We start from the raw sequence: 50,883 nt of genomic DNA, 5'->3' as shown, positions 1-50,883 counted from the left end.
GGGGGTTGAAGCACTTCCTAAATTTTGATTTTTTTTATAATAAATATATACAATATAATATATATATATATATATATATATATATATTACGAGATATGAGTAATATATTATTTTAATAATCATAGTATTCAAACTAATTGCTTAATATTTTAAGGTTGCTATATATATATTTTTTTAAAACGTAAAGTTGCTATATTAATTTGTTAAATTTGTGGTATTTTTATTCTCTTTCCATTTCTTAGTTAATTTTCATTTTTAAGTTCCAGTCAATTCTCTAGTTAAAGTGAGATTATGAACTATTAATAATGAAAATTAGTTTAATTTTATAAAAAAGGTTTTTTTTAAAGCGCATAGATGTAGTTTGTTTGTGTTTTCAGAGTATTTTTTATTGAATCATTGAAATGAGAACAAATATTTAGTACAATAAGTGATTGAATTCTAGTTCTAAGCGCATTAATATTTTACTTGGACATAAAAATGAATCGTACTGACTGTGTAAAAATTTTGGCTTGAAACCTATTGCACCCGAATCCTGTACAAACACTTTAATGCTCCACATTTAACAAATTCAACTCCCCCTAGTTATAAATCCTGAATCCACCTCTGCCAACTCCTTTGATGGATTAAGAGCTACATGAGACATAAAATTGTGACAGATAACTTTGTAGAAAATTCACATATGAGGTGGTATTGGGTATACCCGGATGTACCGTATAATCGGGGGTTACACCTTCACTTAAACTTTGACCCGCACTCTTATTTGAACCCATATCATGATCCAACTCATATAAATAATACTATTTTGGGTACGGGTCAATCCGATTATACGGTACACCCAGGTGTACCCAGGATTTTGTGTTAAAAAATATAACATTCATCGAAGCAATGGCAGACACATGTGAGAGGGAGGGGACCTTCAACCCCAAAAATAATAAAAATATTAGTAATAAAATAAAATCGTTAAACTATCAAATTTTTCGACGTGACATTGATGCGGCTCGTCGTCACACGCTATACTTGTTTTATATCGTTGCCTTCCGGTGAATTAAATGCATTGTTTCATTATTGAGATTAAATTCGTAGAATTTTACATTAAAATCCTAAATTTTCGTTCCCTTCCTTATTCCTCAGTTAAACGCAATTTGGTTTGAATTTGCAACCATCCCCACTTTCTTCCTTTATCCTTTTTCCTCTTTTCCTCTCTCCTCACGTTCTACACCATTTTTCACATTTTTCCTTCTATTTGCTCAACGACTCCGAGGAAGAACAGCTGAAACTAACCCTAGATTTTGATTAACCCACCTAAATTTGTCCTTTTGTTACACTGCCAGCAATCCACCCATTTCCCACTGCAGTGGTGGCGGAGCGCTGCCCACCTAAGGCTGAGAAGTCGAAATCAATCAACGGAGATGCCACCATCGCCAGCAATCAACGACGTTGAGATTGGGGAATGAGATTTATTGATTGAGATTCAATAAATTAGGGCTGAGAAGTTGAAATTAATTAGAGTTATAATGAAGAAGATGAATTAGATCGACGCCAGTGTAAATTTAGAGTTTTTTTATGATTATTTAGGACTTTTATGATTATTTAAGATTATATATTTAATTTCAAATTCATATACATTTCACGTCAGTGTTACGTGTAAAATCAAATTCACATCACTGTCATGTCAATTTTACGATCACCAAAAAAAAAAATCTGGGAAAAATTGAACAAATGTCAAAACTTGTGATAAAAAAATACAGTAATTTTTTTAAAGCTCGTGGGCAAAATAATTTCGGGCAAAATTGCATTTAATCAAATAAAAATCTAAAATACTCTCTCCGTCCATAAAAAAATGTTTTAATTTACTATTTTGGTACGCTACAAAAAGATATCTTAATATATTTTTAATAATAATATGTGGGTCTCTTTCTCTATTCATTAACATGTGGTATTTTTTAAACTCATTAACTTGAATAATTTTTTTAATTTATAAATTTCATTTTTTACTCACTAAATTAAGTATTTTTTTAAAAAAATATTTTTCCGTGAATGGAGGAAGTACTATATTTATTCGAATTGAGACTCACTAAGTGAATAACCTTTCCTTAGGATATTTCGTGGATGATTAACATACTTAAACCAAATAAAATAAAATATTTATTCAGTTCCCCGGTGTACCATATTTATTCGAATTGAGGCGAGTTCAATTTTTGTTGAGTTCCCCGGTGTACCATATCATAACCCATATATTAAATTCATTTAAACCAAATAAAATAAAATATCTAATCCACTTCTTCACTTTCCCTCTTTTCCCACTCCCAACCTCCGCAAACCTCAGCTTCCACCGCGACGCCGCCATGAACGCGGCCTCTCTCTTCCTCACACCCCTCTTTCCTGTGAACTCCCGCACCGCCCGGCCGCTTTCTATCCCAAAGCTCAACATTATCCGCTCACTGCCAATGGCCCGGTCCCTATCTTCCAGACCGGACTTCCGCGTCCGCGCTGACGACGGAGACGCTGACGGCGGAGGTCCGGACGAATACGACATGGACGACGACGAGGTCGAGGAGGTCGACAATAAGAAGGACTTCGACGTCGATTATGACACGGCCGCCGCCCTCGCCGTCGCCTCCGCCGGTGGCGGCGCAGAGGAGGAAATTGAGATGGTGCACAGCAAGAGCTTCGTGTCAATTCAGGGATGGGACTCGGAGAAAATCGTGGATTATCGGATAAACGAAGATGAGTTCCATAAGATTTGTTTGCTGGATTGCGATTTTTTCATTCGGAAACCGCCTGATCCGGATAATGACGTCTACGACTTCCGCGAGGTAGGGTTCGACATTCGTTATAGTTGATTAACTAATTAATAGTTAATACACTGTATTAATTATGTATGTTTAATCACGTAATCAAGTCTTACCTCGGATATGTTTGTGTAGTTTCACTAGGTGCCTCATTAGAATTAATTATCTATATTTTTGCACACAATCATTTGCTCGTACCTCGAATGCTGCTGTGTAGCTCAGTATCCTTTATAGAAGCTGAAAATTACACTTTAATACTCAAACTATTGTGTCTTTGTAATTACGTTCCGATTTGAATGAAATAATAATAATAATTAAATACTCGACTATCAAGCATTTGACAGTTATGTCATGTGGTTTGATTTCGATTTTCGACGACTGAAATCCTACTTGGTATGCCTAAAGATGAGCTGGATTCTAAGAAAAGAGATATTACAAATTAATTGGCATTAAACGGACATCGTTTTGGCATCTAGATCGCTTCAAAGGGATTGATCCCAACTCAGTTTTATGCTGGAGAGATTGATCCCAACTCAATTGTAGCATAAAACGTCGTTTTGATGCCAACTCATCTTTAATTTCGTGTGTTCAAATCTAGCTCAGCTTCTGGCGTTCCGGGTAGGATTTTCGTCGCCAAAATTTGAACCCTGGGACGTAATTGTTATTTTATTTAGATGGGGACTTAATTGTGAAGAAGTCAGTTTAGGTATTGAAGTGTGCGTAATGTTCCTTTCTAGAAACTTATATCTCGCTATATTGTTTGTTTTTGTTCCTTGTAATGGATCTTGATAAAATCTGTGCTTATTTTCATGTAATTATCACATTCATTTCATTATTCTTCATGTTCCTTGTTTTTTACCTGATTATATGCTCGATACTGGTTTCAAGTATAATTATGTGGATTTGTCATTATAGGACTGAGAATTTATCGATGTCCATACAACTTATTCTAAGGTTGTCAACTGCTGAAGATAATTTTAGTTAAGTTGTGAGCAAATGTTCTTGCTTCTGAAATTCATAGCTGCCAAGAATGATGTAACTGTTTTTTTTTCTTTTCTTTTTCATGGCTATCAATTTTCTCTTATAGGTGGATTCTAGTATTAATTTATGAAGATGAATTATTTGATGGTGTATTGGTGTGTTTCTTTCCTTTAAGATTGCTATGCACTAATGAATTCAGTTATATTTTTCCGTTTAGATGTATGTCACACCTCCAGACACTGATGTGTATGCGATTCCAAAGGTTCTTGCACCAATGCCCGAGAAGGTAATCTTTTATGTTGGGTGATGATTTGTATTTGCTTCTCTCAATTAAAAGTTATTAACGTGAATGAATTTATAGCTTTTGATGTGTTAATGGCTGATTGTCATCGAATATATGAACATGCATCATTATTGGACTTCTGTAACTCTGTTGGAATTTGCAGTATATCCGATGTGCTCAAAGTGATTATGGGTGCTACAATGTGACAGAGCCCCCGATTGATGCACCTAGAGATCCCATGTATAAATCAGAGAGGGAAGTCCTAAAGGTTAGGAAAATTTTATCATATGTGGTTTATTATTGGTTTTAAGCAATGAATGGAATCTTGCCTATCCTTGCCGTGCATAAAAAATTGTTTGTGAGAGGTTGAATCTGTTATCATATTTGGGAAGGAAATCTGTATGCACTTTGCTAAATACTGAAATTAGGATTACTTGTGGAGTTCGAATGATTTATGGCGTAGGATTATACTGTTAGGCATTAGTATCTACAATCTCATGTTAGGGCTAAGTGATGCTGCCTTTTTCTATCAAATTAGTAATCTGAGCTTCCAAAATTATCAATTTTTTGTTAGAAGAGTACTATGAAATCATATGCAGTTTATAATATACATCTGAGTGTGGTTTTTGGGATGGCTTTCCAAAACTGATCAACATGCGAGGATTGAATGGTTTTTTTTCTTGAGAAGATTAAAAATAAAATAAAATGAACTAGACATGTTCTGTTTCAACATTGTGATATTTACTGTTGTCGCAGGTTTTCTTGACGAAACACTATAGGAATCGTCGCTACGGCGATCCAGAATTTATGCTGGATTTTGAAGAAATTTATGTAATTGACTCAAAAACAAGATCAATCTCGAGGGCTACAGTTATGGTAGGCACATTTATTTTCCTTTTTGCTCTCTCAAATACAACAATTATGAGAAGTACATACCACATGAAATCCTTGGACTTGGAGTAGCACTCTCTTTTAAGCTGTAATTGTTATTTTCAATGTGAGATTTGTTATTATATTTTCTTGATGCATTTTCTGCTTTATCATCTCAAGACTTCTGTAGAATATCAATAGCAATATGTTGGATGATATGATAAATGTGTATATATAAAGTATATTGGTGAAGTAAGACACGAGTTTATTCTACATGCTCGTTACATGTTATCGTCTTCTTTCTGCAGGTGACGGTACCTGGTGGCAAAAGCCGGGATAGAAAGAAAGATTTACTCGTTGTTCGCGACAAAGGGAACACCTTCAAAATAATTTCTTCAGTGAGTATCCCAGAAAGGAACTTGTTTGTTCTTGATGGCATATGCTCCCTCTTAACCGATGTTTATGAAACTGCAGGAAGAAAGAGACGACCCGACCACGGTTATAGAGAAGGAGGACTGGAACAAAACGAGGGACGAAATGGAAAAGCATCTCAGAAAGCTTCGCGACTTCAGTGTCTCAAATTGGTTCTAGTTACACAGCTGCACCTGGAAGAGATGATGAATACCCAGCAGATTCTCGTGGCATCTCCGCCCCGTCTCTGCCGCCTGCTGAGCGGTGGAGTGGCAGCGTTTTGGTCTGGTTGGCTCAGGAAGAGCAGAAATGTAACTGTGCTGGAGAGTGTGGGGAGATGCTAGAAAAGTGACATCAAAGGTCACTTTGTAATTTTGTTGTGTAGAATTGTTGTATTGTTTCCAAATTAGGGATGATAACATTGAAGTGTAAAGTAAAGCTCCCATTTCACAAAATTTAGATGTGCCTATTTGCATTTTTGTCTATATTTTTCAAAAGGGAAAAGATGCAAATATACAGGCCCGTGAGGTACAAATCGAAGTTCAAAAATACCCCGTCATTTATTTTAGACCAATTATAATTATAATTATAATTACTAATGGTATTGAACCAAATAGTACCTATTATTGTACATACATGCAATATATTATGGGATTGTGACCAACCAAGTCAAGTTATTACATTGGCTGAGTCAATATGATTGATTGGGACTGGGAGGAGAATAGGTCTTCGCAACCAAAACTATATAAGAATGGGTCAAAATGGAATAAGTTGGTGAAGAAGCGTCAACTTTTGACTTTTCCCAAGTCTTATTTTATACTAGTAGTCTAGTACTATTAAATTCGGGTTCTAGCACATGTATACATTTTATATTTTTTGATTTATTTGTATATATTAGTGATTTGAAATTTAATGAAAAAACAACTACTAATCTACTATAGTTATTATTGATTTACATTAGGAAAAATAGGAATAATATAAAAAAAATAGGGGTTATTGCCGAAAAATACATATAGTTTATCAATTCTCTGGTTTATAACATGACCTTATAATTTGATCAAAAAATACACCAATTTTCAATTTAATCGCAATTATAACATGACTTTGTAGATTGACCAGAAAATACATCAATTTTCAATTTAATTCTAATTATAACATGACCTTATAATTAATTTAGTATAATAATATCAAAGTTTAACATTAAATATTTTTTATTTTCTTTTCATCTCACAACATACTACACACACACACATATATATATATATATATATATAATATCAAAGTTTAACATTAAATATTTTTTATTTTCTTTTCATCTCACAACATACTACACACACACACATATATATATATATATATTCATATATATATATCAAAGTTGGATATATATTATGAATATACATCTATATGTAAATAATATACTATTATTTACTTTTTAACATAGTTCCTATTATATACGTATATATATATGTATTTTTAAACCATCAATATAATATCTTGATATATATATATATACATATATATATATATATATATTTATGAAATAATTATTATAAAATAATTAATCATCTAACTTATTTTTTATAAAAATAAATAAGTCAATTAACAATATTTTATAACAATTTAATATGAAATTACAATAAATATTAAACATCTATGATGAACAATAATCTAATTAGGGCCATGCTATAATTGAGCTGCTGAAATGAAAATTTTATTGAAAAGAAAGAAAGAAAAGTTGTTACAAAACCGGTGTAACGAAAAGCAGTACAGCAAGGGACCAATGTAAGGCGCAACACGACCTAACGAAAAACCAAAAAACAAAACCACAGTTCAGGGGGACGGGAAATTCGCCGCCACAGATTACGGCCAAACCAAAACCCATCGGCGACTCGTCCCCCTAAGCCGGAAGAAACACAGCTCAAGCACAAAAGAGCCAACAACAAAACCCGAGGGGGCTGCACTGGCCATCCAGAGAAATCTGCATTGGCCGGACCAAGCCGAGCGTGCAGCACAGGATGCCCACCGAACGCATCATGAATCTTCCCTGCTCTGGTCACCTCCGGAACCACTTGAGACGCCGCATCAGCGCAAACGGGAAAAAGCGCAGATCTCAATTGACAACCCGAATGTAAGGAAGTTGCCGCCTGTCATCCTTCACCAACTGTAGGATATCCGGGATCGTAAAATTCCAATAGCCTTCCTCCGCTACAGAAGAAGCCAAACAGTCCGCAACCCGGTTCCCTTCCCTGTAGATGTGAGTGATAATAAAATGAAAACCAGCAAGGGAAGAGAGAACCTTACGCCACCGGCTGAAGAACCTCCAAGGAACCGTGTCTGACCGAGAACTGAAAAGATCCACCAAATAAGCGCAGTCAGTCTCGATCCAAACGTGTCTCCAACCATGATTGACAGATTGCTCCAAAGCAATGATGAGGGCAAGCAGCTCTGCCTCAAAAGCCCAACCACGTCCAGCAGAGAAATGAAAACAACCCAGAACGCTAGAAGAATCTCTGATAACTCCACCAGCGTGAATCAGAGGAGGGGATCCATGAACCGAGCCATCAATATTGATTTTGCGCCAAGGAGTCGGAGGCGGAATCCAGAAAACATAAACAAAAGAGGTCGGGCGACGAGGTCTGCTTGGCACCCCAAGACCATGAAGAATCAGTAAGTCCTCAACAGAGTTAGCCATCTCACCAGTACATAATTGGGAAGTTTCCAAAATAAAAGATTTGATCTGGATCGAAAGTGCCCTCTCAGAGACCGAAGCCGCATCAAATACAACTCTGTTACGAATATTCCAGATGCTCCAAATCGTGGACATAACACCCATTCGCCAAAGATTTACAACCTGCTTGCTAGTCTGCACCTTCATTGCCCAGAGAAGCAGACTCCCAATGTCGTGAATCAACGGACTATCCACCCTGAACCAGCCGAAAAGGGAGCGCCAAATTTGTCGAGCAAAAGTACAGTCCCAAAAAAGATGATCAATATCCTCATTCGCATTCCGGCAGAGAGGGCACCAGCCCGGACCAACCAGCCCCGAACGACGAAGAGAGCTAGCAGTCGGAAGACGCCCCAGAATCACCCGCCAAGTGACAATGGAACGCCGCATTGGGATAAACGGAGCCCAAATCCACTTACCCCAATCAACGGTCGGAAAGCAGGGACGAATATGATCCGAAGCAAGCGACGCGGAGACCTCACCAAAATGAGAATGGGTCCAAGCTCTTCGATCCTCTCCCTCGCTAATAGGAACCGAGACAATATCAAAGGCAATATCCGGAAAGATCTGCAAAAAATTCAAAGTAAAGTGCCAGGTATAATCAAAGTAGTAATCCGAGATCGGCTGCAAAAGAGCATGATGAAAAGTATCTGGAATGCCGATTCTATCAACCAGACGATACCCTAACCAGTTATCAGTCCAAAAAAGAATAGTAGAACCAGAACCAATAGAACAATGAGTGTCGCTGACGAGAGTCTGGATAGCAGCTCGGGTGCCCAACCAAATCGTAGAAGAGAACCAAGGGGAGCGAGGTCTTAGGCACGCATCCAGATAGCGTTGGCGAAACAACTGAAAACCCATCGAGTCCGCAGTAATCAGCAACCAGCCTAACCTCAACATGAAACTCTGGCTGATGTGTGTAAAGGATTTCACATTAAGCCCACCCTGAGTCTTGGGGGCGCAAACTCGATTCCAAGCCACAGATGACTTAGGCCTAGAAGTAGTGCAGCCAGTCCAAATAAACGACCGACAAGCTCTATCCAAATCATGAAGAAGCTTAGTTGGCCAACGATATATCAGCATACTGTGAACAGCCGCGCTCTGAATGACTGAAGTGACGAGGCAAAGACGGCCCGCCATAGATAACTGCATGCCCTGCCATCTAGGAAAATGGGCGATGATGCGATCACGAGTGCTGATAAGACGGGCAGCAGAAGCACGACCAGCAAAAATGGGGACTCCCAAATAGATAAAAGGAAGGGAACCAGTTGAGAAACCCAGATCCCGCTGTAGTCGACGTCTCAGCTGAACAGAAACACCTTTGCCAAAGAAAACCTTGGATTTGGCCTTATTGCAAAACTGTCCAGAAACCAAAGCATATATATGAAGAATCGATTCAATCATCCTGCAGCTGCGCCAAGTAGCTTTACAAAAAAGTAGGACATCATCAGCATACAGTAGATGAGAGGGAAAAAGCAAAGAGCGGGACATCCTCATACGGGCAATGAATCCCCTATCAGCAGCGTCCGAGAGCATACTACTGAGGACCTCCTCCGCCAAAGCAAACAGAACCGGAGACAAAGGGTCTCCCTGACGAACCCCTCGAGAGCAACCAAAGTAACCATGTTGCTCTCCATTAAAGAGAACCGAAATTCTGGCAGATTGAAAAATAACTCTAATCCAGTGTCTGAAAGTTTGAAGGAAACCAAAGCAATCCAGCACAACCTCCACAAAATCCCAATTCAGGGTATCGAAAGCTTTCCGAATATCTACCTTAAGAGCCATGTTCCTCCCTTGAATTGAGCGCTCCATGCAATTCACTCCTTCAGAGGCCAGCAGAATACATTCCTGTATAGAACGCCCAGAGATAAACCCAAACTGATTGGCCGAGACAATAACAGCAGCTACCTCGTTCAACCTAGAGGCAAGAATCTTGGTGATGACCTTGAAAAGGAAATTTCCCAACACAATAGGTCGGAAGTCAGAGACAAGAACCGCATCAGTCTTCTTTGGGAGAAGGCAAAGCAAGTTGGAATTAAGGCCCTGGGGAAGATAGCTATGAGTGAAGAACCGACGAACGGCAGCAATAAGGTCCTCCCCAACCACCTCCCACGAATGCTTAAAGAAAGCGCCGTTAAACCCGTCTGGTCCAGGGGCACTATTCATGTCCATGGAGAAAACAGTCAGCCGAATATCCTCAGCAGAGGGAGTAGCAACGAGCATGTCAGACTGGGCAGGTGAGACTGAAGCTGGAATGTAACCGGAAATCCAAGATCTATCCACCGGCGGAGAAATCGGCTCCGAAAAGAGATCCTCATAAAAATGAATCACATGGGCCGCCATGACACCCGGGTCCTCCGAGATAACCCCATCAATATTAAGCTTCTTAATATTTTGATTGGAACGACGCCACTTAACCATAGAATGGAAGAAGCGAGTGTTCCTATCTCCATCAGAAAGCCAAGAGACCCTACTTTGCTGCCGCAGATGCTCAGACTTACGCAGAAGGACCGATCCTATGCGAGCTTGCAAGTTAACCTCTTGATCAAAGAGCTCATCTGTATACCCTCGTTCGTCAATATTCTCCTGAAGTGAACTCAGATCCTGCTGAAGATCGGCGAGGGTAACATTGTAATTCCCAAAAGTGTCCTTATTCCATGTCTTGAGAGTCGGGCGAAGACGTTTCAGCTTTTTCATAACCCGAACCATCGGGCAGAGACAATCCAGCGGTTGGGACCAAGAAGCACGGACCTGATCCAGAAATCCCTCGTGTAAGCACCACATATTAAGAAAACGAAATCGACGACCCTTGGGAGGAGTAGCCGTGTCCTGGCATTTCAACAGAATGGGGGAGTGATCGGATCCAAGTCTAGGAAGAACCATCGAATTGATAGAGTACCACATATCTTCGAAAGCTTGAGAGAAAAGAGCACGGTCCAGGACCGATTCAATCGGGGAAGGAAATCTCCGACGGTCAGTCCATGTGAAAAACGGACCCGAAGAGTCCGGCTGGATCAAGTTATGTTCATCAATGAAGGCCCTGAACTCAGTACAAGGGGTGGAAGCAGGGACACGTCTTCCCCTCCGCTCATGGGCCCCTAAGATAGCATTAAAATCCCCAATTATAAGGAAATGACCCACAATAAAAGGAATCATATCTAACCAAAGCTGACGACGCTCAACATAGTTACAAGAAGCATGAGTGAAAGCCAGAGTGCAATCAATCCCCAAAATAGTACACTGAATGACCACCACCTGAGCAGAGGAAAAAACAACCGTCGGAACTAAAGCGGGGTCAGCAAACACCCAAATATTGGAGCGCCGTCTGTCCCGTGAATTTTGATGCACCGGAGCGAGATGTAAAGAACGCCAAAAAGAACTTGGGATCCCAGAGAACCGTGTCTTAGGCTCGAAAATACCAAGAAAACACGGTTGATAAAGGCTGCAGTAGTGTGAAAGAAGAGCCATAGAGGAAGAGATGCCTCTAATATTCCATGCTAAGATATTCATTAAGAACCGAAAGAGAAGCCATCCTCCTGAAGAGGAACACTAATATCATCCACATCTTCATCTCCCCACCGTTTAGTAGAAGCCCGAATCGAGATATTTGACATACACTGGAGAGCGCCAGCAGTGGAGGAATCAATGGTGAAATTCTGGATAGAAGCACCAGCAGATTGAGCTGCTGAAACTTTGTCAAGGAAAACATTTGGCTCAGGGGATCGGCCTCTTCGGGCGACCATCACAGACTTCATTCCTCCACCAGGTTTCCTGGGAGGGTCTAAAGAGATACCGCTTGGTGAGGAGGAGCGCCCACCCCGTCCACCCCGGCCTTGAGGGAGAGGCGGTCTAGCAGCCGAAGCCTTCTTCGGATGAGGAGAATGTGGTCCGAGGCTACGGTTTGAATTCGACGAGAGGGTACCAGATTGATGTGTGATCGCCATCTTACAATGATCAGGCCGAGAAGAAGGGACATTGTTCTTGTCAGCCATGTAACCTGTGGTCTGTTCTTGAGAATGCACCTGGTCAGTATTCAGATCCTCCGGGTTTAATCTGCTCTGACTATCCTCATAACTCTGCTCTGTCCCCATGCACCGCTCGGTCCTCCAGGATTGCTCTGTGGAACTGTCGAGCTCCGGCATCTGGCACTGTTCCGTCGTCCAATTCTGCTCAGTCAACCGATTTCTCTGTTCAAACTGATGTTCAGACGCCATGATTAGCTCATCCTGCTCAGATTCCCGACTTTGCTCCGGAGTCCGGCTTTGCTCAGGCAGGCTGGATTGCTCAGGCACTCTATCATCGCTGGACTCATTAGTCTTCTGGTCGCTCCTTCGATCCGAAATATCTCTTAATTCCGAGATTAAGCAGCACTGCCCATCTCCCAATTGTTTACTAAACTCCGCCCTTTGAGTAGAATCCTTGATAATGCTCATATCATTCGGCCCCTTTCCCTGATCAATCTCAATGCCATCTTCAAGCATCTCAAACTTGTTGGATGTGGCAATACCTGAAGTAACAGTCCTCGAATTGTGATCGGCCTCAACAGCAATAGTCACCGATTTCTGAGGGACCGCCGCATTCCTCACCTTTGCGTCTTTATCCTCCGTAGGTCGAGGCCGCCAGATCGAGCGACTTCTCGCTCGCAGACGTCCCGACCTGTTCCTGCGTCCCCTACCACGTCGGCCGGTAGCCTCATTCGAAGTATTAGTCGGAGAAGACGGCTCTGTCGCATTGTCATCAGCCTCCGAGGAGAGCTTGCGACAGTAATCTGTAGAATGTCCAATAGAAGAACAAAGACAACAGAAAAGAGGCATATCCTCATATCTAAATTCAATTTCGAACGTGTCATCGTCACATTTCACATCAATAAACGAAGGATTATCAATAGCAACATTTAAATCAACAAGTACTCTAGCAAATTGCCCTACGGACCCTCTAGCAGATAGCCCATCAATAAGAAGAGGAGTACCGACATGTCGAGCAATACCAGTTAAAACCTCAGGGTGCCAGATCTCATGGGGTAAATTGAAAATACGAACCCATACCTGAGCCATGGAGGATTCCAGCTTGTACGGGTTGAAATTCGGAGTCCAGGCTTGTAGAACAAGCATTCCGGCACGCAGACGCCAAGCATTCCTAGCAAAAGCAGTAGCAAAGTCTTCTTGTGACGAGAATTTTAACGTGAAAAAACCCTTACCGAGAGGTATCACTTCCCAGTAAGATGAGGGATTCCAAATTGCCGAGAGTTCCAAGTGAAGGTCAGCGGCGAATCTCGGTGATTGACCTTTTTTTAGTAGAATCCGGCCGTGGATAGCATGTTGAAAGGACTTGATTTGACGCATTCGGAAAGCCGAGGATATAATGAGACAAGGCCGATCTTCAACCATAGTCGGCTTCAAAACCGCGAAGTCATGCGCCGGAACATCGGGAGGTCGCCCAGAAGCAACCCTAAGGGATTCGGCAAACGTCTTCCCTTTAGGTCGGGGCTCTTGTGTATGTTGCTGCTCATCCGACCGAGCTCCATGAGGAGCAAAGTCCTGAACCGCTGTGGAGGCAACGATCAAAGAGTCCGTGTGGGGAAGACCCTGAGAAAATTTATCAGATTCCACAGCCGCCGTCGTCGCCTTCACGGAAACCCTAGTATTGATATCCGCCGTCGAAGTTGAAAAACCTTGAGATTGCGCAGCAACGTTATTCGCAGAGAAACTTCCGTCGAAAACCGTCTCCGGGTGGTCGGCAGAAACTCAATCGAGCGCAACTAAATCCGAGAAGCCCAGCGCTCGGATCTCCGGTTGAGAAGCCTCCGGTTGACCACCGCGCTGAACTGAGAAGCCCAGCGCTTGGATCTCCACCACCCAGCGCTCGGATCTCCACCACCGCTGCTCCACCACCGCGCTGAAATGAGAGATAACAATAATTTTAGCACTTTAAACGATAATAACTTATTCGTTTTAAATTCAAATTTTTATGATTTTTACATCAAATTAAATATATTTTTGCAATCTTTGAATTAACATATATACTGAATATTTTTTCATGAATTGAAGTTAACGATTTATTGAAAGGAATAAAAATAGAAAATAGGAAAAAAGAAGATAGACAGAGACTTTGGTGAAAAAAATTAAGAGGAGAGAAAAAAATTGTCGATAAAAAAATTATTCTTTTATACTTCATTACTTCCTATAAATTTATCTCAAGGGTGAGTTGATATTTTTTTTTCTTAAATATGTGGTCTTGGGTACAATCGGGTTGACCTGCACCCAAACCCTAACTTACATTCTGATTTAAACCCGCATTCTTATCCGAATCGTGTAAATGACACTATATGTTATACAAATGACACTATAACATTGTAAATGACATTGCATAATTGACACTATTCAGAAATATAAATGACACTATAAGATTGTAAATGATACTATAATATTTTAAAAATGATGTTATAAGATTGAAAATGACACTATATAATCGAATAGTATCAATTATAGACGGTGTCATTTGTATAACTGAATTGTGTCATTTACACGATTTGAATCAAAATGCGTGTTTGGATCATGATGCGGGTCAGGGTTTGGATACATGTCAATTTGATTGTACGATACACCTGATTGTACTCAAGTTTTGTGTTTCTCAAAAATGAATAGTGAAATAAGATAGGCCTTAGTTTTATACCGAATCTTTTTAATTAATAATGTGAAATATCAAACTCCTAAATAATCATACTTTGACTATCCAAATTTATAAAGCCTAGCCAACGTGCATTTAGCATGTAAGCTTATCGGGTCAAGGGAGAAATTGAGTCGGGTTGGCCCGAGTATTGTTCAATGGCCAAAAAAGAGCTTGAAAAAAGCAAAAGAGGATATTTATAATATCTGATGAATGATATAAATATTGAGAATATACAAATACAAGTATTTTTTAAGAGCGCTGAAAACGACAAGAACTTCATTATCCAGAGTAGCAACAAGAAAAGAGAAAAAGGGAAAATAATGAATCATTAAATTGTAAAATTCCCACGATACCCCCACTCGCCACGTGTGCAAGGCCCAAGATCCGTGCAAAGGCTGCTTGTACCTTGTCCTAGCAGCGTTGTACCTAAACTGCGTGTGTGGGAACAAGATGGATAAAAAGGCTCCATATTTTGGTAGGAAGACTCTCTCTCTCCTCTTCCCTTTTAACAACCGTTGCTGACACCGCCAAGCAATCCCTTTCTCTCTCTAAAACGCACACAAATACATGCAGTGAGGATATTATATATACAGCAGTCGTATGTATCTATTCACACGTTTGTTTCGATAAATCTGATAAATTCGAAATTATCCCTCGGTTGTTGTCCTGTTTCTTCAGGTACGATTATCCCTCTTTTATCTGCCCGTGACTTTTGATTGTTTTAGTCGGTCTGCGTGATTCAGCATTGGTAATTTCATCTATTAAATTAGGGTTTTGATTTTGCTCGCATTTAGGGTTTTTGGGCTCTGTTTTGTTGGCTTGATTGTTGTGGATGCCCTTTACTTGCAATGATGTGCCGTTAGGAATTCAGCTCCAGTTTCTCTAATTTTATGATTAATCCGTGATTGTGAACAATGTATGTGCGCTTATTTGCTTGGTTGATTGTAGCTTTTCGTGTGCGTTAGGGAGAGTTTGAGTATGTTGTGGCTGCTTGTTTGTGGTTTCCTGTGTGCGTACAAGGGTGTGGTGGGGGGACTCTAGCAGACGCCGTGTTTTGTAGTTGACCAATTGTACTTTGCAGCCGTCCTTACCACATGAGGAGAGTGGTGGAGGTTCCACGTGTTTACGCCTGTATGTTTGTGGTTTTTGGTGTTTTACATGACGTGGTAAGGAGGACTTTGAGACCTTACCTTTCTATGTCTGAATATTTATAATTTCTAGGTTTTAGTTTTGTGTGTGCGCACTAGCTCATGGTGCGTCTCTATTACCGCTGATAGTGTCCCACTTTTATACAAGCCTTATTGGTTGGAGACTTACATAGAGAGGTTATATGTTAAAAAAGTTTTTCCACATACATGAGAGCATGTGTTGATTGGTTCTAGAGAACCAGTAGTGCTACGGTTGCATGTTTTTAGCTTTCTCTATTAGCATATGGTGCTTGGAGGGTTTTAATTATGCTTCATTTAATTGCTGACATATAAATGATTTCAGTTCTGGGACTCACTTTTTAAGTTAGTGCATTTAATTTTGCTAATGTAGCTTTGATAGAATCTTCGCTTAGAACTTTATCAACACCCACCCTGTTCTCTTCTTGTTTGGCATTTGCTATATATCTGAGACATTTCTAAGGAAAGAAATTTTCCCAGTTCCAGGAGAGAATGAGCTTTTAACTCCCCGAGTATTTTCTTATTTGATGATGTAAATTGTACTATCTTTCTTGAGAAAATGTGCTAGACTAATCACTATGTTGAAGATGTAAGTGGCCCTATTCAATTTTAGATGCTTGTGTTGGTAACATAACATTGTTATTGTGGTTTATCTGTTGATAACGTGATATCATGAATCTGGATTGCAGTATTTATTACTATTGTTTAGGGAACTTCTTTATTCATTTTCATTTTCATTTTCTAATCCATAACCATTCTCTGCCCAGATTCAATAAGATACATATCTGACGCGGTTGGAGAAGAGTGTAATTGAGGTACCAAATCTTGTCATATATTGTGCTTCTAGCAGGCTTCTTCTTCTCGGCGGTTAGATACTGATTGATTTTGCATTCAGCCAACCCTGTGCTATCAGCGTAAAATAAATCGCTGTAAGCCTAGGGAAAATGATTATAGGGGTTACTTGAGTATTGCTGCTTAGGCTTCTCCTGATATCCAAAATCTCAGTGAACTGGATAATATGTTTACTGAGACGTCTTTTGGTGAAAATGCTGGTGAGATCAGGGCATCGTCATCTCTGGATGATCTTGATTTTGGCGTTGGAAAATTGTATGCGTCTCCCGCACCATATGAATCCACTCATGTGAGAGATGATGAATCATCTGCTGTAATGCTCAGATCAGATGTTTCAGCCGCTGATGGTCTTCTTTCACCTTTTGGTTCCATCAACTTTGCTGAGCAACCATTGCTGGGGAATGACATGGCAAATAGCCCTATCAAAAGTGATTCTATTGGTTCTATTTCTGAAGCTAATCTGCAAGGACAGAGACCCGATGAGGGACAAAGTTATAGTACACATTATTCCTCTGGTTCTGTGATGGTTCAGGGTCCATCTAGAGATGGAAATGGTGAAGCTGAGGTTGTTGATGAAATTGAGAGGACCCAAAAATCAAATGATCTTATTGTCTACACATCTTCTCGGAGGAATAGTTCTCGCAATACTTATGCTAACTTAAGCCATAATGATGATCCTAAGAAACCATCAAGAAGTTGTAGGGTGATTGCCCAGAAAGATTCACTGTCCGATTTGAAGTCCTTGCAGACTTCAAGAAGAAAAAGAAGTTTACTCTCCAAGCGGACTAAATCTTCTGTTTGGGGATTTGTGGGGTTACCAACTTTTGAAGAAAACAATGTGCTTAACCCATGTTTAGGTAATGGGAAAACAATAGGGAGAGTAAGAGGTAGTCAAGGGAAGAGCAATGTTTTCAAGGACCAGACAAGTCAAAAAGCAGCCTGCAAAAGCTCCACTCCAACTGGTCGCATCTCTTTGAAAATTAAATTTGGCAATAAAAGCTGTGGTGTGGTTAACGTGGCTGAAAATTGTAACAGTTCAGAGAAAAGCATTTCCGGTTCATGTGAAAAAAGTGAAAGTAAGTTTCAGGAAGATTTTCCCTTGGAGAATGTGATAACTTCTGATGCTTCTGCTTTGGGTGTACATCTTAATGTTACATGTAGTGTAGAAAATAAATCCTTGAGTACATTAAGCGGTCATCATGACGAGGGGGAAAATTTCAGAGCTCTCACTGAGAACAGGTGTTCAGATCCAGGAACATCACCTGATTCTGAAGTTATAAATTCTGTTCCTGATGCTCCACTTGGTGAGAGAGATATTCAGGATCTGCAAGATAGTCCAATGATGCCACTGGAAAGAAGTAACGGGGAATGCGTTGCAAACTCAACTGCTGGTGTTTCTTTAGCTGGCGTTTCAAGTTTGAATTTCCCAAAATTGAAATCTAGAAAAGGAAAGGAGACAACTGGTGCAGAAACCAAGTATAAAGTTAGAGCACCTCTAGGTCTTGGACCAATGCAGAAAGCAGGGGATATGTCTAAATGTGATGACATAATTTCCAGTTGTCCTGCAGACTGTGCCAGGATGACCAACTCAGAAGCCCCTTGTACTACATCAAAGAAAGTTTGCAGTGGTTTTGAATTGAATCCTTCTCCTGAGCTTTCTGATGCAACTGAGTCCTCAAAATCACAGGCCCACAAGTCATTAATTTCTTGTGGCAATGAGAAAAAGTTCCTTAAATGTTCGAGGGCTAAGGGAGGGTGCAAGAGCAAGAGTGGTATATTGGATTTGCCCCAAAAGAAAAGCAAATCCTCTAGAAAGAAGGGAGATAAAAACAACATTGTAATTAAGCTTCAAATTGATGCGAAGGATGATGCAAGTGGTGTTCTTAGCAGAGTGGGAAGCCATATGGAAGCAGGTACATGTTTAAGTTTGTGTATATCATAATTTATGTAAGAAGTACCTTATCAGATGAACCCAAGGCAGAAAACCAACAAACCTGAAGATATTATTTAGATCATGTTGTGCCCTGAGCCCTCTGTCTTATATCTTATTAGTGCGCTACTGAAAAACTGAAAATATGTTTTCTCATATTATAGTCGACTTTTTTAGGAAATCAAACACTACCTGATCTTGGAGAAGTTGGAGACATTAGCACTCATCCTTCTGAATCAGGCTTTGTATCTTCATCTGGTTGGCTAAAGGGTCAGAACGCTCTACCAAGGAATGCATGGGTGCTTTGTGATGAGTGCCAAAAATGGCGGCGGATACCAGCTACACTTGCAGATCAAATTGAGCAAACAAACTGTCAATGGTAAATAATTGTGACAGCTGTTATTTGTATCTCATACATGAAATGTTGGTAGAAATTACATCTTGATTACATTTGAATAGACATGGCTGTCTAAGCCACAGATAAGCAATGCTTAACCATATTTTGGCTGTTCTGAGGGCAACTATGAGTCATATTTGTTTCTAGTAGATCAAACTTAAAAGTGTTCAGCAGTTTCTTGATAATAATAATGGGGCTGATAAGATTGGCTTTCGAGCCTCATAGGGTTATGGTGGTCACTAGACATCTTTAGATGACAATCCAGTTTACTGTATAGGAAATAGCGGTTTATGGAATCTGTCTTATTTGAAGGACTTGCAAGGATAACACTGATAAAGACTTTGCTGACTGCTCAATTCCTCAAGAGAAGTCCAATTCTGAAATCAATGAAGAGCTGGAAATATCTGATGCTTCCTGTGATGAAGATGCTGGTGAGCCAAAATCCAATAAAAGCAAATCAACAGGTAATCTGATCATTATAACATTTCTGTCCCTTGTGATTTTGAATGCATCTGTATATGAAATCTCCCTCCCCCCCCCCCCCCCCCCAAAAAAAAAAAAAGCTTTGACTCTGAGTTGACTGTATATTGGCAGCTGCTAAACAGTCATCTTGGACTCTTATTAAGTCAAACTTGTTTCTCCACCGAAGCCGCAAAACTCAGACCATCGATGAGGTGAGTGTTTAGCTTTGTTCATGTGCATGCCCCAAATTTTGTTGATTTTGGTTTTTATCACATAAATATAATTCCGTTGTTACTTTTTTGTAAACTATTTGCTGGAATTATGTTTATGACATCTGTGTAAGCCAGTGATGCAAGCAGTTTGCATTGCCTGAACATCTTTACCTATAAATTATAAGGTCTCTGTACCTATCTTGGTGCATTTAAGTGCATGGCTGTTATTTTTATAAGCAATTGGTTTTTTATTTGTGCTACATGTGATTTATACATCACATATAGTTTTTTTATTTTTTCAGTTTTCCCAGTCCAAAGTGTTATCGACCTGATATCATTTTCACTCTTGCATTTCACTTATGCATAACAGGTGATGGTTTGCCATTGCAAACCTCCATCCGATGGAAGAATGGGCTGCGGAGCTAAATGCCTGAACCGGATTCTAAACATTGAGTGTGTTCGAGGAACTTGTCCATGTGGTGAACTTTGTTCGAATCAGCAGGTGCCCAAACATTTGATATTTTTCCAACTTTTGAGCAATTTTATTTCGTTACTGTAGTAACCCTGTGTTTTGTTACAGTTCCAAAAACGGACGTATGCAAAACTGAAGTGGCTAAGGTGTGGAAAGAAGGGTTTTGGTCTCCAATCACTTCAGGATATCTCCGAAGGACAATTTCTCATTGAATATATTGGAGAGGTAACTGAGTCCATATTTGAGAGTTTTGGCTTTTGATGTTGAAATATATCAGACCAAGTACTAGCATTCTACCTACTAGACTGAATTAGTCAATAATGCATATTATGACTTATGAGATTGGTCAGTGACCTTGCATTTATTTCTTCAAATGGATTGATGATATTCCATGTGGATTCAGAGATGATTTAAGATTCCACTTGATTATGTTTCCTTTTGACAATGAGCATTTGTCTCATGGTATTTCTTTTGTGTCACTTTCTTTTCCTGAGAAATGCTAACTACCAAAAATAGTTAGTCATTAATCTTTCTGAAGCCACAGATCATGGTGTGGTGGGGCTTTAGATTTCAGCATATTATGTCATAGCAGATTCTAAGCACTTTGAACTGTAACTTCAGCTCTTAAATATTTGAGTTATGGATGTTTCAGGTACTTGATGTCCATACTCATGAAGCCAGGCAGAAAGAGTATGCTTTACAGGGGCATAAACATTTTTACTTTATGACGCTGAATGGGAGTGAGGTTTGCTACCATACCCTCCTTATTAATGTGTTAACATCCTGGGGCTGTTAACATTCTTCTAATGTCACCATGATGATTTATGTCTGATTTCTGACTCAGTTCTCGTTGCTGATGTTTCTTTTAATGTGTATCTTCGTTTACTTTTTTACCTACTCCAGTTAGATGGCATCATACAATGCCCAATCTTTGGCTCGAGATACCCTCTACTTAAAAATGTTTATAATATCTTCTTAGTTATACTTTATGGGTTGTGGAGAATGTCAAAGTAGTTGAAGTTTCCAAGTCTTCACTAATTGGTGTTACTTTGGCAGGCTGATTTTTGGACATTGATTTATGTTATCTTATTAGCTCTTCAATTTTTTATTTAAATGTTTACATTCTTTATTTTTGCTCCAATGATGAAGAGGAGCTCTCTCTAGTATCATTTTCTAAAGTTTATGGATTTACTTTTATCTTGACTCATTTGAATGCTTGGGCACAAACATATTTGTATTCGAGTACATAGAAGTTGTCTGAGATTGATGACAAAGTGCATATTCCAATTTTAGAAAGAGTTTGTGACCGATTGATGATATTTGGTGGTGTTAATTTGTGTATTGTTATCATGTTCTCTTGGAATTTGATGCTTTTGCTTCAGGTAATTGATGCATATGCTACTTTTGCTTCAGGTAATTGATGCATGTGCTAAAGGGAATTTGGGCCGCTTTATAAACCATAGTTGTGACCCTAACTGCCGGACAGAAAAGGTATTACTGGAAGCTTGGCCTTTCTTATATGTGTATTCTTCATATATTTCAGAGGTTCAGTATAATGTGAAAGGTTATGGTATGGATCTGTAAAAAATATTATTCAGTCTAATCATGTTAACAAGTTACATGCATTCCCCTCCTACGGGGTATGGCTTTCACCTCCCCCACTTCCTCCCCAATTTGTGTGTGTTTGTCGATGTTTCATGTGAAGCCGTACAGAACTTTTGCATCTTCAAGAAATTATTACGTGTGATCATTGTACTTCCTAAAAATGTAGATCCTTGACCAATGGAGGAGCTCACATTACACTTAAATAACATCTTATTTCTACTATCTGATCCTATTATTAATTTTAATTAGTTAAAACGTAAAAACTACATCATATTTGTGTTTGCTTATTCCATGCCTGTAACTTCAGAAAAGAAGGTGCATGACTTCAAGGGATTTAGAAATACTAATCTTTGACATTTCATTTTTTATGATCACAGTGGATGGTGAATGGAGAAGTCTGTGTTGGACTTTTTGCTGTTAGAGATATTAAAAAGGTAATGATATCTGATGAATCATTTATCGGGCCTAGTTGAGCTGCATCATTGTTTGTGTCTGTTCTTTAGAAGAATATGGGAGAGGAAATGAAGTGTATCTGCTATGAGGGTTTTGTTTTTTGTTTAATAATAATATCTAGAATGTCTTCTGTAGCTTGGGGGTTTGAACAAACACATAAGCTTCAGGTTACTTCTCTGTAAAGTGAAACTCAGATAGAAGGTCTTCACATTTTTGCTAATACCGGTAGCTATATTAGTCTATGCGGGTGAGATCTTGATGAACATGCTGGTTTTTGTCTACTTTTGCATTCCAGGGTGAAGAGGTAACATTTGACTACAATTATGTGCGTGTATTCGGTGCTGCTGCAAAGAAATGTGTGTGTGGCTCACCTAATTGCCGAGGCTATATAGGTGGTGATCCAACAAAATCTGAAGTAATTGTTCAGGAAGACTCAGATGACGAATATGCAGAACCTGTTATGATCTGTGAAAATAGGGAGATGAATGATGATTGGACTGACATAATGTCACAATCCTTGTTTGAGAAAGAAATTAAAAGTAAGGCTGAGCTAGAAGAAGACAGATATAGAAAGAAGAATGTTAATGTTGCTGCTCAATTTGAGAGCATCACTTCAGGCACTTCAACTAAAAAATTAGTTATCAATTCTGCTTCCAATGGATGCGTTAACACTTCAGCTGCTACAAGAGTTGTGGACATGACTGTTCGTGATAAAGACGGACCTGACAATTCTATTGGTAATGAATTTGCTTCTGATGCTGCTCTTACACCTCTGGATACTACTGAAGAGTCCATGAATAGTTCTGGATCAGCTACTTTAAAGGCTGAATCTGAGAGCCTCCTGTACCAAACCAGTTCTCCAGTTAAGCTCATGGTAGCTTCTCTCCAGCCAGAGGAATCTGTGAACAGCACAATGTCTAAGACTCTGCATATTAATAATGGGTTGAAGATGTCAACTACTACATTACCTGGAAAATTGCAGCCTGAGGCAGTTGAATCTAAGAAAAAGTTGAAATTTGCCACTACGCGAGCAAAGGAGGAATATTCAAAGTCTGGTTCTCATGCAAAGACTTTTCATTCGTCACCTTCAATTAGAAAAGGGAAACTTAAATCTAATGTTGTGAACGATAAAAAGACTCCAGATGGGGAAAAGTTAAATGCAGTACGCCACAAATCTAGAAAGTCACCAGGCCTTCCCCTTAACAGTCATGTTGAAGCAGGTACGACCATCTGCTTAATGCTTCCATTTTTTTGTTTTATTTGTTTTCTTGGGTAATATGCTTGATTGCACTGCAATGTCTTTCCAAATGACTGCAGTTGAGGGGAAATTAAATGAGTTGCTGGATACTGAAGGTGGAATAAGCAAGCGCAAAGTAAGTTCTGGTTCTTTCCATCAACCTTTCATGTTTTTTTAAGTCCAGTTTGCTAATGCATCTATGCATCATTTTCTTTCTTGTTTATGACATTACGGTACAAGTTCCGTTTCCTTGGTTTCTACCAACTCTTAGTATTTACTTGAACCTACACGCAATTGCTGCTTTGTGTTTACTACATCTGTTTCTTTAGTTTTCTTTTATGCACTTGATCATGGTTTGTGTTCCTCTGGATGGTCCTGGTCCACTTCCTAATTCTTTTATTATGGCTTAACAGGATGCCTCAAGAGGTTACTTGAAACTTTTGTTTCTTACAGCTGCATTTGGGAGCAACGGGCACGGTGAAGCTATTCAGAGGTATTCCAAATATGTTGTAGTCCCCATGTTCTAGTTGTGTCATATGGGCTAAAGTCAGTATATTTACTCATGTGATGCTTGATGCATTTTGATCTCCTTTCCAGTAATCGAGATCTTTCAATGATCTTGGATGCACTCTTGAAGACAAAATCTCGGACTGTTCTGGTTGATATCATCAACAAAAATGGTACTCCGTGTTTTGTTGCCAACAAATTGTTAACATTTTTATTGGTGTTCTGTAACATTACTTTATTTTTCACAATGAGTGGATTTTGGTTAATAGGTCTGCAGATGTTACACAACATAATGAAGAGGTACAGAATAGAGTTCATTAAGACTCCAATTCTGCGCAAGCTTCTTAAGGTAAATTTGTTAAACATGTATAGTTTTTAGTCATTTAAGTGAACATTCCATAATTGCTATGGAAAATGGAAATACAAGTTCCTAGAGAAGTTGCTCTCTTAGGACTCACATATGTGGACTCTCTTTTATCAGCAAACATGCAAGAGAACTTAAACGTGCTCTTTGATAGGCATGCATGCGTGGTAGTTCTTTGGTGTAAACATATGACTACTTTATCAGCCAAAATGTCTAATTGTTCAAACTATATGGTGCCTGATGAAAGGGAATATTATATTATACTCCTTCCGTCCCCCAAATAACTTCCTAGTAGGGGATGGCACGAGTTTTAAGAAAAAATTGGTAAAGTGTATTGATAGTGGGAAAAAAGTGTTATAATTAGTATTGAAAGTGGTGAAAATGTGTTATAATTAGCATTGGGAATGGTGAAAGGTTGAAAAGTAAGAATAAATAAAGTATTAGTAGTGGTGAGTAATGTCCCAAAATGAATAGGAAGTTATTTGGGGGACATCCCTAAAAGGAAATATAGGAAGTTATTTGGAGGACGGAGGGAGTATATTATAATTCAATCAGTAACATATGATATAAGTCTTAAAAGTAACCACTGATAAGGCTGTGACACATATGTGCCTGTAATATAATGAATGACTTAATTGTTTTTTGTGTGGAGGTACTTGAATATCTTGCGATGAGAGAGATCCTTACTTTGGAGCACATAACCGGAGGTCCACCTCGTCCTGGCGTGGAAAGGTGAAGAAAATCTCTCCACCTATTACTGCTCTATTATGGTTTGCTGATATATCTGAATGTGAGAGCTTTACATTTGCGATATACATGCACAATAATCAGTGTGCTGATTTGTGATTGATGAGGAGCTATCATGTTCCCAATTATACCACCTTATTTGTGTTTTTGATGTCTATGTTTCGTACCTTTCTTGCCTACTGAAAAATAATGCTTTAGCTATTCTTATGGAGAACTATCATATGAGAATCCATTTCGCTTTTTCTCATAGACAGTACAACATTTCTCCAACTTCCATACATGATACATTTTCCCTTTTTTATCCTCTCACTCTTAGCCATGATTTTACTTTTGAATTTATTGTCTCGTGCTGAGCATTTCTTAATTGTATCTTACTTGTACTTGCAGCTTCAAAGATTCAATATTGACCCTGACAGAACATACTGACAAACAGGTACCTTTCGTCCATTTTGGTGTGGATTCAGTCACTCATAAGTCCATGTTTGATAGCATAAATTTCACAAGGGATGACACATATGGATGATATTGAAAGATTTCTTCAACAAATTTTAACTAAAGTCTAGCTTATGTACGGATACGACAGACCATAATTGCTATTGTAAAAGAGAGCAATCATGCTGCAGCACATTCTTTTCCTTTTCTGATTGGGTGTTGAATTTCATTAGGTTCGCGAATACAAAGATTTTTATGACCTAGTGAAATGGATTGTGTGTTTGCTGTCCTGCATTTTGTGGTGTTCTTTTAATGTGGTGCGGAATATAACTACTGTTTCCAAAATCATGATGACAGCATATAAATATATAATTTCAAGTGCATAACTAGTAATTTGAAATATTTCATGTTGTTTCTGTGTGATTTCCTTATCTGTAGTGTCAGCAGGAGCTGCCTTCTGCTGTTGTACTGCAACCATGTACAAGTTAAATAGTTACTTTATAGTTTGATTAGTATTTTGCAACCTAGAATTTGTTTGTTCATGGATAGAAGGTGCTGAAGGACTAATGCATCTTTGATGGGCTTTTGACTGGAGTATTTATTGCCTCTACTGCTCTCAGGTACATCAAATTGCACGAAACTTCAGGGATAGGTGGATTCCGTGGTCCCTCCGGAAAAATTGCTTCATGGAAATGGATGATGGGAAGATGGAATATCGTCAGCATTCAACCTATGGCAAGTTATCAGTATCATCAGGAGATCATTGGAGCGATCGAGGTGGAAAACATGCAGATTCAGTAGAATGTTGTGACAAGCTGCCAGTGGTTGTATCTGGTATTGAGACTTCAACCCTAGACCACTCCTCTGCTTCTGGTTGTATTAATGAAACGAATGGAACAAGAACACGTAAGCGCAAGAGTCGATGGGATACCCCACCGGAGGAATGCATGCATCCCGGTATTAGAGCCAATTTGTCAGGTGATGGAAGACAAAATGTTGACAATGATACTCCTCCCGGGTTTTCGACTCCCTGTAATGACACAATCGTCCCAGCTGCTGCTTTTTCAAATGCTCCTAGTCACCAGGAGAGAGAGACAGTCATTAAGCATCAATCCAGCATTGTATTGGCAGATTCACAGGATAGATTTGTTGCATGTATGCCTGTATCTTATGGTATACCCTCTTCTCTCGTGCAACAATCTGGGGTCCTTGAAGGAGAAGCTGCTGAGGTTTGGACTGTAGCTCCAGGTTTGCCATTCCACCCGTTTCCTCCATTGCCTCCATGTGTCAGCAACAAGGGAAAACAGTCATCGCCATTAGCTAAATGTGTTAGTGAACCTCTTGAAAAGACAGGACAAGATGATGCTGTGCGTTACTCTGGTAAAAAACGTACAATGACATGTAGCTTGGATACACCGGAAATGAATATTTCAACGGCGCATCCAAATTTTCAGCCAGAAGAGGGTTCTCATGACATGGGAAGGAAATACTTCAGGCAGCAGAAGTTGAATCATTCAAAATTTGGTCCACCATGGCTTCGATAGGAAATGGTTGGGGGGACTCGGGTGTAGATTTCAGAAATGGGACAAATCAGTTTGGAGATTCTTACAGCTCAGAGGATTTAAACTGGAAAGGAAAATTCTAAACAGGCAATTCATCACTATTCATTATGGAAAGTTAGCATCATTTCTATAGGAGATTTTTCTAGGAGCTGCTGAATTGTGTAATGCTCCTGTACAATGAGCCGTAATTCTTGACTGCACAGTAATACAATACTGAAATATTCTTTTATTTCTTAAGTTTTATTCTCAACAGTAGGTTAGAGCCCACCCCTCTTAATATTAATATGCTTTTTGACATAGAGCAGGTGAACATTCTTCACTTTGTAAAACATTTATCTTATGAGATAAATTTTGGTTTATCTCCATTGGTGCACCCTAGTTTCTGTGGTAGCTTGTGTGTTTTTTGTACCCAAAGGTCATCTTTAGAGTGGATCGGACGAGACGGCAGTGTATATATTGTTGATGAAGTTGAACATGCTGAGGTAATCTAGGTTCTGGTTTTACTGGTAGTAGTATCAGTTCTAGCTCATGCATCACTTTCTGGCTTCAATTTATTGTTTTTTTGTGTTTGCTATCTTGAAAAGCTTATGTGAGTTTTTTTTGCTCCTGTTGTGTCAGCCATTTAGATGGAGCACCGAATAGAGACATGCATTCATTAGTTTCTGAAAATTTGAAATCTGGTAGCAGGTACACCATTTTATATATCAACCTTTTTGCTGGTTGAGTTGGAAGGAGACTGCCATGGTGTTTGTAGCTATGAGTGATTCTTGAAGGTTATCGTTGAGTTGAGATATATATAAGTTTATGTATAGACTCGTAGATTACTGATTTCCTTAAATCCGTGCTGCATTTGTAGACACTAATAACCTTGATGCTGAAGTTTTGTATAGCCAAAAGATTGATTCCTATCTTTTTACCTTGCTATGCTGAGTGAAGCAGGTGTCTTGACATTCATGGACATGCGACGAGGTTATCTTGGCTACTTTTCTTGATGAGATTGCATTAATATTATTTCAATTGGAAAGTGTTATCTTTGTTGTATTCTAAATTGAAGGATTTGATTTGAGAAGATGCTGGGCCTCAAATTCATCTTTTGCAAGAAACAATATTTTATGAATCGACATTCGTTCAATATTCTCAATTTTTTTTTTGTAATACACATTGAAGTGAAGTAACACTAAAACCATCAATCTTTCTTATATATTCCTATGAACGACGATGTACAATAAGAACATTATGTCATCATCAATTGCCGAATACAGTTTCAACACGTTTATCATCCCGTTATTCCACTATAATTAATATCGGATGAAGTCCCATTATAAACATCTCAATTTTCATGATGGGATGTTCCATTGTAAATATTACATTCTTTTTTTGACAAATAATTATGAGGCTAATTAATTAATGGGTACATCACCTACTATCTTTCTCTACCTACTTCTACAAATTCTAGTTTATTTCTCTTTTCCTATTAATTCACTATATCTACTAATTACATATTTTTTTATCTCTGTCTAAAAGTAATGAAATGTTTGTAATGGGATGAAAGGAGTATTATATAAGTTTCACCCATGAATATATATGGGTCAGCGGGTTGTATTTTTATTTTGTTTTATTTTATCTTTTTGGGTTAATTCATATAATCAAACCTACGAGGATACCGATCTATATAATATATATAAAAAATCTATATAATATATAGAAAGGAAGTTTTTTCCTTTAGTTTTTGTCTCTCTCCTCTTACCAATTTTTCTCACTATTCTATCTCTTTTTATACCAATTTTCTCTCCTTTTTTTCCTTCTAAATTTTTTAAAAATATTGTCAAATTTATTTTATGAAAAAAATATTCAATATGCACCTTCGTGATAAGATCTTTAATATGATGTAAAAATCATCAAAAATAAATTTAAAATGAATAAATTATGAAAATTTTAAAATTTAAAACACTATTTTATCTTCTCTCTTCATTCAAATTTTACAAGTTTTGTTTATATTTGTATGAAAATATTTATTTATTTATTATGACGCATAATACTTTATAATAATAATATGTAATGCTAATTTTAATGATTAAATAATTTAAAATTATTTAATAACTATATATAATTATCATTACATTTTATACAGTTAAAAATTTAGGTTTTCAAATTCAAAGTTTTATTGAGCAATTGATGTGAATTATTTTATTTTATTTTTAGAATATATTTCATTTTGTATTTGTTTATATTTAAATATATCGTTCAACTTCAATATTCATCGTGCATCGTAGTTATGAGTGTACTAGTTGAAATTAAACGACAACATGAGATGTGACATCAACAAATTTAAGATGGCACAAACTGGTAAATCTTATCATATTCATATACTGCGAGCTACCATACCCTATTTAGAAATATGAAATTTTATCAGATAGAAATATGTTGATAATGATACTATAATCATCATCCACGTTAAAAAAATGGAAATCGAAGGCTAACATAGCAAAAAAAATTACAAATGCCTAGCAACCAAACATTCTGCATCATCAAAAATGTAAAACAAGACTCAGATCTTTACCATCTCAGCGGGACCTCGGACACACAGCGAGGCATTCGTCATCTAGCCAAGGGAAGAATTCCTCCGGCTGCTGCAAATTCCGGTAATCAACAGAAATTTTATCAGAAAATTAGACCAAAAGAGGTTAACACAATCTGTCAAAGGTGAAACCAAATATACAGTGGCTCTCGTTGATTCATCGCCTCAAGATGTGTTCATTCAAAGCATATCTTTCAAGAGTAAATTATTTCACTGTTTCTGCATGCATTGCAGTTTCTACCACGCGCAATAGAAGAAAATGTGAAGAATGTGACTAGATGAAAGCCTTTAAGAGCACAAAAATCTGACGAGCTACTGACCTTTATCCATAAGAAGAATCCTCGTAGAAGGTTTAAACGTTTTGGCCGGTCGCCTTGCACTTGTCGGAGCTTTCTGTCCAGAGCTGTATTCGATAAAAATAACAGTTTTTACAGATTCATAAATAAACTCACAACTCACAAGTTTAAAAATTACAAAGTTTTTACAGATTCATAAAGAATCTCACAAGTTTCAGTAAAGTTCATTATATTTAAAACCAAACAAATGCCAAAACGAAACTAAAGCTTCTCTTCACAAGCTAAAACTCACACATTAGAAACAGCAATTTAGAGCATCTTTTTCACTATGTATGTGTGTTTCTTTCCCCTCTTTCCAGTAGATTGCGTGAGGAGACAAGACAACAATGGATCAAAAAGGTAAGAAGTGATCCTTCAAATGTAAGCTAGTTTGCCTGTCCATTGCTATCTTCTCATACTATAATTATAACACTCGACTTAGACTAGTACGCGAACTAGGAAGGATGAGAAACAACTTCTTCCTCCATCTCATGTTTCTACTTTCTTTACCAAGTCCAAATCTTAAAGAGAGTTATTTAATGATATGCTTAATATGACACCAACTTTGACAGTCTGTTTCCCTCTTCAAGAACTGATTTTGAAGTGGGATGAAAGCAATGGGAACATCTTTCAAGAATCTTGAGACTAAGAATCTATGAACTTCAGCAACTTCTTGAACAAGATCCTCAAACTCTTCAACTAACCTGGATAATAATCGAGATAGGACTTCCCATCTTCCTGCGTTCCAACCTGTCTCTCCCTCCCACAACGCAGATCTAAGTGGCGCTCTTTTGGCTTGTGGAGTTTGATATCTCGCCATAGCTTATTATACTCCTCTTTATCAAAAGGTTTTTCAAGAGCAGCAATAACCTTGCGCCTAAACTCAGACAGCCCCGTTTCATCCCTATGGTGTGAGTTGCTGCCCTTAATTGCCTGCATAACTAACAAACTAGTCAACCAATGCTATACGAATAGGAAGAAATATGTTTCTAACATAACTAACCCGAGAAAATTTCAGATTCCCACCTTGTAGAACGTGGTGCTGTCTATGATCTCCAGATCAGAGCAGGAGTCATCATCATCATCATCATTGACTTTCATAAGCTCTTCATTCCTCTCGTTATACACTACTTCATTATCCTCATCCTTGTAAACATAATGGTTGTTGACAAGTTTGAGGCCTTGGTGGAACTTATCATACTCAGGATCGAGCTGGATCATATCTTCGTCATACTCGCTCTTCCACTGAGCCCTTAATCTTTTCAGATTTTGTGAGGAGACACGATGAGAAACAGGATCCAGGACCACTACATCCTCCTCCTCACTCGTGGACTTACTCCGTGAATTCATCCTAGTCAGTTTTTCCGTCTGATTGAAATGTTCATCATTTTGCTTCAGAGCACTCCTCAACTTTTTTCTAAATTGCTGACCACGGTTTCTATCCAAACTTGAATCTCCTTTGAGTGCCAATGATTTTGGATTCTCTTCCCTCTGACTCCCGGAATCAAGAACCCCTTGAGTCTCTGCACGAGGCATCTGATCCGAAGGTCCACCATCCTCGTGTTTCCTCAGTGTTTCTCTAGGTTCTTGATCACACTCTATGTCTGAGCACAAAACTCCTTCATATGGAATGACAGCCCTCGAACCATCTTCCTCGTATTCAATCATGTACGCCTTGTTGTGCTCCTTCAAGTTTGCTATGAAACGCATATAATCAGGATCATTTTTCTCCTCCTCATCATCGGAGAAACTGCAATTATGCTCTTCATCAGTTAATCTCAGCTCTTGATTCGACTCCGCGCTCTTCTGCTGCTCGGGACATGTGCTCAACAAATGGTGCATGTAATCCACGTCCGCACCGTTTTCAAGCAGCATTCTACGTAATTCATTGCGATCATATGTTTTTTGTATGTTGCTTGACATGTTTGCATCTCTTTCAAATTTCTAACATATCTGCAAAAAAATCACAACACTGCTTGTGCATGAGATTTTGTATGTGGGAAAGCAGGAAAGTTGAATCATTCAATGTCATCTAGTTTCTAAATTTCACAGTCATAACAAAATCATAGTAAAAATTCAAAAATATTAGTGCTAGTGCTCTTATTGATATGCAACTAATTAGCATCTTCGAGTTATCATTTATGTGTAATTTAAACCCCAAACCATCAAATTAAAGAAGGTAAACCAAGTCTTGGAACAAGAAATGCATTCTTTGATATCACACACACACACACACACAGGGTGACAAGTGAGAGAAGGAAAAGTCGAAGCTTGAACTCGTAAAAAAAAGGGACTTATTAAAACTTATTTTCAACAATCAATATGAGTGAGAGAAAAAAAACTACTAATAGCTTAGCTAGTACTACAATATAAGTAAAGCATTCTTTACAACTACTGAATTTCTACTCAGAAACCAGCCATTTTCTGCTCCACAACAAATAATGGAATTAAATAAAATCAAATCTTGAAACATTCCACATTTATTGAGGAGCAAAAAAAATTAGAACTAAGTTGAAGAAGAAACCAATTACACTCAGTGCCCAAATCTCAAGAATCATAAACATAATTCGATTTTTAGCAACATTCAACACACGCGCACACACAACAACAAAAACACACATGCGCACATGAATCTACAAAATTTGAACGGCCTAGATTGAAAAAACAAAATATCATCAAGTAGTTCAAACACCTCCTATACCTTTACACACTGACTCACGTAGTTGCAGCTTCCAATATTCATAAAATTTTTTTTTAAAAAAAATGAAAACTTCAATGCCACTCGATAGCAGAAATTTATTCCACTCACCTTCTCCACAAAAAAAAGAAAAGATTCGAGAACGCGCGAGGTTTCTCAACTAGTGAGCATCGGTGTGTGTATGTGTGTGTGAGAGAGAGCTGCACTTTAAAGTCGAAGAGTCATAAATTTGTCAGAAAAGTAGAGCAAGAATCGTTTGACGGCGAAAAAATAGATATTTTTGGGTGCATTTAATTCGGAACGTAAAATTTTGGGCTTGGCCCGAAAAGCTCTTTACCCTCATAACTTTCCTTGCACTTTTCTATCTGATTAAGGAAAAGATGCAATTTATGGAGAGCAACGATATCTTCTCTTCTTCCTTATTTGCGTAAACCATATTCAGTTATAATTTATTTATGTTTGGTATGAATAAAAATTAAGAGTAAAATTTTGAAGTAGCCAAAATGTAGCATAAAACACAATTTATGGCCACACATTGAAAAAATACAAATTTTGGCTATTTTTATTGTTTTGGACGTTTTTGCCCTTAATGAGGCGGACTGGGTAGGATCAGGCACGCGGGTCGCGTGCCGGGTCGGGTTAGTAGTGCCATAAGTGCCAAGATTTCGAAAATCCAAAATAAAACCAAGTAAAATAGTCATTTTGGCACTTATAGCACTAATAGTGCCATAAGTGCCAACGGAAATTCAAAATAAAACTAAGTAAAATGGTCATCATCACAAATACAGAAACAACAACATCATTTAAACCCTAAATGGAACATCTAAATCCTAAATGGATAATCTAAACCTAAATGGAACATCTAAACCCCAAATGAATAATCTAAACCCTAAATGGAATATCTAAACCCTAGGGGGAAGTGTGCACTTATGGCACTTATGGCACTATTAGTGCCATAAGTGCCATACGTGCAGCACAGATCAGATCAGATCAGATCAGATCTGTTGATGGCTGAAATCGAATGAGGCGAAGATCAGATCTGCCGATGGAGGAGGCGGCGTAACGATCAGATCAGATCCACCGCCGCCTCATCAGATCAGATCTGCCGCCGCCGCCTCATCCTCCGCCACCTGATCGACCTCCTCCACGCTGCCGATTTCAGAGGACCGGATCTCCTCCACCGCCGCTGCCTCATCCTCTACTCCGACGAAGTCTGCCCAAGCCGCGAGAGCTCCGGCGAATTCTCCAAGCTCGGCGCCGCTGGAGAGAGAGATATATGAGAAAAAGAGAGGAGAGAGAGAGAAGGGTAGAATAGTCATGACATACAAAAAATGGCCAAAATTTATGTTTTTTCAAATGGTAGACAAAATTTGATGTTGTATGTTGAATAGGGCCATTTGGCCCTATTGTTTCTAAAAATTAACTCCACATTAATAGAGTTTAACTCAAGCTAGTTGAGTAGCTTTTGAGTTATTATTATCGGGTTTGTGAGCTTTATTCAACTTGACAGAAATTTTAAATTCACCTAAATATTTTGTTAGATTCATTTAAGACTAGAACAATTAATGCTTTTTTTTAGATTCATTTAAGATTTAAGATTAGAACAATTATGTTTTTTTTCACAAAAGGCGGGAGTTCATTCCAAATATGTGGTGCGACAACATCTCTAGTGACTTTCACTAATGTGTATCCAAAGGTATGTTGAATTAAATTTTATTGTACTTATATTGTGTAGTATTATATAATTTTGAAGAACACGGGGTGAAATGCTAGTATTGAGTCAAGTCGAACTCAAACTAGTCGATTTTGCTATCGAGTTGAGCTCGAGTTTTGAGTTTAACAATTTTTTTGGATTGAGGGACAAAGACAACTCGATTACTAAAATCTTGAATTCACAAATACCATATATAGGACACAACAATAGCATATAACAAAAATATGTAAGCATATTCCTCTCTGATAACCTTACAAAATTCATCGTGAAGATGAAAATATAATACAAAAGCAAAGATGTAAAATATATGAGTATACATGACAGCAGACAGCCAACACAATAAAATTTATGGCTCGGAGGGAGAAAATATGTCGTCAATATTAATATGGGGAGGAAAATACATGAAATACAACATTTGGCTTAGTCTAGGCTACTAAACAAGAACATAGCAATATTTCAACATACAGTAAATCTTTAGTACAATTGCAACAACTCATTTCAATACAAGAGATATCCAGTTAAACCTATCCCACAAGAATCAACTCCAAGTGCATCAAAATCAGGGGCAGAAACGATTCTTTCAGATCGGTTTCCAACGCAACGCTCGGTATCATGACCTCGTAAAAGAATATTTACTACAAACTAAAGCACCTAAATCGATTCCAGAGCAACTGTCAGTCTACAATTCTGCAAGAGAATTTACCTCGAGGAGCAAAAGGAGAATCCCGTCTCCTAGAGATGGGATGATTGAAGTCAAAAGTCAGCCTGTCACAAAAATGTCAGTCGTTCGAATGATGCAGTAATGTACAAGCGTAAACTTCTTGATCTTTCCACCAAAAAGAGCGACTTTGTCAGGCTCATTTAGCTTTCCAACTCCATTGCAGCCATATTCTCTTCATAGTTCAGAGTTTTGGCTGCATTTAGAAGCATATCCACCCCACCTGATTTGTTCAAAGCCTCGCTGCACTTCAGTTTTCCATTCAAGGCTCTCTTTTTGGATGCATTTTGTTGCATATGCTCGTATGTCCTCCGGGCTCTCTGGATACGCTGGATTCCACTATCGCATTTTGGGCAGAACCATTTCCCTTTTGGTATAGTAGAGAGCGGTGGCTGCATGCAATAGATGTGGTAACCATGATCACAGCCATCGCACAGAACAATCTTATCATCGTCTTTATCAGTTAAGCAAGCTCTGCACAGACAGGAAGGGCAATACCAACAAGGGCCATGCGAGATAAGCTGCTTAGTTGTTAGGCATTTCTCATGGTAAAACTTGTGAGGACAAAAGCTGTGGCCACAAATTCTATATTCTCCATCACTGCCAACTTCAGTCCTACATACTGTGCAGTTCTGGAACTCTTCATTGGCAACTAACTCATTTGAACTCCCCTCTAATTCTTCTGTTGCTATATCATTCCCAAGCTCATCTTCTCCACCGCTGCCATCACATGGTGACACAAAGGCATTTAGCCTCTCACAAGCTATGCAGTTCTCATGCGAGGATTCAGTTCCCTTTGCTATACAGTTGGCACAATACCAACTGCTAGAAGGGATTTCTGTAACAGCAGGCTCAATACAGGAGATATGAAACATCTCCTCGCATGAATCACATATTAGACCAGTTTTTCCATCTGCCTTTTCCCTACAACACCTGCAGGTATGGACTTCATCGAGAGCACATGTCTCCGCCAGCTCCGGCTTAGTGTGGGCAAGGACTTCAACCTAAAAATAGAAACACATTATTGAAAATACACCAGTAATACAGGAACAATACATTTTTCGGCCAGCAAAATGGGCAATATTACTGAATGGATCATATTAATGGAAAAAGGATGTAGTACGGGAAATTATACACTTCAGGTTTAAAGGCAGCAATCCTTTTTCCAACTTCAAGAAAGAGTAAAAAAAAAGAAACAAATACCTCATGTTTCGTACCCTCAGACATGCTGTTAGCAGGGTTGCTTACCTGAGGACACTGAAAATTCTATATGTCAACACCAGCTGCATAAGTAGACAATCGGGCAAGAAAAAAGACAGAAAGGGCTTCTGCAGGGCAATTCATTTACCTGTTCGTGCAAAGAAGCCATAGTTTTGTCCGATAGGCACTTAGCAAGAGCAGTTATATCAGAGCCAACCTTTTGGAGCTTTGCCCAAAACTACACAAAAAAGTACGACACTGAGAACTGAAGCTCAAACAAATGCGATACATATGAAGTATTTTCTTCTTCAATTTCATAATCCCAGATATCCCACATTAGTATTCTCGAAGTAGCCACACATTCTGCATAAATAAAATTCCAAGGTACACGTCCAATGATACATTTAATGCCCCAACTAGCAGATTTATGTAACTTCAAAGAAAAGTACCTCTTGAACATCAGACTGGAATAGCAAAGGCGACTGTTCATATGCTTTCTCCTTCATCCTTGTGCTTATGTGATTCAAATCAAAGAGTTTATCTGGCTTTATGCCTTCAAAATTTTCAAGGAGTAGACTGCATAGTCGTGCAAACTGTTCTGACATAAAAACATCCACAAAGGTGCCAATACAACGCTCTGTGAAAGTGGTAGTATATAGACCATTTACTGACCCACTAGATGTCAAACCAACATTTGACTTAGTTGCATTCTGGAGACCATCAAGCAGAGTCCCATTCTGAGATGTGTTTTTCCTCCAATGTTCAGAAGAACGAACAGAATCCTTGATAACAAATCATGTTAACTAGTTAAGATGCTGCTAAATAGTGCATGCATTTCAAATCCGGTTTGAAGAGATCAAAACATACCAATTCATCATCTTACAATTAATAAATAGGTAAAAGATAAGTCATATAAAGTCCAAGTCATATTCAATCATAATTTTTCACAAGTATTAGTCATGGTCACTTCTGACATGAAATAAAATTAAAAATACGACGATGCAAATAAACTGTAAGGTTGGCCGCTTCAGGACAAGAAAAATACCTTTATAGTAGTTTCACTACAACTTGCTGTTGGGAAAACAAGTGCACTTTCCATGCACTTCTTCAATCCACCAATATCGAGCGACTGGCAAATTTGATCCAGAATAATGTTTCTTTTTTGCTTGAGTGAGCAACCATTGGAACAATCTGCACCTTTCTGAGAACATTTAGGTAGGTCAAGTAAGAATTTAATTGATTGGGAAATCAAAAGTATCTCAGCAGCCTGAGAGAACAGATGCATAAAACAGATAGACACCAACAAAGATGGATGGATGAATGTGGAATCAGAAAATGAAAAATAGGCAACATATCTGGAAACATAGGTGGAATGTGACAAGTAATTGCTGAACTGAAAAGAAAGTACAGAACAAATCCAACAATAAAAATCCCAAATCAAGGGGAATGATAATTCCGACTCATCAGTATGAGTAACATATAATATTTTCTAAAAATTGCAATCACTAGTCTTGCAAGACTGTTCCAACTGAGAATCTACAGCTACTAACTCCTAACTATAAATTAATACTAGTGGTTAGCAAAATAAAATGAGAACTCAGAACCAGAAGAACCTACTTTCAACAGTAAAGTGAAGAAATGAAACTTATATATTTTGCTACACATCTTATAATGAAGTATATTTGGATATAAAAAAAATCACCGCACCTTCTCACTCAGCTGACTCGCTGAATCACCGAAAACCTTCCCACACTCCATAATCTTGATACTCTTTCGCCTCTTGTAGGTAAGCAAGCTATCTCCTCCCAATCCCGAAGGACCAGCTTCAGCATCGACTGCAACGCCATTAGCCTTCACCTCCTCAACATCAGAGGACCCTACTAAACTCTCAAAATTACTTCGACCACCGTTCACATTACTTTCATTGTGAGCATCCACCATGCCTAATCTTCAATTAAGCAACGCTAACCACCTAAGAAAACTGTCATAACAATTCGGACCCGGAGCAATCAAGAATTTCGAATCCCCCCTGCGAATTCAATACCCACAGTGCAAGAAATAATTGAATTAAGTCGGACTACAAGAATCAATCAGCGGCAACACACCGTTCTCCGAAGAAAAGAACTAGAACTTACTAAGTATGCATAAACTACAAAATTGCCCGAGAATTTCAAAATTCGTACCCAGAGTAGAGAAGTGAGGACTTACTGGAGTTGGAGAGTGGAAAGAGATAGGGAGAGAAATGTCGTTAGCGGGTGGGATTTGGAACCCTAGAGAGATAAAGTTGCGCCCAATTTGTGCGTATTATCTGAGACAGAGAGATGGGAGGGGGGTTTTCAAAATTTTGAAAAATGAGTTATTTTTGCTTCCGGCGTTTCGTTATTTGCTTGCTTATTCACCGGCAACCGACGAAACCGGTATATTAGATTGTTAGTTCTATTACAAATACGATCAATTTCTGAAAAAAGGAGACCCTATTTCAGGGGCTGAATGTTTTGTAGCCAATCTACAATGAGAAATTCAAATCAAGTCAACTCCACAACATTAAATCAAGACATACCTCTAATTCATTTTACTTTATTGTTAAGTTATTACTTTGGGTAAATTTTCAGGTCAATCTCTGCTGATTGTCGAAACCACACTTGAATTTCCATTAAATCAAATTCCAAGATAAAATTATAATCTATTTGCTTAGATACAATACGAATTTTAAGCTTTTCTCCCATAAATAATTTTAAAAAAATGGAGTAGTTGTCACAATCACTCGACATAAAAACCTTCAAATTAATCGTGATATTTTTACAGTAAAGGAGTATGGTTGAAATGTTCATAGACTCGCTTTTATTGGATTCTTTGTGCAATGATTTTTACAAAATTATCCAATATATTAGGAGGTGCACAAAAATTTGGATTTTGCACGTACCCTCGATAAAAGTTAAATTCTGCGTCTCACTAAACAAATTAATCAAGGCAAAAGGGACTGAAAATCACACAATTAACTTTTATACTCCTGCCTAACAAAGTAACAATCATAACACCACATGCAAATGAACATATATATCTCCCTAGTTTTCCCCTTGGTCTTGGAGAATTAATCAACCAAACAATCCAAAACACATCCATCAACTTCATCATTAATCAACCAATTCAACTCTTTCTCTCATGATCATCAGCAGCAGCAGCAGCAGGTAGTGACATCATATCCTTAAACTCCTCGAAATCAAGAACTCCATCAAGATTCTTGTCGTAAACATCGATCATCTCTCTACAATTTTGCCCACTCTTCTTCTCCCACAGCCCCATCTTCGTCAGCACCATCTGCAGCTCCTCGCATGATATAAACCCATCGCCGTCGACGTCGAAAACCTCGAAGGCCTTCGACAGGTCGCCGTCGTCTGCATTCATTTTAGGCTCGATCGTGGCATCGTAGAAGAGCAAGAACTCGGCGTAGTCGAGATCGTTCGGGCCCACGAGCTTCTCCAGCTCTTCCGACGTCGTTTGGATTCCGATTCCCTCAAGAAGATTCTGCAGCTCGGCGATGGAGATTCGGCCATTGTTGTTCTTGTCCAAGTTCTTGAAGATTTTGTGGAGATCGTCTCTGCTGATTACTGACATACTTCTAATTGATGGAGAAAATAAGAGTTTTTTTTTATGAGAGTTTTTGGTGTGTTGAAAGATTTGTGGAGTTATTGATTAAATATAGACAAGGGATTCTCTATAATTCGTTTATAGGTTTGTTTGAGGAATAAATTGCATACTAAATTTTGGTGCAAATGTGAGTTAATGACTCGAATTTGGAACTTTTTTTAATAATGGGACAACGTTTACTAGATGATAAATTAATGCTCAATCTTTCATTTTTTTTTTTTTCAGATTTAGGTTCTAATTAATAAGATATTTTCGGCGTTGAAATCCCACGTGGGAAGTCGTCGTAGTTCTGGACCCGTCACCCACGTGGAAAATATGAGATTATATTTCTTTTTAATCAAGGATTAGTATGATTTGGTCGTGTGATTTCCCGGCATGCCCTATGAAATTATTTAAAACGCTAGAAATATGAGGTTTAAATTTGTAATTTTATTAAACGCTGGGATATTATTGGGGAAATGCCCAGATTGCGACGTAAACTAGAAATTTGACCTAAATCATGACTAGCGCATTTTGATTTCTAGCAATTTGCTAGAAATTGGTCATCCCCCCCCCCCCCCCCCCCCAAAAAATGCCGAAATCTGTTCTATAAAGGTAATTAATTTTCTGTTGAAAATTTAAGAATGCTAAATATATAAATTAAAAATAGTGGTACTATTTTTTTTTCAGAAAAATAGTGGTACTATTGATTGAAACGTCCCAAGTCATGTTGATTTGCACGTGAGCACCCATAATTTATTTAACAGTTTTTTGTTTTTTTGAGAATAATTTATTTAACAGTTATCCCTATTTAAAACACACCATTAAATAACTGCCACAATTTTTTCCTCATTAATAGTAATTAATGTCATCAAGATTTTTGATTTGTACTAAAAACGTTGGAACAAAATAAAGAATATTTCTTTAAAGAACTTTTGACGTTATAAAAGTAGTGTGTTGTAAATTTGTGATGGATCCGGTGATGGCCAAAAATGAGAATGGTATAATCCTAATTTTACCCTTTTTAAATTACAAGTGATATCTGAATATAATTAATTATGTAATTCGTACACATGCGAGACCGCACCACCATCCAAACGGTGGGAAAACATCACCGCACGTAAGCGAGAAATGCCTTGCGTGTGGGACCTCAATACTAAATAATACAACATATATCGCACACAGGTGAGAATACGACATCACCTAAATAAGTGAAAAAATATGACCACACGCAGTCGAAATGGAACCTAATTAAACAAAAGTTTGTACTCTAAAAAAAGTTTGCTTTTAATTGTTTTTTCTTTCATAAGAAAATAAATATCTTTGTTATGTTTATGAAGCCAAAAGGAAGCAGCATAAAGATTTGGAAATAGTGCCAAATATTCTTGTGTCTGTTTTTACCTTCTCGTACTATTTGGACTCGATTGATACGCGGTGTGGAATAAGGTGTGATATGTTTGACTGTAATATTTTTTATTATATATCATATTTGATAAAATATATTAAAATATTTGTAAAATATATATTGTTTAGTGATATATTGAAAATATATAAAGTCAATCATAATTATATTTAAGATTTGTATTACATATATAATCTATGTACTTATACTTATGTGGTATACAGAAATCCTCACATAAATATAATATTTCTGGACTTTTAATTTATAAAGGACCGTGTGTTTCTTATTACTTCTTATCAAACAAGATATTAAGGTGTCATAGATATATTATACACCATAATCACTCGTACCAAACAAGTCATTTTGGTATAATTAATGTATACTATTATGCCCGCCTGTGTGATGCACAACGATCATCAAATTTGAAAGATATTTTAAATAAATAAATGAATAAAAATATTAAATAAAGTTAAAATCAAAATATAAGCAAAGGCAAATTATTTTAAAAAATACAATCCACATCAATTTCAACAAAGAACTTTAATCTATAATTATTTTTCAAATGTATTTTCAATAGTTGAAATAACAATTAAATTTTATTGATTGATAATGAGTGTAGGTATATAATTAAATTCATCAAAAATCAAAATCATGATAAAATCTTTAATTGTAAAATTAAATTATCAAAAATAAATTTAAAACAAATAAGATATAATTATCTAAAGTTAAAAACACATTATTTTTTTTTCTTATTTTTTTTCTCTCTCCTCCGTCTGTTTTCTGTCATATTTCCTCTCCTCTCATCTTTCGGCTCTTATATTTCTTCTCTCTCCTCTTTATTTTTTCATTTATGCTTTCTCTCATCTCTCTTCTTTTTTCTCTCTACTTTTAAAATATTATCATTAATTAATGTAATAATTACAACAATGCTACTAAATTGGTGGGAAATTTTTTGATAAAAAAATTATGTTTTCATATAGATATAGATATCAATGTCCAAATTTTTGCTATTTCACAGTGTTTAGATTTTTTCTTCTTCCTATCTCAATCTTATTTTTCTTCTTCCCTTTCTGCAATTTCTCATCTTCCAATAACCTCCGACGATTAAGTCTTTAGCGGCGTCAGCTCAATAACGGCTGAAGATAAATTTTGATATTTTCGAAAAATTTGACAGTCCTTTTCCTCTCATTGTATCATGTTCTGTCAATCGAGTATAGTACTTATTATTTATTGAGCTTAATCAATCTCAAGCTCATTTTGAATTTCTTTTTCAAATTTATTTCAAATATATAGCTCGACCCAACAACACTCATGGAATTGGGCTAAGATTCAAGATAAAGGAAAGCACATTCATGAAAGTAATTAATATATATACTAGCTAGATTCACATGAAAGCAAAGAACAAACTTATCAAAACTATTTGATAAGTTTGTTCTTTGCTTCCATGTAAATTTTGGTATATTTCTTTTCCGTAATATATATACGTATTTCCATCTAATTATAAGGGCAGACTCACACACACACAGCTATATCCTATATGTTGATTCATTATACTTGCATGCATTCTTAATTTGTGTAGTTTCTTGATCTATTAATTATACATCATGGCATGCATGCTCTCATCCATTCAATTGCCTTTGAAAACTTTATATTAGTTAGTAAATTAACATATATATGGAGGAGAAGGTAATTAGGCCATTCTATCATGAGCACCCTTTGATTTTAAAAGAAAATAATGTGGAGAGAGTAGATTGCTATGGATGTGGAAATCCCATAGCTAATTTGGAGATGGTATATGTTTGTATGGATGATGATAGAATGATCCTCCACAAAAAGTGTGGAGAATTGCCTAATGAAATAAGGCACCCGAAACACCCTCAGCATCCCATCCACCTATTCGATTTCCACCCACTGAAGCTCCATAGATGCGATGTTTGCCGTCGCGACATCAAGCTACTCGGCTACCGATGCTCTATCTGCGAGTTCGACGTGGACGTAGCGTGCGAGAAGATCGGCATCGATGCCATAACCGAGGAGAGGGAGGAGCTGCGGCACCCGAGCCATCCTCATCACCCTCTCACGCTCATGAGAAAGCCCGCCTTTGCGTTTCACTGCGATGGCTGCGGCGATCGGGATGTGGACATGGCCTACATATGCAGCGCTTGCGAGTATATGGTTCACAAGAGGTGCGCCGCGTTGCCCCTCCGGCGTGAGAGCCGCCACCACCACCACCACCTCTGCCTGGCCTTCTCCTTCCCCGAGAAGCATCGGAGATACGCGTACGAGTGTGAGGTTTGTGATAAGCTTTTGGATAGGACGTGTTGGCTCTATTTTTGTGGCGATTGCAGATACTTTGTCCACGTCAACTGCGCTGGGTCCTCCACATTACCACGCTCGTAAGATCATACGTACTACTACTTTTCTTGATTTATTAATTTGTTGTTTTTAATTTCTTCAATTATATATAATTTTTGTTAGGAATGAAGATGACGATGTGATTGAGTTTCCACTAGATGCGAAGGATGTCTCCGACAAGTTAATCACACCTTTTGTCATGAGAGAAAAAGGTGGTAACTACATCCCAATCCCAAACACTAGTAGTAGTAATTCAATATTTATATTCAAAATTCACGAGCACCCTTTGAGTTTAGTTAGGGAAGCTGCAGAAGATGATGAGTTGAAGATATGCAACGCATGCATAACTCCCATATCTTCTCCTCCATACTACAAGTGTGATGTTGATGTTTGCTCATATTTCATCCACTCCATTTGCTGCTTCTTACCCAACACTCTACACTCATATCAACTATACGGCGACTGCCAAGAAATACCCAACAAAACCCACATCTTCAGCCTCTACAAATCAAAGGGCAGGATCTCGCATTGGAATTGCCAGCTGTGTGGCTTCCCCACCAACGGAATGGGGTACGCGTGCGACGACTGCGGGATGAAGATAGACATCAAGTGCGCGTCTCTACCAACAAGTATCAGGCACGCATCTCGCCCTCGTCACAAGCCTCTACTCCTGACTGCTAGGGTTAATGAAGAAGAAGAAGGTAAGAGCAACATCAACATGTGCCGTGTTTGTTACGCTAGGGTTAAAATAGGGTATCGCTCCAGTGAGCACGACGACGACCGGGATTTCGCCTTGGGATTGGAATGCGCGCTGCTGCCGATGAGCATAGCAGAGCGGGAGTGGGACAAGCACACGTTGTCGCTAACGTTCAACGCGTGTCTGGACCATCCCTCCGATTTCTTCTGCGAGTTTTGTGAGATAGAAATGTATCCCAAGGGCTGGATGTATCACTGCCGCCACTGCGATGTTTCCTTCCACATTTTTTGCATGAGGAACGCTTCTGGTCGCTACAGAAACGTCAAGTTTGGGAGGAGGCTCGAGTTGGGAGATATTCACTCGAATCACCCTCTCACTTTCACTCACGTCACTCTCAAGAGAAGATGCGATCTTTGCCATAAAACCAATGTGTTTACATATCTTGGATTTGAATGTGCCTCCTGCTACTTTGTTGTGTGTGAGGATTGTGGATGTAAAGAGTTGGAAAAGATTTCAGTTTCTTAAACTCTAATTAAATGAGTGTGGACTCTATTTAATTATCTTAAAATTAGTATTAAAATATACTCCTTCCGTCCCATTAGAATTGACACTTTTGAGTTGGGCACGGAGATTAAGAATAAATGATTAAGAGTGTAAAGTAGGTAGGGTCCACTTATTTTATGTGAGTAGAGAAAGTAGACCACATAGTATTATTTTAAGAAAGTGCCAATTCTAATGGGAATGAGGGAGTAATAATTAAAATTAAATAAAAATGATTAAAAACTATCCCACAAAGTTAAAAATGGGACACAATTAATAAATAATGAGATAAATTAATGATCCCATGTGCTATATGCACATACATTTTAATTATCATTAATTCTATCTGGCTAGCTAGCTAGTAACTGTTTGCATTAAACTTTTGTGTGTGGCACACGATTGTTATGTTTTTAGATTAAATACCAAAAACAGGTCTATATGTTTTTAGTGAAAATTACATGTTTGAGGAAACAAGAGGGAGAGCGAGAATTTTGAAATAAATTAATCCTGCAGCACATCACATGCGTATGCGTTGAGTCTAATTTAAAACAAAATTTAAATTTAAAAGCAGAAAAGGCGCAGCAGCGATCACCACTTTAAAAAGCACAACTTTCCCGAAGCAAGACTTCATCATTAAGTTATACTAAGTGAAATTGCGTGAATTCTACTCACCAAATTAATATTGTGGCTGAAAATCCTAAATTTCGGATCATTTTTGGGTCTTCACTCTTCACCGGATCGGATGTCTTCGTTGTGTGACGTGTGTTGTGAATAAATTATCATTTTTTTGTATGTAAATTACATGGAAAAAACTACATCACGCATCAAGTAGAAATCATATGTGACAAATTAAGATTGATTTGATTTAAATATATGAGATGTATGTTTGACCTCAAAAATATTAATTTCGCGATTAAGTCATTCTTAGACATATCATTTTAGTTAATTTATGCTGTATTTGAGAAAATTTACTTTATGGACAATGTCTAATTTCGAGAAAAGGGATCCTAGCTACATGTTTGTATTCTTTTTATAAAGAAAAAGAAAGTGATAAAGGCAAAATAAGCTAAGGGCGAAGTTTTTCTGGATGAAGACACACTTGATAATAGTTAAATACTAGTATTATTATTTTAAATTGATAATTATTTGTATAATAAATAAATATTAGGCAAAAACTCATGTATATGTGAATGTCCGGTTATTCATTTTAATTATGATTAATAAATTATAATTAAGATTAATAAATATTAGATTAATCATTTTAACTAAAATAAATATACTGTACATTGGGATGAACAGAGTACACTAATAAGTAGTACTAGTATTTATTGGATAAATATAGTTAAATGAATAACGAAACTTGTTACCAAATCCAAATGGAAGTTGTATTGGATCACCTAATGTACTCAATTTTCTATCGCTTTTTTCTTACCAAACAGGCAAACACGCTCTTAGACCAGTTCTCCCTCCCCTTCTCTCTCTCTCTCTCTTACACTATCGTCGTGGACTAGACAAAGGACCTGAGGAATTCTGACCGGCATTCTTCCGAAGATCCCACCTTTCTTCTTAGAATTCTCTCGCTCCCGATTCCATTCCCATGATTCGCGATCTCATGTTTCCATATTTCAACTGGGCCGCTTTGTGTTCTTGAAAAAAGAATGATCTTTGAGGTTTTCTTGGCTGGTTTTATTTCAATTTTGACTTGGTGGCTGAGTTCCGATTTCGGGGGCCCCCTTTTCCTCGGATGCTGTATTGCTTTCTCCAACTAGACTAGAGTTTTGGTTAGTTTTTGTTACACACCAATTTTATGTCAATAACTTCTTCAGTTGCAGCTGAAGTGACTGGAATTAGAATTTTTTTTTCAGTCCAAATTTGTTTCTTCGATGTTATGTATGTGTTTTGTGTGTATCATTATGAATTATTGATATGTTTGTGTTTAGGCCCTCATCATTTCCTTATGGGTGTTAGTCTTGTTTGAATTTTTTCCTTTATGGTAGTGAATTTGCCATACATACATACATTTAATACAGATTGTGTTGATTTATAATGGTTAATCATGTCTTTTATTGATTATGAAAGTTCTGATTATGTTTATGTTGTATGCATTCAATCTGATTTTATTGCTTTATGTCAATGAATTGATAATGTGGTTTGTTTTAGGAAGTGAGAAGGTAGCAGCTGCAGTGCGCGAAAAATATGGCTAATGCGGCAGCTGCTGCGGAGAGGGCTACCAGTGACAAGCTGGCTGGTCCGGATTGGGCAATAAACATCGAGCTTTGTGATATAATAAACATGGATCCTAGGTATTAGTTCATTCACTTTGACAGTACAAGCGATCCATTTTCGTGTGAGAGTGCTTCTTCAGGCCAAATGTAGTTAGTTTTGAGAAGTTGGGTGATGTTTTTCTTTTGCAAGTTGTAAAGATCTGCTTTAGTCTCAACTGGTAAAATTTTAGTGACGATATTTCTGTCGGAGATGATAAAAATGGGATGTTAAATACTCTTGGGGGTTTCTCTTTAACCCCGGTGAAGCAAGGAGACTTACAGTAATCACCTCGTATTCAGACTGAAGCAAAATAAGAAAGCAAAACATGACATTTTACAATACTGTTTATATATATCACATCTGTATGAACCTTAGGACTGTGTATGTAATAATGCATTTCTGCTGCATTGTTGTGGATGGGGTGAATGTCTGTGTGTAATCTTATACCTGAATTCAAAAATATCAGGCAGGCGAAAGATGCACTAAAGATAATCAAGAAGAGACTGCGGAGTAAAAGCCCTAAAATTCAGCTCCTTGCACTGTTTGTAAGTATTCCTTTCACTTTTCTGCACTCTGAATAGATACACCGTAAGATGTATCCATTAAATCTAACACTTTATAATTTAGGTGCTCGATACTCTGAGCAAAAACTGTGGGGAGCTTATATTTCAGCTGATTGTTGAGCGGGATATTCTGCGTGAGATGATCAAAATTGTAAAAAAGAAGGTACTGTCGCCTTCTTACCGGCAAATTTTCTTGTATGTATATTTTATATTTGCTTATAATGTGTGTTTCAGCCTGATTTAAATGTGAGGGAGAAGATACTCGTGTTGGTCGATACTTGGCAAGAAGCTCTAGGCGGAACTAGCGGAAGGTTTCCCCAATATTTTGCTGCTTACAATGAACTGAAGGTGACAACATCTCTCCCTGGTTTTTTAGTTTGCATATGTTACTCTAGAGCTGTATCCACAGTGTTATTTTGAGGATGTTTTGTTGTGCAATATGATAGTTTTCTCATGGAAATATTTCGAGTTTGCGTAGAGTAGAGTGATCTCTGTTGTTTATGTTAGAACTAAGCCCAACAAAGGAGGAAATGAGTGAGATCTTTTATGTTCCCCTTTTCTGTCAATTTTCAATTATATGTTGTTGCCTGACTTAAGTCGAGCTGCGGAGCTAATCATTGCCAAATTCGATCACGCCAATTAAGTTTATTCGTTTTTCAAAATATGCAGACTGCTGGTGTTGAATTTCCACCTCGAGAGGAAACCAGTTTGACTTTGTTCACTCCGCCCCAAACACATACCGTATCTGAGGCTACTTTTCCGTATGAGGATGCAGGCATTGAAGCATCGTTGGAATCTGATGCCTCTGGACTCAGGTCCCTGTTACTCTATTTGCTTGCGAGTTCTTATTTTATGCATGATGCTTTATTTTCTCGTTCCAAGTCTCTCCAAACGCTTGAGATGCTTTCGAGTTTCGAATTCAAACATGAATTTTCGTCTTTTGGTTTCGTCACTCAGCCTGGAGGAGATTCAGACTGCTGAGGGACTTGCCGACGTTCTTATGGAAATGCTGACCGCCTTGGATCCGAATAATTCGCAGGTTCAATTACGTTGTCGTTTTATTTAACTCCCTCTTTTATTTCTGAACTATGCAAAATCATATTTTTGGTACATATTTGATTTGTGATATTGCTCACCATAGGGAGTGAAGGACGAGATCATTGTCGACTTGGTCGATCAGTGCCGTTCGTACCAAAAACGAGTCACGCTTCTTGTGAACGAGACCACGTAAGTGTGTGCTACTTTATTCTGCTTTTCTTTCTCTGCATTCTGTTGGCTCATTGTTTATGCTAAATCACACCCTTTTTTCCTGCCTTTGGCAGAGATGAGAACCTTCTATGTAGAGGATTAGCATTGAACGACAGTTTGCAGCGAGTTCTTCGTCGCCATGATGATATCACACATAGAACTCCTCCAGTTCCAGCAGTGAAAATAGAAGAAGCTCCAGTCGCGCCTCTTATGAATGTGGACCACGAAGATGAAGAGTCGGAAGATGATTTTTCCCAGCTGATGCGCAGGTTAATCATAGTTTGTATCCCCAACTTTCATAGTAGTTCAAAAGATGTCTCCAACTTACGTTTACACTCCAAAAACCCTCGACTTTGGAACAAGTTTGATTTATGTTTCGCTTTACAAAATCCGGCGGCGGAACAATGAGGCACCTTGCCGGATTCTTAGAATTACGAGTTGTTTCTTTTAACTTATATTGAATAATGCATATTCTGGGTAGTTCACTCATTGTTCTGTTGTCGGATTCTGTAATTTGCAGACCATCGAGGGATGCATCACGAAAGGCAGAGCCTGCACAGAGCAGCCCCTCTCTTCCTCCACCAAAACTGGCTAGCACGGATTCAGGCAAAGCTGGTCGTCTCAGTGGCGACGCTTATGAGACAGAACGGCCATCTCCGAGCGCAGCTGTCCCGGCTCACTCGAGCAATCGAAACTCCTTCCTCCCTCCACCAAGTCCAACGCGTTCATCATCCTCTGATGACGACTTCATCAACCCCACAGCGTCCGCGCTTGCTCCAGCACCAGGTCTCAACGGAGTGATGAGCAAATCTGCGGATCCGTTGCCGCCACCTGCTGCAGGTAACATTCTTCTTCCTCCTCCACCAATCAGGTATAACCAGCGGGAGCAGTTCTTCAAGCAAAAGCAGGCGAATGGTGGCGGTGGGTCTAGCTCGAGTAGTCGGTCTTCGGGCTCCTCCTTTGACGGCCTGGTCGGGCAGACCAAGAACCTGTCGCTGAGGTCGCCACCGGCTGCCACAGAGCAGGAGAAGTCCGATGATGCGCTTTTTAGAGACTTGGTTGAATTTGCTAAAGCCAAGTCATCTTCACCCAGGCCAAATAGGTCATTGTGAGAGAAAATGTTGTTGCTTGTGAGTTTGGATTCTTCTGTATTATTGAAACTGTTTAAATAAACATTTATGGGATCTTGGAGAACTTCTGGTGTATGTGTTTGCTGGTGGAATGTATATATATATATATATATCTCTCTCTTCTCCCAAAATTGATGATGGAGCTTCAACTTCAAGTACACGTCCTGTGCGTGAAATCCTGTGGAAAAGTTTAAATTGCTTCCTTTATTTTGATGCAGTGAATTATTCCAGTGTGGATCAACAAATTTAAAGATTATCTTAAATTACTTAATACTATTAGTTATCACTAAAAATTGAAATTTCAAAAAATTATATATCCTAACTTTGAATTAACTAACCCAAATAATCTATTATTAATTCAAATAAATATAAAAAAATAATTAAAAACTCTAATCGGATGAGTGAACCCTTGTTAATTATTTTTATATTATATTAAAGCATAATAAATTAAAAATAAAATAATAATAATTAAAATTAAATAAATTTAAAATGATATATATTGGTAAACACTAAATCATGGCACATCCCATTTGATCGTGGACAAAGAAAAGAATATAGGACGAATTCTTTTCAAGACTTTGCTTGTAATTTAAGTAATCAAAGAATCAAAAACTTCTTTAGTGAAACATATCTGCTTTATATATAATTAATTAACTTGTAGTGCATATAGTATCCGATTTA

At 38.0% G+C, this 50,883-nt stretch overlaps 7 protein-coding genes across 15 annotated transcripts; 4 read left to right on the top strand and 3 right to left on the bottom strand.

The window, feature by feature from the left end:
- The first annotated feature begins 2,101 nt into the window (after positions 1–2,101).
- Positions 2,102–5,799, top strand: LOC130992643 (PLASTID TRANSCRIPTIONALLY ACTIVE protein 6, chloroplastic). Its single transcript, XM_057917366.1, has 6 exons — positions 2,102–2,816; positions 3,991–4,059; positions 4,220–4,324; positions 4,813–4,932; positions 5,235–5,324; positions 5,401–5,799. The coding sequence occupies exons 1-6, from the start codon at positions 2,346–2,348 to the stop codon at positions 5,515–5,517; spliced, it is 972 nt and encodes a 323-aa protein (XP_057773349.1). The 5' UTR covers positions 2,102–2,345; the 3' UTR covers positions 5,518–5,799.
- A 9,199-nt stretch (positions 5,800–14,998) lies between these two features.
- On the top strand, positions 14,999–27,497 carry LOC130992537 (histone-lysine N-methyltransferase ASHH2-like). Of its 3 annotated transcripts, XM_057917204.1 has the most exons (20): positions 14,999–15,412; positions 15,816–15,900; positions 16,668–16,715; positions 16,796–18,665; positions 18,860–19,061; positions 19,392–19,543; positions 19,674–19,753; positions 20,124–20,255; positions 20,334–20,450; positions 20,878–20,970; positions 21,639–21,716; positions 22,208–22,264; positions 22,579–23,503; positions 23,601–23,656; positions 23,934–24,013; positions 24,118–24,200; positions 24,297–24,376; positions 25,044–25,123; positions 25,526–25,575; positions 26,195–27,497. In XM_057917204.1, the coding sequence occupies exons 4-20, from the start codon at positions 16,919–16,921 to the stop codon at positions 27,112–27,114; spliced, it is 4,932 nt and encodes a 1,643-aa protein (XP_057773187.1). In that variant the 5' UTR covers positions 14,999–15,412; positions 15,816–15,900; positions 16,668–16,715; positions 16,796–16,918; the 3' UTR covers positions 27,115–27,497. The 3 variants fall into 3 exon arrangements, with proteins under 3 accessions (XP_057773187.1, XP_057773186.1, XP_057773185.1); XM_057917203.1 differs by lacking the exon at positions 15,816–15,900; XM_057917202.1 differs by lacking the exon at positions 15,816–15,900 and having other exon boundaries at positions 14,999–15,482; positions 16,668–18,665.
- A 2,024-nt stretch (positions 27,498–29,521) lies between these two features.
- Positions 29,522–33,207, bottom strand: LOC130992618 (uncharacterized). 6 transcript variants are annotated; one of them, XM_057917331.1, is made up of 5 exons: positions 32,747–33,207; positions 31,072–32,017; positions 30,750–30,978; positions 30,031–30,113; positions 29,522–29,762 (listed from the first exon to the last, which is right to left on the bottom strand). In XM_057917331.1, exons 2-5 carry the CDS (start codon positions 31,966–31,968, stop codon positions 29,697–29,699), a joined length of 1,275 nt encoding a protein of 424 aa, XP_057773314.1. In that variant the 5' UTR covers positions 31,969–32,017; positions 32,747–33,207; the 3' UTR covers positions 29,522–29,696. The 6 variants fall into 6 exon arrangements, with proteins under 6 accessions (XP_057773314.1, XP_057773313.1, XP_057773312.1 ...); XM_057917330.1 differs by having other exon boundaries at positions 32,855–33,196; XM_057917329.1 differs by having other exon boundaries at positions 31,072–31,998; positions 32,855–33,109.
- A 1,595-nt stretch (positions 33,208–34,802) lies between these two features.
- LOC130992578 (PHD finger protein EHD3) lies at positions 34,803–38,756 on the bottom strand. Of its 2 annotated transcripts, XM_057917267.1 has the most exons (8): positions 38,584–38,756; positions 38,083–38,404; positions 37,421–37,576; positions 37,048–37,157; positions 36,825–36,951; positions 36,524–36,613; positions 36,379–36,432; positions 34,803–36,179 (listed from the first exon to the last, which is right to left on the bottom strand). In XM_057917267.1, the coding sequence occupies exons 2-8, from the start codon at positions 38,314–38,316 to the stop codon at positions 35,319–35,321; spliced, it is 1,632 nt and encodes a 543-aa protein (XP_057773250.1). In that variant the 5' UTR covers positions 38,317–38,404; positions 38,584–38,756; the 3' UTR covers positions 34,803–35,318. The 2 variants fall into 2 exon arrangements, with proteins under 2 accessions (XP_057773250.1, XP_057773249.1); XM_057917266.1 differs by having other exon boundaries at positions 36,825–37,157; positions 38,584–38,754.
- Positions 38,757–39,282: 526 nt separating this feature from the next.
- On the bottom strand, positions 39,283–40,020 carry LOC130992682 (probable calcium-binding protein CML44). The gene has a single exon (XM_057917433.1). The coding sequence runs from the start codon at positions 39,988–39,990 to the stop codon at positions 39,523–39,525; it is 468 nt and encodes a 155-aa protein (XP_057773416.1). The 5' UTR covers positions 39,991–40,020; the 3' UTR covers positions 39,283–39,522.
- A 2,888-nt stretch (positions 40,021–42,908) lies between these two features.
- LOC130992576 (uncharacterized) lies at positions 42,909–45,018 on the top strand. The gene is made up of 2 exons (XM_057917264.1): positions 42,909–43,800; positions 43,883–45,018. Exons 1-2 carry the CDS (start codon positions 43,079–43,081, stop codon positions 44,979–44,981), a joined length of 1,821 nt encoding a protein of 606 aa, XP_057773247.1. The 5' UTR covers positions 42,909–43,078; the 3' UTR covers positions 44,982–45,018.
- A 1,316-nt stretch (positions 45,019–46,334) lies between these two features.
- LOC130992598 (TOM1-like protein 4) lies at positions 46,335–50,266 on the top strand. The gene is made up of 10 exons (XM_057917299.1): positions 46,335–46,777; positions 47,157–47,299; positions 47,728–47,806; positions 47,889–47,987; positions 48,059–48,172; positions 48,494–48,639; positions 48,782–48,863; positions 48,966–49,051; positions 49,147–49,341; positions 49,593–50,266. Exons 2-10 carry the CDS (start codon positions 47,193–47,195, stop codon positions 50,182–50,184), a joined length of 1,500 nt encoding a protein of 499 aa, XP_057773282.1. The 5' UTR covers positions 46,335–46,777; positions 47,157–47,192; the 3' UTR covers positions 50,185–50,266.
- Positions 50,267–50,883: the final 617 nt, after the last annotated feature.

The sequence above is a fragment of the Salvia miltiorrhiza genome, chromosome 7 (assembly GCF_028751815.1).
Source record: "Salvia miltiorrhiza cultivar Shanhuang (shh) chromosome 7, IMPLAD_Smil_shh, whole genome shotgun sequence".
NCBI lineage: Eukaryota > Viridiplantae > Streptophyta > Magnoliopsida > Lamiales > Lamiaceae > Salvia > Salvia miltiorrhiza.
The sequence above is the reverse complement of the archived record's forward strand: the minus strand, read 5'-3'. Positions and strand labels throughout refer to the sequence as shown.

What these genes read in the sequence shown, in the direction of transcription:
- LOC130992643 (XM_057917366.1), top strand. Translation starts at nt 2,346, where the DNA reads ATGAACGCGGCCTCTCTCTTCCTCACACCCCTCTTTCCTGTGAACTCC. An exon ending in ACGTCTACGACTTCCGCGAG is followed by an intron (nt 2,817 to 3,990) that starts GTAGGGTTCGAC and finishes TTTTCCGTTTAG; the next exon opens with ATGTATGTCACACCTCCAGA. An exon ending in CAGAGAGGGAAGTCCTAAAG is followed by an intron (nt 4,325 to 4,812) that starts GTTAGGAAAATT and finishes CTGTTGTCGCAG; the next exon opens with GTTTTCTTGACGAAACACTA.
- LOC130992537 (XM_057917203.1), top strand. Translation starts at nt 16,919, where the DNA reads ATGTTTACTGAGACGTCTTTTGGTGAAAATGCTGGTGAGATCAGGGCA. An exon ending in TGACGCTGAATGGGAGTGAG is followed by an intron (nt 20,971 to 21,638) that starts GTTTGCTACCAT and finishes CTTTTGCTTCAG; the next exon opens with GTAATTGATGCATGTGCTAA. An exon ending in CTAACTGCCGGACAGAAAAG is followed by an intron (nt 21,717 to 22,207) that starts GTATTACTGGAA and finishes TTATGATCACAG; the next exon opens with TGGATGGTGAATGGAGAAGT.
- LOC130992618 (XM_057917327.1), bottom strand. Translation starts at nt 31,968, where the DNA reads ATGTCAAGCAACATACAAAAAACATATGATCGCAATGAATTACGTAGA. An exon ending in ACAGCACCACGTTCTACAAG is followed by an intron (nt 30,979 to 31,071) that starts GTGGGAATCTGA and finishes TTAGTTATGCAG; the next exon opens with GCAATTAAGGGCAGCAACTC. An exon ending in CTATCTCGATTATTATCCAG is followed by an intron (nt 30,114 to 30,749) that starts GTTAGTTGAAGA and finishes TATCGAATACAG; the next exon opens with CTCTGGACAGAAAGCTCCGA.
- LOC130992578 (XM_057917266.1), bottom strand. Translation starts at nt 38,316, where the DNA reads ATGGTGGATGCTCACAATGAAAGTAATGTGAACGGTGGTCGAAGTAAT. An exon ending in TGGCTTCTTTGCACGAACAG is followed by an intron (nt 36,433 to 36,523) that starts GTAAATGAATTG and finishes TAGAATTTTCAG; the next exon opens with TGTCCTCAGGTAAGCAACCC. An exon ending in CTGAGGGTACGAAACATGAG is followed by an intron (nt 36,180 to 36,378) that starts GTATTTGTTTCT and finishes TTCTATTTTTAG; the next exon opens with GTTGAAGTCCTTGCCCACAC.
- LOC130992682 (XM_057917433.1), bottom strand. Translation starts at nt 39,990, where the DNA reads ATGTCAGTAATCAGCAGAGACGATCTCCACAAAATCTTCAAGAACTTG.
- LOC130992576 (XM_057917264.1), top strand. Translation starts at nt 43,079, where the DNA reads ATGGAGGAGAAGGTAATTAGGCCATTCTATCATGAGCACCCTTTGATT. An exon ending in TCCTCCACATTACCACGCTC is followed by an intron (nt 43,801 to 43,882) that starts GTAAGATCATAC and finishes AATTTTTGTTAG; the next exon opens with GAATGAAGATGACGATGTGA.
- LOC130992598 (XM_057917299.1), top strand. Translation starts at nt 47,193, where the DNA reads ATGGCTAATGCGGCAGCTGCTGCGGAGAGGGCTACCAGTGACAAGCTG. An exon ending in ATAATAAACATGGATCCTAG is followed by an intron (nt 47,300 to 47,727) that starts GTATTAGTTCAT and finishes CAAAAATATCAG; the next exon opens with GCAGGCGAAAGATGCACTAA. An exon ending in CTTCTTGTGAACGAGACCAC is followed by an intron (nt 49,052 to 49,146) that starts GTAAGTGTGTGC and finishes TGCCTTTGGCAG; the next exon opens with AGATGAGAACCTTCTATGTA.